We start from the raw sequence: 72,089 nt of genomic DNA on the forward strand, positions 1-72,089 counted from the left end.
GTTGTGAAATTAATAGTGTGTGCAAGTGTACACAGTCATCAAACAAGTAATAAAGTGATAAGTTAAGTATCATCTCCACAGGGATTGGAAATTGGAAATTAATTCTCAAAACTAATTACTCATAAATTGGTTTCAATGAAAATAAAACAATGAGATTAAACTAAATTAATGAAAAGTAAACAAAACTAACAAAAACATAGAGAAGAAACAAGCTAGAATTATTAAATTGTCCTAAAAATACTATTATGGTAACAATGCCGTAGAGGAATGCTATAGCAACTGGACAGAGTTGACTAGGAATTTAAATGTCAAAATCCTTTTTCCAAAGTTTTTATGGTTTGGTTCTTTAATTAATTAACATATTCCTATGCCAATTAATTTCAAGAACACCAATATAAGTACAATTCCTCTAAGTCATGCAAGGTGATAATATATCCCTATACAATCACAAATCCAAATATAAGAAATTAAGAACTTGCATCATTCAAGTTTGTGTCCATTAACATTAACCTTTCCAAAATTATTATTTATTCATCAACCCACAATTGGTGATCAAACAAAAGTAAGCATTAGATAATATACACACTAGAATGAACAAAACTTATCCACCAAAACATTCACGCAACAAAGTACCAAATCACAATTCAAGTCAAGAAAATAATACTAGCAAAATAGAAATTAACTCATAAATAGATGTGGAAAAATACAAAATTCTAAATTAGAGAAAGATAAAAAGAAAAACTCATATAGAGTTTGTCAGAAGACTGCAAGCTTTCCCCCCAAAATCCTCTTCTTCTTCCTTTTGATTTTTTGCCAAATCTCTAAATAAAATATCAAAACCTAAAACTAACACTCAAATAAAATGTTTTTTTCTTTTTCTTTTTCTTCATTTTCTGGGTGTTTTTCTCTCTACAATGGCTGCTCTCTCTCTAATATGGTGGCTGCTCCAAGGTTGAAGAAGATAAAGTTATCTCTCTAGGGCTCCAAAAATGGTTATAAACCCTTTTCTTTTTCTTCTACACGTGGAGACCACTCTTTCCTCCAAAAAAATTTCAGCTCCTTTCCACCTTATCCTCCCACTATTCAAGTCACTCCACCTCATTTAATCACTTTCCAAGTGTGCAAACTTTATGTTGTTGGCTGCACACACCTTGCTGCAGCAAAGTTGATTGATGCTTCAGCAAAGTGCCAGAATTTCAGCTCCAAGATAATTTCTTTGCCATTTTTCACTAAGCTTTCCAAGCATCCTTTCGTTTTGCCTTCAAAAATAGATATCACATTTTTAGATCATAATCTCATTATTTTCCCATAAGATTTATCATTAATTAAAATAACATACATAAACAAAATTAAAAGATGAAATGACTAAAACCACACAATAACAACACAAACACTCTATTTCACTTTGATTTTTTAAGTTCAAAAGCTCAATTAATAACCCTAAAATATAAAGTTATCACACCCATAAACGTAAACCATTGCTTGTCCTGAGTGATGACTCTAAAAGAAAAAATACAAGAAAAACCAACTAACTACAAGACAACATAACGAAGAAACAAAAGAAAAGACATTACTACAAAGAGGAGATGCTTGCTTAGTATTTGGCCTAACAAGGAAAATGCACTCAAACTTTTATTGAAGATGATGATGATAATGATGATGGTGATGATGATGTGTTTACCCAAAAAATACCTATCTGATGATGTGGCAAAATTGACATACACATGGGATGCACGTAACCATTTAAGTGAGTATGATCTGTTCGACCATCGACCAGAAGAAAATTCATTCAGTAGACGACATATTTTATGGGCGACAGTCTGGTCGCAACATTTCAGATATTCTCTACGGATATGTAATTTCGCATTTATGTAATAATTTTGATTTCTATTTTTTATTTAAATACGCTTGTATTAATTGTAATGAAGGCCCATCGGCCTATGAAGAACTCCTTGGGCCTATAAATAAGACTCAATGGGCTCAAGGGAGGGGACTTTTAGTTTCAGAATTTTGAGAGAGAATTATAATGTTTTTATCCGCCAAAATTGTATTCATCCCGAGACTTGTGAAACTCATGAACCCTAGTTCATTGATCACCACTTTGGGGATTCTACACTAATAAGAGCACTAAGTGGATGTAGGTTATTACCATTTTTTGGGGCTGAACTACTATAAATCTATGTTATCATTTATCTTTTTATCTTGAATTCATCTTGTTTTTATCGTATTACTTGACTTCGTGTCGTTGACCAAATCAAGGGTCAACATTTTGGTGCTTTCGTTGAGAGTTGAACTCAAGACCTCCAAGAAGATCAAATGGCGAAAATAGCCAGGAAGATTGGGAAAACCTCTGGTACTGCACCAACCCAGCCTCCTCTGCAAAATGTGGCTGAGGATGAGCCACAAGTGGAATTGGAAGAGGAGGAAATGGATTATGAGACTTTGAGGATGACTCTGATTGTTTTACAGGAGGAATTATCCAATTTGAGGGCTAATCAAGAAAATGTGGCTGAAATGATGGCGTTGCAGCAGAGAGAGATCGATAGGCAACGCAAAGAATTGAATGAACGGCAGGCCGATATGGACCGTCGACAGAGGGATGCCACTATCGCTCTGGAGGCAGCCATTTAGTTGGCCCGAGGATAGCCTGCACCAACTTCTCAACCAAATCAGTCACCTAGTGCGCAACCACAGCAAGGTTCATGTTCAGATCATCCCCAACATCACAACACTCTGCCTCAACCAGCAAACCTTCAGAGGTCGGAACAACCCCTTGCTGCTCAACAGGATAGGCCATTTTAGGATCCTGAGCAGCAACCACCCTCTCGCGCTGGTTAAGATAATCCCCAGCAGCAAAGGAAGAATAGGGACGGGCAGCCTCCCCGAAGCCCTAGATGCCAGACTGTTGAGGAGCCAAACCTGCCGAGCAGGGGACAACGTCCTTCTGCAAACCAAAGGTAGGTTGAATCAGGCTCTGGGGTAGGGGTCCCCCACGACATAATAATGCCCGGGGACCTACCGACCAACGCAGGCCTCCACCTGTTAGTCGGGACATGCCAGTAAGGGGAGAGGGAAATAGTGCAAACAGCAGGTTGCACCATAGTCGATCACACTTTAAGGATGGTCATGACTATAATGAGGCGGATTTGGGTAGAAGAAATGCTGGTCGGCGGCAAGAAGAGAGGGGTGAAGAATAGAACCCTCCGCCAAGAGAGAACCGACCAATGAGCCAGAATGCTAGGGGCAGCCAAGACAGCCCAACGTCTTTGATCGACTGGGCACGAGCGAGCAAAGGCATAGGGAAGAATATTTGCGGGATGTTCTCAAGGACAGAAGAGAAAGACACGACGAGTATGCACCTTCAGCACCAGTCGCTCCAATAGTACCAGACACTGTGCAGACCCAACTCGATGCTTTAAATCAGGCCGTCCAACAATTAGTGGGGAACCGGACATCCCACATTGAATTTGATCGGAGAAAGGAAACTCCGTTTGTGCAAAGAATCGCGATGGCCGAGACTCCAAGAAAATTTAAGATGCCAGTCTTGCCCAACTTTACTGGATTAGAAGATTCTATATCTCATGTGAACGAATTCGAGATACAGATGGACATCCAAAAGGTGTCAGACGACGCTCGATGCAAATCTTTCCAGCCATCTTGTCTAAGACTGCTCAGGAGTTGTTTTTCAAATTCCCTCCAGCCAGCATAGTGTCTTGGGAAATGTTCATGAAGGAGTTTTACGGACAATTTTATGCTGGTTGAGTACATCCGACCAAGGCCAATCAGTTGGTCAAGATACGCAAGAAGGAGGGAGAAACCCTGAAGGGGTATGTTCAACGTTTCATGTGAGTCGCTGTTGGGGCTAAGACGGTTGGCGATGAAGGAAAGATGACGGCTCTTACTATTGGAGTACGATGCCATTCATCCCCCTGGAACTGTTTGGGGAAGAATGGGGTCAAGAGCACCCAATAATTTCTGGACCGAGCAGACAAGTACATCAAGGTCGAGGAGACCATAGCCAACGAATGGAAGTTACCCACATACCACCTGGGTCTGAAAGAAGATCCCACTAAAGCCACCAATGGGTCTGGGAAATCCAATGGCAATGACAAAAATAATGGGAAAAATGAAGGAAAAAGTGCAAGATTTGGAACCATGCAACCAAACCATTTATGGTTTTTCCAGTGAAGGGCTCTCACCAACTGGGTCAATCAGGCTTCTGGTTAGAGCAGGGGTGGCACATGAGAACAAGACATTGCTCACTACTTTCAAAGTAGTTGATTGTCCTTCTGCATATAAGCTCTGATTGGAAGGCCTATTCTGGTTGACCTGCGAGTCGTAACCTCGGTCTGGCACTTGGCCATGAAATTTCCAACCGATACAGGAGTGTGATGCTTGTTGGGAAACCAACGTGAGGCGCGAGAATGTTATAATTCCTCGATTACCAAGGCAAAAAGAGGCAGATCGGGGGAAAAATTAAAAAAAAGGTTATTGTTGGCAAACGAAGTACAAGCCCAATCAGGTGAACATGTCACCAAATAGGGTGTTGCCCAAAGTGAGGATAGAGACTTAGATCCTCGCGTTGGGGATTTTGAAGAAAATGTGGAACCCGTGGAGGACCTCGAGGATGTCCAACTAGAAGAGGCAGATCCGACAAGGGTTGTGAAAGTCGGTAAAAACTTTCAGACAACAACTAAGAAGAAATTGGTGGAGTTTTTGAAGGAGAACCAGGAGGTGTTTGCCTGGTCGCATAAAGATATGGTTGGGATTGACTCAGCAGGTATCAGCCATGTCTTAAATATAGACAAAAAATTTCCACCAGTGCAACAGAAAAGGAGGCTTCTCTAAAAAGACAGTTTGAAGGCATTAAAAGATGAAGTCGAGAAGCTAAAGGAGAATGGATTCATCAGGGTAGCGTTTTATCCATCTTGGGTCTCTAATCTTGTACTAGTTCCCAAGATGAATGGCAAGTGGAGGACGTGCGTGGATTTCATAGACCTCAATAAAGCCTGCCCGAAGGATTGTTTCCCACTCCCAAGGATCGACCAGCTGTTCGATGCTACATTAGGGCATGAGATTTTATCATTCATGGACGCATACTTTGGGTACAATAAAATCAGTATGCATCCACCTTATGAGGATCACACTAGCTTTCGAATAGATACAGGGCTTTACTATTACAAAGTAATGCCTTTCGGTTTGAAAAATGCTAGTGCGACTTACCAGCGACTGGTCAACCATATGTTCTAAGAACTGATCAGCGTTAACATGGAGGTATATGTCGATGACATGCTAGTCAAGTTGAAGAAGGCAGAAGAGCACATCAGGGACCTGTGAGAATGCTTCAACATCTTGAACAAATATCATATGAAGATAAATCCCCTCAAGTGTTCTTTCGGTGTTGGATCAAGAAATTTTTTGGGATTTATAGTAAACTCGCGAGGAATCGAAGCTAATCCAAAAAAGATCAAGGCCGTGATTGAGATGCAGTCGCCCGCCAAGATTAAAGATTTTCAAAGCCTAACTGGGAGGATTGCTGCTTTGAGTAGATTCATTTCTAAGTCAATGAACAAGTGCGTTCCATTTTTTAATCTACTCAGGGGCAACAAAAAGTTTGAGTGGACGGAAGAGTGCGAGGAGGCTTTCCAGGCGCTAAAGTCTCATATGTCACAACCACCGATCTTATCCAAGCCGGTTGAAAAAGAAACATTTTCATCTACTTGGAAGTCACAGAGTATGCTGCTAGCGCTATTTTCATCAGAGAGGAGGAACATGTTCAAAAAGTTGTGTATTATATAAGCAAGAGGCTAGTAAGAGCAAAGTTGTGACATCCACCCATTGAGAAATCAACCTATTGCTTGATTTTGGCCTCTAGAGCACTGCGACCATACTTTCAAGCTCACCCCATCGTGGTACTCACCAACTAGCCATTACGACAAGTCTTGCAGAAACCAGAAGTCGCTAGTCGATTATTAAAGTGGGTAGTCGAACTTGGGCAGTTCGTTATTTCTTATTCTCCATAAGCAGCTGTGAAAGGATAGGCTCTAGTAGATTTTGTCGAAGAATTCACTGGAATTCAGAATGTTGAACCAATGGAGGAACCTGGACCCCAAAGTCAAACTCCTTCGTGGAAATTGTTCGTAGATGGCTCTTCCAACGAGCACAATGCTGGAGCAGGTTTTACCTTAGTCACGCCCGAAGGACATCGATTTCATTGTGCAATTAGGTTCAACTTTACAGCTTCCAATAACGAAGCCAAATACGAAGCTCTGCTCGCAGGATTAAGATTAGCCAAGGACATGGATATAAAGTCACTTGAGATCTACAGTGACTCCCAACTAGTGGTTAATCAAATTATAGGAGCATACCAAGCCCGTGGTCTCAAGATGGTTGCTTGATTGAATAAAGCAAAGGACTTATTGGCACAGTTTGAAAAGTAAACCCTCCAGCAAGTACCTCGCGATCATAACTCAAATCCCAATGCCTTGGCCAAGTTAGCAAGCATGAAGGATGCTGACACCTTAAACATAGTACCAGTTGAGCATTTGTCAGCACCAAGAATTCAAGTAGAAGAGTCTTCACAGGTGATCCAAGCGATAGACACATGGATGACGCCCTTCATTAGATACCTTGAGCAAGGAGTGTTTCCAGTAGAAAGAAACAAAGCAAGGACCCTCCAGAGGTAGTTGACTCAATTCATTCTGGTTGACAGAATTTTATATAGAAGAGGGTACTCGATGCCACTGTTGAGGTGTGTTTCTAAGGAAAAGGCCAAGGAACTACTGCAAGAAGTCCATGAAGGTTTCTGTGATCATGTTGGGGGCAAAGTTTGTCGAAGAAAATCTTAAGGCAATGGTATTTCTGGCCTAACATGAATGAGGACTCTATGGACTTTGTTCGAAAATGTGACAAGTGTCAAAGATTCTCCAAAATACCTCAAGCAGCCCCCAGTGAGCTCAAACAGATGCAAAGCTCATGGCCATTCGCAATATGGGGGATTGATTTGATCGGGTCTTTACCCACAGGAAAGGGAAGTGTCAAGTATGCAGTAGTTGTTGTTGACTACTTTACGAAGTGGGCCGAGGCTGAGCCACTTGCGACAATAACGACCAAGAAGGTGTTGAACTTTGTGGTCAAGAACATTGTGTGTAGATACGGGTTACCAAGGAAAATTGTCTCTGATAATGGCACACAATTTGACAGTGATCTGTTCACTGATTTTTGCAAAAGGCATGGGATTATCAAGAGTTTTTCATCGATAGCTCATCCGCAAGAAAAATGGACAGGTTGTAGTTGTCAACAAGACCCTGAAGGACACCCTAAAGAAAAGGCTTGAAGAAGCAAAGGGGGCATGGCTAGAACAACTACCAGAAGTCCTTTGGTCGTATAGAGCATCCCATTGAACAGCAACAGGCCATACTCCATTTTCTCTGGCCTATGGATATGAATCCATGTTGCCTGTTGAGTTAGACCCACCTTCACATAGAAAGTTGACATACGATCAGAGTACTAACGATCAGTTATTGATGGGGTCTTCTGATTTGGTCGATGAAAGGCGTGAGCAAGCTCAACTTCAAGTGGTAGCTTATCAACAAATGGTGGCTTGATATTTTAACTCTAAGGTATGAGAAAGAAAGTTTAATGTAGGAGATTTAGTACTTAGAAGAGTTTTTCTCAACACACGCGATCAAGCTGCCGGAGTGCTTGGACCTAATTGGGAGGGTCTGTATCAGATTGAAGAAGTCCTCCAACCAGGCACATATAAACTTGCTCGCTTGAATGGAGATCTCATTCCTCACTATTGGAGTGGAGAACACCTGCACAAGTATTATCAATAAACAATTCTTTTTAAAGAACTGGCTTGTATCAATTTCACTTTTTACAAGTTTATGAATAAGGGCTAGTTCATTAAATGATTGGTCACTTACAAGTGTAAGATCAATTTTTGATCACTCGTACAGACATGATTTTTTCCATTTATTACGAGAAATAAAAGGTACTGTGCGCAGCCAGTTATTCTGGCCAATTATTGTATTTATTACAAGTATTTGCTCATTACGTGTGTTGTTTTGCTATATTATCATTTTAATTACTAGGGCACGAGCAGTAATGTTCGAACATGTCTTGGTCATGGCAAGTGACCGAGGACCTTGAGCTCCTCAATCACTTGGGGGGCATATAAGGTACTGAGCAAGCAAGGCATATCAACAAGTATATGTAAACACACGAGCAAAATAAGGGAAAGCATACTACCGTACTAAGAGTAATGTTCGAACATGTCTTGTAAGAAATATCAACAAGTATTTTCTCATTACGTGTGTTGTTTTGCTATATTATCGTTTTAATTACTAGGGCATGAGCAGTAATGTTCGAACATGTCTTGGTCATGGCAAGTGACCGAGGACCTTGAGCTCCTCAATCACTTGGGGGGCATATAAGGTACTGAGCAAGCAAATCATATCAACAAGTATATGTAAACACACGAGCAAAATAAGGGAAAGCATACTACGGTACTAAGAGTAATTTTAAATTTTTTTGGATTTTGTAAGATGAAAACAAAGTGCTATGCTAAGTTCGGTCATGCGAGCAAATGTTATAATAAATAGTAAATATTATAATGTAAAAGGGAAATGTTTTACATCGTGAGCAGTTGCTGCTCGAATTAATAATTAAAAGAAAGCTGCCCTACGCAGCAAAAATCGTCTTGACATCACGAACCGTGGTTCGTATGTCCCAATTACAAATAAAAGTAAATATATAAAATCATTGAGTACCAGGAGGCTCTTGGTGGGATTGCTGGTCGACTGTAGTCCCAACATCCTCTTCGGCACCTTCGATACCTGTCGCCAAAGAGATCTCAGGAGATTCTTGAGCTTTCTTCTCTTCTTCCAGGCGAGCGACGCACTTTGCTAGTTCAGTCTGCTTTATATGCTCTGGGAGGTAGTCAACGCGTGCCCCTGGGTTGCTTTTCCAGAACAGGTAGAAGTATTTGAACGCCGCTCCCTTGAACTTCTCCAGGTTGCGAGCGTTGGTTTCCTCGAGCAGTTTAACGCGCTCCTCCTACTTGGCGGTTTCCTTATGGCTGGCCACCAGGTCATCTTGATGTTTTGAGGCCTCTTTAAAATTCATCACCGAAGCCTCCTTATACTTCTCCTTGGCAGCAGTGATTTTAATCACTGTCTCCTAGTTTTTTCTCTGCTCCTCGCTCAGGCTAGCATTTTTCTCCTCGGTTGCTTTCAACTGCTCGACATATCTGACCTTGACCGCCTTGACCTCCTCTGCAAATTTGGCCGTGGACTCCTCAGCTCGGTGCCAGCTGTGCCCCATGGTGAGGATACCCTGCGAACAGAAAAAGAACAGTAAATCAGTCAGGGGCAATGAAAGAAAGTGTTGTTCAATTAGAGAAAGGAGAAAAGCTTACGCTAAGAATTTCAGATAGTCCACAGCTGATGACCTGACTGTGCGGTAGCGAAGGAAGGTGCGAGAAGGCCTCCTGGCTACGACGATGCTTCGAAAGCCTTTGTAGCTTCTCATGAGTAGCGTTGTAGACGCCACACAGCAGGTTGTTGCTTGCTCGGGAGGAAGGCTATTATGAGGAGGAGGAGAAGGTGTCATATTCCTGGAAGGAGTGGGCACTGGAGGAGGTGCTGGAGGATCCTCTGCTCGACCCTTCTTCTTGGAGGGTTTGCTGCTACCCTCCCCAGGATGCCAGTTGCTTGCTCTCTTTTGCTCGGAGGAGCATCGACGTCAGTGTAAATATCAAAGGCTTCTCTAGAAGGCATGACTGCAGGATGAAAACAAACTGTCAGACAATATAATTTAAGTTATTTAAAAGAGCTAAGGAATAAGGAGAAAGGACATTCTAAGTAATATACCTGAGCTATTATTACTAGTCAATACATTATTTATAGAATGACTGCTACTGCTACACTCACTCTTTGCTATTGATCGCAAATCTAAAGTTGTCGTCCCTGTCAAATAAATGACAGGGGATAGGCAAGTTATCTAAAAGTGAGAAGTCAGTACCGTTCTAGTCGAAAGACTCGAGTACAAGATTAGTGTTCTCTGGAAGTTTTTGCTTGCCCTTCCCATGTTGGGCATGGGCAGTAGCAGCCTGAGGGTTGCTGGAGGGTTCCCAGATGGTCACTCCTATTGCCCGCCTTCTCGGGGGTTGTGACACATCCTGTTGCTGCTTGGGGATGTCCTCTCCAGTAGCACTCCCCGTAGTGGACTCCCTCACTTCCTGATGAGGTGCCAAGAGGCCGACCAGCCTCAGATTGCTTTCTGTGACCAGCTCCTTGACGCTCTTCTCGATATTCATTAAGCTGGCCAGGGCTGCAACCCTTATCTCCATCTCTGGAGTGGGGTCTGGTCGATACCATGGACCTAGACGTAACATCAAGATTCTAAGGATGGAGAAGAAAAACAAACTAGTAGAAAATAAACGAGCAGTGATTGATAAATTTACCTCCTCAAGTGAAGGTCAGGTTATCGGTGACCAGGTCCGTCATAAGGAAGTACTCCTAGAAATACTTTCCTACGTTGAATTTGTAGGTGATGTTGCTCAGAAATGTATGAGCAGACTCTTGATGGTAGAAATGTAAAAACCCTATGTTGTTTTGGTTGGGGTTGGATTTGAGATCGAACAGGTAGTTGATCTAGTGCGGTGTAGGCACAAGCCATTTTTTATGGTTGTAAAGGATATAGAGTGCTGATAGTACTCTATATCTGTTAGGGGTAATTTGAAAAGGGGTGATCTTGAAGTAATTGGCCACCCCTTGAAAAAATCCATGCCTCAATGTGGTACCTTAACTAGGCACTGAAGGCGCCTCCAGGCACGTTTACCCTCTGGTCGGGTGAAGGTTTGACTAGGGTGATCCCAGGAAGACCATACTTCTTGAGATAATTATTCACCATCCTAGCCGATATGACACTAGGAGATGCAACGTACCAGTCAACGTCTGGCCTAAAGCCGTCGCGAGGCCGGGCTCTGGGTTGGATTTATGGTTGTGCAACATTTACAGGTCGAGGGTTAGTTGAAGGGTCCTCGGTGCGAGGGGCATGTTGGTTAGAAGGAGAGCTAGTTTTTTTCTTCTTTCTATGGGCAGTGTATTTCACGCGACCCTTATTAGGTTGACTGGTCGAAGGGTTGGTCGGTGGGTTTTGTTGAGAAGAAGGAAGATCAAAAAAAGGAAGTGAAGGTTGCTCTTGATCCTCGAACAGCAGCGCAAGGAGATCTTCGTCAATTGGCCTCTCACCTCCCCAAGGATCATGCATGAATATCTGAGAAGAGAAAATGGGAGATGAGAATCTACGGCCAATAGATAGAAGAAGAGAAAACGTTGGGATAACGTTGCTCGTGTATAAAAGTTAAGTTTTTATACGACCAGGAGCATCCTAACGTAAACACTAAAAACATGCGAGCAGTTTGGAAAAATAGATTAAAAAGCAGAAGTGAAAAGTTTTTTCAGAAAAACTTTTCGACTCCGAAAATAGGCGGGAAAAACCCATATTTTTTCGAAAACGTAAAACTCAAATTTTCACTTCGATTTTGGGCCCTAAAATAGTATTCCTACTTCCCACACCGATTTATAAGCCTTGCTTAATGTTTTTACTACTTAAAACTCATTTCGTATCATGTTTCTGTGTATGAGCTCGATTACCCCAAAATATTTTTTCTCAAAAACATTCAAAAACTCAGATTAGAAAACTCGTGGAATTAATGTCAAATTGTATAATAGAGATAAAGGGATCGAGAACTTACTTGGATTGCAGATTGTGTGGAAGTCACGAGTGTTGTTGCTCAAGGTTGGTCGGACACGACTCAGATCACCGAATTTCTCTGGGTTTCCATTGAGAGTTCTTTTGAGTTCTTGAGAGAGGATTGTGACGCCCCACGTCACTATGGCTGCTTTCTGGAATGACGACTGGCCCTACAAACCAACACGAGTCTTTTCAGCGTGCTTTGTCCTCACTCACATGCTTCCTAGGAAAACTTCCTAGGAGGTCACGCATCCCTAGATTACCCCAGGTCAAGCACGCTTAACTTTGGAGTTCTCAAGTGATGGGCTACCGAAAAGAAGATGCATCTTGTTGATATAGGTAGTACCCATCAATCTATTTAAGCCCTCTTCAACTGTGTAGTCCCATACCTACACAGTCTTAGAATCATCACACTTGACCTTCCCCAGGCGGTGTGGGATTGCACAGCTTACCCGATCTTTCCCCTTACGGATCATGGGATTCTGACTGTCACAATCGCCCCCCCTCACATGCTTCCTAGGAAAACTTCCCAGGAGGTCACCCATCCCTAGATTACCCCAGGTCAAGCACGCTTAACTTTGGAGTTCTCAAGTGATGGGCTACCGAAAAGAAAATGCATCTTGTTGATATAGGTAGTACCCATCAATCTATTTAAGCCCTCTTCAACTGTGTAGTCCCATACCTACACAGTCTTAGAATCATCACACTTGACCTTCCCCAGGCGATGTGGGATTGCACAGCTTACCCGATCTTTCCCCTTACGGATCACGGGATTCTGACTGTCACAAGGAAGGTGTGGTAAAAAGTAAAAAAAGAGAAAAGTGATTCATATATATTGATCGTGGCATAGTTAAAGAGGTAATGATGGGGGTAAGTTTTTGATGTGTGGGAAATCGTGTTAGCCGTCAAAATGCTTTTGGGAAACTGCAATAGTCATAATTATTTACTTTTTCGAAAAGGCGCTGACAGACGTGACAGGTCAGATGGAGAGTTAGTCAATTAAGTTTATTATATGCTGGTCGCAGTAAAATAAACTTGGGGCAAAAATGTTTACCCAAAAAATACCTATCTGATGATGTGGCAAAATTAACATACACACGGGATGCACGTGACCATTTAAGTGTGTATGATCTGTTCGACCATCGACTAGAAGAGAATTCATTCAGTAAACGACATTTTATGGGCGACCAGTCTGGTTGCAACATTTCAGATATTCTCTACGAATATGTAATTTCAGATTTATGTAATAATTGAGATTTCTATTTTTATTTAGATATGCTTGTATTAATTGTAATGAAGGCCAATCGGCCCATGAAGAACTCCTTAAGCCTATAAATAAGACTCAATGGGCTCAAGAGAGGGGGCTTTTGGTTTCAGAATTTTGAGAGAGAATTATAGTGTTTTTATCCGCCAAAATTGTATTCATCCCGAGGCTTGTGAAACTCGTGAACCCTAGTTCATTGATCACCGCTTTGGGGATTCTACACTAATAAGAACACTAAGTGGATGTGGGTTATTACCATTTTTTGGGGCCGAACCACTATAAATCTTTGCTGTCATTTATCTTTTTATCTTGAATTCATCTTGTTTTTATCGTATTACTTGACTCCATGTCGTTGACCAAATCAAGGGTCAACATGATGATAATATAATGCCTCTTGTAAGTGTTTTCAACCAAATTCCTCAAATATTAATGATGTTATCAAACCAAGAATCGAGTGTTTATCCCTAAAGTGTATACATAGCTCTTCCCAAACATTCTCAATTCCCCCTAAAGTAAACTAGATCTTGATCCTAAAGCCTAATTATTGTCTCCATAAGTTGACTTAATGATTCCCTCTCCACTAATGTAGATAAACACTAACCAAGGATCAAAAGGTCTTTAACAAGCTTGTAGTGTAAGGCTTAGGTGCGGGTGGTTAAAATAAGTCATTTTAGGCTCAATTCACCTTAAAAGCACCTTAATTTTCCTAAGACCAAGTAAGAGCTCACAATCACTTCCCCAAAAGATTACCCCGCAAAAATCAAAGTCACTCTTGCCATTATTCTTTATTGCTAACATAGACAGAAACAAAGAAAGAAAGAAAGGAAATGAGACATAATGCTATATTTTTTTTATAAGATGTTACACCCCCAAACTTGCTTTTAACTATATGAATATAATTTGCAACTCTTTGATTTTTATTATTTTTTATTTTTGCTTCTTTTCTCTTTGTTTTTTCAATTCTAGGGGTGCACTCTTTTCTTTACAAATACACTTTATATATATATATGTAACACCCTGGTTACTCCAAGACCGTTACTGTGAACTTTAAATTGTGCTTAACTCGCCAACCGAGTCATTTGATTATAAACATGCATCTAGGTGTTTTTAATAGGCTAAGGAGAAAAATCTCGATAAAAAAGAAAGGATATATTTTATTTAAAACATAAAACTGTACATGGGCCCATAAAAACGTTTACAAGTTATTTACAATCCAAAATGGACATTATAGTGTAAAAATTAAAACCCACCGACCTAAGTGGAAAAAATAGGGTTAACCCCTAGATCCTCTGAGAAACACCTTGGCCGTGGTGGTCAAGTGGCCGCATATGTACACATCGCCACCTAAGCTCTCCACTCAAGGCTGGGTGAGCTTTTCTTTCCCTTTACCTACACCACATAGCACCCGTGAGCCAAGGCTCAGCAAGAAAACTCATTACTGCATGTATACTGTTATCCCCAAAATTTGAAAATGATGACGTGGCGATAGAAATGACAAATGGCAAGGAATGGTTGGGTGACCTGGCTTAGGAGTAACCCGGTAGACCGGTGAAGAACTTTGACTGGCCTGAGAAGTGTCATGACCGACCAGGCATGACCTTGTCCGACCAGTCACATGCTTGTCTGCCCATGCATGACCTTGTCCGACCAGTCACATGCTCGTCTGCCCAGGCATGACCTTGTCCGACCAGTCACATGCTCGTCTGCCCAGGCATGACCTTGTCCGACCAGTCACATGTTGGTTCGGCCAGGCATGGCCTTGTCCGACCAGTCACATGCTTGTCTGCCCAGGCATGACCTTGTCCGACCAGTCATATGCTTGTCAGCCCAGGCATGATCTTGACCGACCAGGCATGACCTTGGCCGATCGGTCATGACCATGTTCGACCAACCAAGTGCATGTCTGCCCAGTCAAGTGCATGTCTGCCCAGCCAAGTGCATGTCTGCCCAATCAGGTGCGTGTCTGCCCAGTGAAGGTGTGGTCGACCAGCTTGGATGAGATATGGATCGACTAGATAGAGCAAAGCTACGCACGAGATCCCAGAAACAGCTTCAACAAGAATCGGTCTTGGCTTGCGCGGGAATCTCTCATTTATCCTACGAATATAGTGTACTGTTATATTTTGCAAATTATTGTAAATTAAATATAATGAGAATAACAAAATATCCCGATTATGGGGGATATCATCTGCACCATCCTGAGCCTATAAATACAAGGCTTATGGCATCATAAAGGGGACTTTTTGAACTTTTGATTCGAATTCTTATTTTCTAGAGAGAGAGAGAGTACTTGTATTTGAGAGAATTCTTGTATTCTTGTAATCTGCACTAAAGAAACTCAGTTGACTCAGGTTCATTTGATCTTGAGTGCAGATCTATAATCATAACTCTAAGTGGATTAGGCTATTACCAACACATTGGGGCTGAACCACTATAAAAATCGTTTGTGTTGTTTATTTTCTCTTGAAGGTTTTTATCGTTTTTGACGTCCTCACGTCGTCGGCCAAAAACGCGGTCAACATATACAATATCAAATGATGATTATGATAATCATACTGGGCTTGGAGCCCTAATCAGAAAAGATTGAGATTCTAATAATCATGCTGGGGTGTGTAGCCCTAATCAGATGGTATTGAGATTCTAATAATCGTGTTGGGGCGTGTAGCCCTAATCAGATGGTGACTGATGAGTAACTTGCAAACTTAAACCAGATGAGTGACAATGGAGTCACAAACTTGAATCAGATAAGCGACTGATGAGTGAGTCACGAACTTGGGCTCCGCACCCTTAGCCATGTGACGATGCAGTCACCTGGGCCTTCTGGACCTGACTCTAAGTAACTAGCCTTTAGACTAGACACGCGCTTTTGTTTTCATTGAACTTAAGGTCAGTCAAGAATTTCATGCTTATGACGATAATGCTTATGTCGATTAGATATAATCTTTTCGGCTTGCGTTAAACACGCTAATACCGTTCTTGACTCATAAGCCAATACCATACGACCAGTGCTCAGTGCTACTGCCAAACTTGACTAATGACTCACAGCATCACCGTCAGTACTGACACCATTCCCGATTCCTGATTCATAGGTCAGTGCCATTCATAGATAAGAAGAATTTCTAAGTATTTAATATGCAATCAATGTCACAATATATAACACTCAACATGCCTCATTAATAACCATGCATGTCACATACTGGGTGCAGTTTTCTTACCTCTGGTTTAAGTGAGATATAATAAAAGAACGACCCTTGAGAACGATCGATCCTTTGATTCCTTAGCGGTCACCTAGTCATAACCAAATCTAACTTCCATCATTGAAAATCAACAATAAAAGGTTCTTGACCTAAACCTCACTCCTGGGACCTCGAATCGTACCCAAACGGCTAATAGATTCGATCCCGAGCCTTAGGAATTGAAACCCCGAGCCAAAAACCCTCAAAAGTACCCAAAATAGAACCCTGGAAAAATAGGGAGCATTGTAGCCCTGCCCCCCTAGCGCCTAGGCGCTGGAAGCAGGGATGAAGGCCCTAGACAACACTGTAGCGCCCTCCCTTGGGTGTTGTAGCGCTAGAGCTAGGATGATTCAACCCTGGTTTTTCCTCCTTCAATTTCTCCACTTCTAAGCTTCAAGGCCTGATTCCAAACTACATTCAAATTCACAAATGAACCCAAATACCCAACATACAAGTCCTAAGCATCATAATCCAATCAACCTTTTCCAAAAACTTCCATCAATTCTCACTATCCCAATCAAAGTTTCGGCTGAAAATCAAATGGAAAACAGAGCAAGAACCAGAGTTTCTGTGGTGAAAATATTACCTCAAGCTCAATATGGAACCCTCTTCAATGGTGGAACACAACCCTAGACCCTCAAGACTTGATTCCCTAGCTTGATTCCTCAAATGGAGTTCAAAAATTCAAAGAGAAAAGAAGGAGAAAAACTAGTCAGGAGAAGAAGGGAAACATACTCTGTTTTTGGTTCTAAGGTTTCTACAACCATCTTAGTTCACATATATATCCTTGGTTAAATGATCATATTGCCCCTAGGTTAATTAATTCCCTCTTAAGGATATCAAGGGTAAAACCATCCTTTCTCCTCTAATGCCATTAATCATAATTGATGTCCTCCAATTCCCGTTATTCCAAATATTCTCAAATGCTAATAAATCATATACCATTACCCTTTAATTTCCGATAATGTACTAATCATCAAATTACCCCGAGCCCCGAAATTAACCCCGTTATGACCAAACTACGACCTAGTATTCAAAGATCGTCTCATGCCGAATGGCTTGAACAAATCCACATTATAATGTGGTCTCATCAATAATTCACCAACATGCATGAAAATATACAATTATGCCCTCAACGGGCCAAATTACCAAAATGCCCTTATAATGAAATGTGGACCCACATGCATGCATTTGTCATCATATAATAATATAATTCATATAAACATGCATATAATCATTTAATGGCACAATAAATCAATTATGGCCCTCCCAACCTACTAATCTGACCATTAAACCTCATTAGGGATTTTGGGGCATTACAACTATCCCTTCTTTATAGAAATTTTGTCCTCAAAATTTACCTAAACAGCTCAGGATACTAACTCTGCATATCTGACTCCAGCTCCCAGGCCTCCTCCTCGACCTTGGTGTCCCTCCATAATACCTTAACCAAAGGTATCGTTTTATTTCTGAGGACCTTGTCCTTTCTATCAAGTATCTGGACTGGTTGTTCCTCATAGGAGAGATTGCCTCAAACTCCAGATCTTCATAATTCAAAACACGAGTCACATCAGATACATACCTCCGAAGAACTGAAACATGAAATACGCTATGCACGACTGACAATGCCGGTGGTAAGTCCAACCTGTAAGCCACCTGACCAATCCTCTCCAGGATCTCAAATGGACCTACATATCTAGGGCTCATCTTGCCCTTCTTCCCAAATCTTCTCACCCCTTTCCATGGCGAGACTCTAAGGAAAACATAGTCTCCCACTTCGAACACCACGTTCCTGCACTTGGGATCTGCATAACTTTTCTGTCTACTTTGAGAAGCAAGCATCCAAGCTCTAATCTTCTCAATGGCCTCACTGGTCCTCTGAACTGCCTCAGGACCCAAGTATCTCATTTTACCTGTCTCATCCTAATGAATGGGAAATCTGCATTTCCTACCATACAGCTTCTCATAAGGTGCCACCCTAATGGTCGACTGATAGCTGTTGTTGTAGGAAAATTCTACCAAAGGTTGATACTTACTTTTGGACCCACCAAAGTCGAGTACACATGTTCGTAGCATGTCCTCTAATATCTGGATTGCCCTTTCAAATTGTCCATCTGTCTGAGGATGATAAGCAGTACTGAACTTTAACTGTGTTCCCATGGCCTTCTGTAAACTTCCCCAGAACTTGGAGGTGAAAGTGGGGTTCCGATCTGACACGATCGACCTCGGTGCTCCATGGAGGTGCACAATCTCTCTGACATAGAGATCTGCATACTGATCAACTGTATAAGTAGTCCTTACTGGTAAGAAGTGAGCTGACTTAGTGTAGCTTTCCACAATAACCCATACCGAATCATGTTGACCCATGGTCCTGGGTAACCCCACCACAAAATCCATCGTGATGTCCTCCCATTTCCACTCTGGGATATCTAGAGGCTGCAATAGCCCTGCCGACCTCTGATGCTCAGCCTTGAGCTATTGACATGTCAAGCACTTAGCCACATATTCCACTACATCCCTCTTCTTCCTAGGCCACCAATACAATGATCTCACATACTGGTACATGTTTGTGGTGCCTCGATGCAAAGAGTAAGGATTAGTATGAAATTCATCCAAAACTCTCACTTCATAGCAGTGTCTATAGGAACACATATCCGACCCTTGTACCTCAGCAAGCCCAAATCAGACACTGTGTAATCTCTGGATACTCTAGTTAAACATCCTCTCTAATCTTGATTAGCTGTGGATCACCCAACTCACCCTCCTTGATTCTCTCCAACAGTGTAGACTGTAGTGTAATATTGGCCAACTGGCCCACCTGCAACTCTATACCAGCTCTGGTCATATCCTTTGCTAATTCTTTGGCTATGAGCCTCGCACTATAAATCTGTCCCGGACCCTTCTGGCTTAAAGCATCAGCTACCATGTTGGCCTTTCCTGGGTAATACAGAATCTCACAATCATAATCTTTTACTAACTCCAGCCAACGCCTTTGTCTCATATTCAGGTCTTCCTGTGTGAAGAATTATTTCAGGATCTTGTGGTCAGTGTAGATGTAATGACCCAAAACTTACTAATAAGGCTTAAGGGCCTTGATTAGTGTGTCAGGAGGGCATAATTGGTTTATATGTGATTTAAATTATTTAATGCATGATTATGTGATAAGCATGCTTATATGATTATTTAGATATATGAGATGCATGATTATGAGTATTAGTATGCATGTACGCCCTGTTTAGATTATAAGGGCATATTGATAATTTTGGTCCGTTGAGGGCATAAACGTGATTATTTGTGATAAATTGTTGAGATCACATTATTATGTGGATATATTTGCAACTTGTGGCTCGAGGCAATCCTAGTGAACGGTTTAGCAAAATAGTCACAGCACGGGTTTAAACCCAGCTCGGGGGAGCCTGGGGTATTTTTGGGAATCTGGGAAATATATTGGAGATTTATAGACCTTGGGGAAAATAGTTGGTGATTAGTTAGATGATGGGAATTAAGTGGTAAATATTAGGGACACTTGAGGAACTAGCGGGAATTGGGAGCAAATGACCAAAATGCCCTTAGAGTGATTAAAGACTTTGGTTTATTTGGGAGGGCAAAATGGTCTTTTGATGGTTAAAAGGGGATAAGGGTTATTCAGATTTTTAGACTTACTGGAACTTGTAGAAAGAGTTAGAAGCTGAAGGAAAGAAAGAAAGAAGAAAAAAAAATAGAGACCTCTCTCTCTCTCTCCCACACAATTTCCTCTCCTTTCACCCTTTCTTCTGGATTTTGAAGCTATAAGCTTAGAGGAGGTTTAGGCAAGAGCTTGGGAATTTGGTTCTTGGTGAAGCTAGGAGGTTCAGCTGGAGTTAGTGTCCAATTAAGGTAAAGTTTAAAGAGTTTGGTATGAATTTTCTGACATTGATAAAGTTGTTTCTGAATTTGAATTTTGGATGGAAATTAAGGGACTTGAGCTTGGGGATTTGAGGAACCAAAGGTTGGAAGGGCACTGGGGGCAACCTAGGGTCAGATTCTTCATTAAAGGTAACAATTTATGGTCTTGATCAGTTGAGTTTCTGGTTTTTCTGGTGAAGTTCTTGAGCTTTAAGCTCAATTCTGGTCATCTGTGTTTGATGATGCATGTGGCCAAGTTTTTGTGTTGTTGGGTCATGTTTGATGAGATGTAGTGGATGGTAGGCTCAATTTGAAGTTTAGTTGAGGTTTGGAGTGGGTTTATGGAGCTTTGGCTCGGGGAAATTCGTAGGAAAAACCCAGAGGGTTGCATGTGCTATTTGTAGCGCTGTAAGCATTGGAGCACTACATCGCTATGCCTGGTTTTCTGGGGGGCGTTTGTCTCTATTTGTAGTGTTGTAGCATCCACCTTGTGGTGTTTTAGCACTACCCTGCCTAAAGAAATGGGTTTTGGGTATTTTTTTTCTTAGGGTTTTCGCTTGGGGGCGCGGGGGTCGATTCCACCATCCCGTTTGGTGGAATTGGGTTGCCCGAGGGCTTGGGATTGGTCATGAAGTTAGGTGACATAATTGAATGTTAATGAGGGTTCTATTTTATGGTTGTGACTAGGTGTACGCTAGGGCTTGGACGGGATCGTGCTCAAGGATCATTTCTATTAACCAAAGCATTCAGAATCAAAGGTAAGAAAACTGCACCCAGTTATGTGGTTATGTTTGGACTAAGAGTTCCCTATACTTGCATGTAATATTGTATGATGGTATTATGCCATGTGATCATGAAATAAATGGCCTAAGAGTGCCAGAATCAATATTGACGCACGGATGCGACTCGACCACTGGTAGCTGAGGTTAAGTATAATCACTGAGCTTGGCCTAAGCAAGCCGGAGTTAGTGGAATAAACATAGGGTGCGGCCTAAAGGCGCCAGCCCTAGATATTATGTGATATATTTATTGTTTCTAATCTGATGATTATGGCATGTTTATTGTCTGGATGATTGATTATTGGTTTGCAGATTGATATCACCGATTATGTGAACAATGTGATTTGCAGAGTATCTAATTGATGATTTGTGAATAATCTGATTATCGATTATTGATTATGCTCTGTAATATAGTTTTCTTGCTGGGCCTTGGCTCACGGGTGCTACGTGGTGCAGGTAAGGGCAAGGGCAAGGGAAAGCTGGTTCAACCCTGATTTGGAGCGCTATAAAGGAAGAATGTACATAGTCAGCTGCTGCTCGGTCGCCACACCGAGGGTTGGACAAGGACTAGGGAACCTTAAATGTCTATTTTTCCTTAGAGTGGCTTGTGATTGTACATAAACTTTGAATTTTTTTTGTAAACTGCCCTTTAAACTTTATTTCTTTTGGGATCTCATGTATGACGTGTTTATTTAAATGAAATGTACCTTTTATGACCAAAATTTGTTAACCCTAGTGCAATATCGGTTTAGGGTCACATTTTAAACTATATGACTTGATTAGCAAGTTTTGCACCTTTATAAACACACAGTGTAGTGACCTTCGTTATCTAGGGTGTTACAGTAGATCTCACACTTCTCCCCATAAAGGTAATGCCTCCATACCTTTAATGCAAAGACCACACCTGCCAACTCTAAATCATGAGTGGGATATCTCTGTTCATACTCCTTCAGCTGACGTGAGGCATAAGCAATCACCTTCCCTGATTGCATCCGGACACAACCCAAAGCTTGGTGTGAGGCATCACAGTATATCACAAACTTCTCATGATCCGTTGGAAGACTCAGAACTGGAGCTGTAATCAACCTCTGCTTCAGTTCTTGAAAGCTGTTCTCACACCTGTTTGACCACACAAACTTCTGATTCTTGTGCGTCAGCTTAGTCAATGAAGTAGCAATCTTAGAGAACCCTTCCATGAAACATCTGTAATAACCTGCCAATCCAAGGAAACTTCTAACCTCAGAAGCACTCTTTGGCCTTGGGCCAATCTTTGACTGCCTCAATCTTGGCTGGATCTACCTTAATCCCCTCTTTACTGACAATGTGCCCAAGGAAAGATACTTGAGATAACAAGAACTCACATTTCTTGAGCTTTGCGAACAATCTGTGTTCCCCCAGTCTCTCTATAACCAACCTTAGATGTTGCTCATGTTCTGACTCTGATTGAGAATCAACCAGGATATCATCGATGAAGACGATCACAAACTGGTCCAAATAATCCTTGAACACTCTGTTCATCAAGTCCATAAAAGCAGCTGAGGCATTAGTCAATCCAAAAGACAAGACTAAGAACTCATAATGCCCATATCTAGTGCGAAAAGCAGTCTTTGGTATGTCTCCCTCCTTGACCCTCAACTGATGATAACCAGAACGAAGGTCAATGTTTGAGAATACCCTTTTACCTTCCAACTGATCAAACAGATCATCTATCCTTGGCAGAGGATACTTGTTCTTAATTGTTACCTTATTCAGTTCTCTGTAATCAATACACATCCTCAGAGAATCATCATTCTTCTTCACAAATAGGACTGGCGCACCCCAATGTGAGAAACTAGGTCTGATAAAACCCAAATCCAACAACTCTTGCAACTGTACTTTCAATTCTTTTAACTCTGCAAGGGCCATTCTGTAAGGGGCTCTAGACACTGGCTCTATCCCTGGTGCCAGTTCTATCACAAACTCAATCTCCTTATGTGGTGGCAACCCTGGTAAATCTTCTGGAAACACATCCAAAAACTCATAGACTAGTCTGGTGTCTTCTGGTCTTACTGGCATGACCTGAGTGATGTCAACCACACTGGCTAGGAATCCTATGCAACCTCTTTGCAATAGGTCTCTAGCCCTTAAAATAGATATCATAGGGATACGTGGTCCATGCGCAGTACCAACAAACACAAAAGGATCCTCACCTTCAGCCTCAAAGGTGACCATCTTCCTTTTGCAATCAATGGTTTCCCCATACTTCAGTAACCAATCCATCCCTAGAATCATATCAAAGTCAGTCATAACTAACTCTATCAAATCCACTGACAACTCTTTGCCCTCCACTGTCACTGGCAAAGATCTGACCCATCTCCTGGATACCACTAACTCTCTAGTGGGTAATAAGGTCCCGAACCCCACAGCATAATAATCACATGGTCTACACAGTCTATCAATAATTCTACTAGCAACAAAAGAATGTGTAGCACTAGAATCAATCAAAATAGTGTAAGGGGTTGCAACACTAAGAAGCTGACCTGTAACTACTGAGGGTGAAGACTCAGCTTCTGATTGTGTCAATGCAAACACTTGAGCTGGGGCCGAGCTGTTCGCCTTTCTGGGTTCTTCTTTTCTTGCTTTAGGGCAATCTTTCTTGAAATGTCCCACTGCCCCACATAAGAAGCAAGCATTTTCCCTACACTCTCCCAAATGCGCCTCTTGCACCTATAACACTCAGGATAAGTCTTCCAGGCCTCACTGCCACCCCGACGACCCATTGTAATACCTCGTGGTCGCCTATCAGGACCTGGAGCTGGGAAGGTATCAGGAACCTTCCTCTTCTAATCATTGGGGCCTCCACCCCTTCCAGAACCCACAAATGGAGGACCTGTACTCCTGAACTCCTTTCTGGCTACACTGTCTCGCCAGATCTTGTTCTCTGCACTCTCAGCTGTGAGTGCCTTCTCAACTACTTGTGCATAGGTAGTAACTCTAGCCACAGTGGTAATACGAACATCCCGGGCTCATCTATGCTGTAGCCTATGGAGAAACCTCTCCCTTCTGGTCCCATCAGTGCGCACCAACTCCATGCCAATATTTGCCAATCTATCAAACTTCAGGGCATATTCAGTCACTGTCAAACTCCCTTGAAGTAACCTGATAAACTCCTCAGCTTTAGCAGCCTTGATGGCATCATTGTAATACTTCTCATTAAACAGAGTTTGAAACTCTTCCCAACTCAGGGCATTGATGTTTCTGGTCTTGGATATAACCTCCCACCAAATTCGGGCATCCTCCCAAAACATGTATGTGGCACAAGCCACCCTCTCATTACCAGACACCCTCATGAAGTCAAGGATGGTGGTAATCATACTCATCAATTATTCTACCTATGCTGGATCTGCACTGCCCTCAAATACTAGAGGTTGCTATTTCTTGAACCTTTTATAAAGAGGTTCCCATTTGCTTCCATCCTCAGGTAGTCGCTCAACTGTTGGCACCGATACAGGTGGCGCCTCAGGTAACACGTTCCTTGCAGGAACTTGTTGTTGTATCAGGAGACGAATTTCTTCTTCCTGCCTCAAAAATCTGGCCTGCAAGTCATTAAACAACTGCCGCCAGTTATTAGGAGCTGGCTGTGGAACCTGATTCTGGTCATTGTCTTTACCCTGTCTTTTATTCTGGCCTTGATCTTCCTGGCCAGTTGATGAATCTGTCTGTCTTGGAATCATTCTTAAAACTTAATCCTTGCTGCAATAGTCAATGCGACTAGTTAGGCAGTGATAACTAAACCTCTTGCCGCCTCACGGTCCAAGATCAACAGATAATCACCCATCTTCCACAATTATACAGATATACAAACGAATACATGATCATAGCATTTAGCATTTAGCACGTATCAATTGATAATTCACAATGAACAATACTAATAAACATGTTCTAGCAATATCAGTACTCATAAACACGTTCTTGCTGATGATGCAGTAGTCAAGGCCCAACCTTATCAATATATTTCATGTAGATAGGTAAAGCATTTATACTTTATTAAAGCAGTTAAATATATAACTACATAAATAGTTACCAAACCATGAGTCGAGCTTGTCTTCAGTGGCGAGTGTACATGCCCAGCAAGTCTACAGGAACCCTAAACCTTGGCACGCTCTGATATCAAGTTGTAACGCCCTGGTTACTCCAAGACCGTTACTATGAACTTTAAATCGTGCTTAACTCACTAACCGAGTCATTTGGTTATAAATGTGCATCTAGGTGTTATTAATAGGCTAAGATGAAAAATCTCGATAAAAAAGAAAGGATATATTTTATTTAAAACATAAAACTGTACATGGGCCCATAAAAACATTTACAAATTATTTACAATCCAAAATGGTCATTACAGTGTAAAAATTACAACCCGCCGACCTAAGCGGCAAAAATAGGGTTAACCCCTAGTTCCTCTGAGAAACACCTTGGCCGTGGTGGTCAAGTGGCCGCATATGTACACATCGCAACCTAAGCTCTCCACTCAAGGATGGGTGAGCTTTTCTTTCCCTTTACCTGCACCACATAGAACCCGTGAGCCAAGGCTCAGCAAGAAAACTCATTACTGCATGTATACAATATCAAATGATGATTATGATAATCGTACTGGGCTTGTAGTCCTAATTATAAAATATTGAGATTCTAATAATCTTGCTGGGGCGTGTAGCCCTAATCAGATGGTGACTGATGAGTATGTCCCGAACTTAAACCAGATGAGTGATTATGGAGTCACAAACTTGAATCAGATAAGTAACTGATGAGTGAGTCACGAACTTGGTCTCCGCACCCTTAGCCATGTGACAATGCAGTCACCTAGGCCTTCTGACCCGAGCTCTAAGTAACTAGCCTTTAGACTAGACAAGCGCTTTTGTTTTCATCGAACTTAAGGCCGGACAAGCATCTCATGCTTATGACGATAATTCTTATGTCGATTAGATCTAATATTTCTGGCTTGCGTTAAACACGCTAATACCGTTCTTGACTCATAAGCCAATACCATACGACCAATGCTCAGTACTACTGCCGAACTTGACTAATGAGTCACAGCTTCACCGTCAGTACTGACACCATTGCCGATTCCTGACTCATAGGTTAGTGTCCTTCACAGATAAGCAAAATTGCTAAGCATTTAATATGCAATCAATGTCTACATATATAATACTCAACATGCCTCATTAATAACCATGCATGTCACATACTGGGTGCAGTTTTCTTACCTCTTGTTCGAGCGAGATATAATAAAAGAACGACCCATGAGAGTGATCGATCCTTTGATTCCTTAGCGGTCACCTAGTCATAACCAAATATAACTTTCATCAATGAAAATCAACAATAAAAGGTTCTTGACCTAAACCTCACTCCCGGAACCTCGAATCGTACCCAAACTGCAAGTAGATTCGATCCCGAGCCTTAGAAATTGAAACCCCGAGCCAAAATCCCTCAAAAGTGCCCAAAATAGAACCTTGGAAAGATAGGATAGAGATGTAGCACTACCCCCTAGCACCTAGGCGCTACAAGCAGGGATGAATGGCCCCGGACAGCACTGTAGCACCCTCCCTTGGGCGTTGTAGCGCTAGAGCCAGGCTGATTCAGCCCTGGCTTTTCCTCCTTCGATTTCTCCACTTCCAAGCTTCAAAACTTGATTCCAAACTTCATTCAAACTCATAAATGAACCCAAATACCCAACGTATAAGTTCTAAGCATCATAACCTAATCAACCTTTGCCAAAAACTTCCATCAATTCTCACTATCCCAATCAAAGTTTCGGCTGAAAATCAAATGGAAAACAGAGCAAGAACTAGATTTTCTATGGTGAAAATGTTACCTCAAGCTCAATATGGAACCCTCTTCAATGGTGGAACACAACCCTAGACCCTCAAGACTTGATTCCCTAGCTTGATTCCTCAAATGGAGTTAAAAAATTCAAAGAGAAAAGAAGGAGAAAAAATGGTCGGGAGAAGAAGGGAAACGTACTCTGTTTTTTGTTCTAATGTTTCTACAGCCATCTTAGTTCACATATATATCCTTGGTCAAATGACCATATTGCCCCTAGGTTAATTAATTCCATCTTAAGGCTACAAAGGGTAAAACCGTCCTTTATCCTCTAATCCCGTTAATCATAATTAACGTCCTCCAATTCCTGTTATTCCCAATATTATCTAATGCTAATAAATCATATCCCATTATGCTTTTAGTCCTGGTAATGTACTAATCATCAAATTACCCCGAGACTCACCTCGAGCCTCGAAATTAACCCCGTTATGACCAAATTGCTAACTAGTATCCAAAGATCATCTCATGCCAAATGGCTCGAAAAAATCCACATTATAATGTGGCCTCATCAATAATTCACCAACATGCATGAAAATATACAATTATGTCCTCAACAGGCCAAATTACCAAAATGCCCTTATAATGAAATGTGGACCTACAAGCATGCATTTATCATCATATAATAATATAATTCACACAAACATGCATATAATTATTTAATGGCATAATAAATCAATTATGGCCATCCCGGCCTACTAATCCGACCATTAAACCTCATTAGGGATTTTGGGGAATTACAATATATATCTAAATGTAAATACAGCAATGGCAAGGACACAACATGAGATCCACTCCCCCCAAACTTAAAATGAGATCCACACTCCCTCCAAACTAAACTTAATATGAGATCCACACTCCCCCCGAACTTAATAATCAACATTGTCCCCAATGTTGAAAACAAGAAAGGAAAATAATATAGCACTCACCAAAGTACCATTCACAAAGGCACACTCCTCTCACCCTCCCTCATGATGCAACACTCAACATATATCCAAGAAAAATCAAGGTGCTCAAATGGTATGGTGAATGGATATGTATATAGCTAGGCTAGCATCTGATAAAGATAGAAAGGGAGTCTAGTAAGCTCAATGCGGTGACTAAGGATAAAAGAGTATATAATGGTTGGCTAGAAAGACTCAAACGGTCCAAAGATGGCCTAAATCATGTCCTAGGTTTAGTGTTGTCTAGGATTTCACCTCTAGGGAACCACTAAGAAATTTTAGAAACTTAAGCTCTCCCAAAAATCTAGCTAACTTTATGGGTTCAAGAAACTATTGGTCAAGTTATGCACACAAAATTGGGATCCACACTATCATCAAGATTTTTAAAACTCCATTAAAAGTCGAGTACTATTCGCTTAGAACACTAAACAAGAGGCAAGGTGGTGGATAGATGATATGAATGCATATATATATTTAGATTGGTCATCATCGAGCCCCAAGTTAAGTGTCAACTAAAGCAAGCTAAAGCCTCTCAAAAACAACAAAACAAAAGAAATACAATGAAAAATTACATGACCAACACCACAACACAAACACAAAATGAAATTACTCAAATTAACCAATACAACCAAAATGACTAACCAACTACCCCTCCATATTCAAGAGAAGATGTGGTTTTATTGCACCTGTCCCATGACCAAGGACAAAATTAAAAATTGTGAACGAAAGCACATGGCACCAAACAAAACATCAACAAAGTCATAGATTAAGAAATGCATTCAAAACTTCAAACAAAAACTAACCACAGACACAAAAAATCACAAAACAAAGAAAAAGTAGAGAGTTGAGTTGAGAAATGCTCATTCAAAAAGATGGTGGTAGCTGCGCAAAAATTTGGAAAATTTGTTAGAGGATTCCATGAAATTCTTTCAATGCACTACCCAAAATAGCTATGCGAATCACAAAGAGGTAGCCAAATCTGCAATGGCCAATCATTAGGTAAAAGTTATAAATCCCAAAGGTCTCAAGTAAGGCAAACCCAAACTGCTACAAAAAGTAAGGCATGAGATGAGTTTCAGGGGTCGAGTTAAGTGGGAAAGGTTAGTGATGAGGAGATTGAGGCACTGGGGTTGGGTTCGTAGCTCAGTTCATGGTGAATGGGTAGGGGCAAAAATAGAGGCTCAAGGATTTCTGGGTTGCTCTTAGATGATTTTGGTGTTGATGGGTACTCTCAGGCCTGGGCGTGGCTTCAGGGGTGGCTGTGGGTGTCGTGCTCATGGGAGGCGAAGATGGCTGGGAGGGAGGTGGAGTCGGGTGGGGTCATGGGTTCAGGTGGCGAAGGGGTTGGGTGGTGGTGGCGTGGGCTCACGGGTTTGTGAGATGGCAGGGAGGTGGTTGCGGCTGTGGGAGGCGGCTGGGTTGATTACAGAGAGAAGGGGAAGGGAAAGATGATGAAATTATGGTTTCAAAAATAGACTAGGGCTTTGGGCATGTGATTTTGGCCCAAATTTTACTTTTCTTGTGTTTTAACAACTTTGTTGTAACATCATAGAACTTTGCTGCAGCAACAGCAAGTCAGAGAGCAAGCCCAGAATTGATGTTGTAACATCATAGAACTTTGTTGCAGCAATAACAAGTCAGAGAGCAAGCCTAGAATTGATGTTGTAACATCATAAAACTTTGCTACAGCAAGCCCAGAATTGATGTTGTAACATCATAGAACTTTGCTGCAGCAAAACCAAGTCAGAGATCAAGCCCAGAATTAATGTTGTAACATCATAGAACTTTGTTGCAAAAACAGCACGTCAGAGAGCATGCCCAGAATTGATGTTGTAACATCATACGAACTTTGCTACAACAAAAATGCCCCAGAATATAACTTCTATTTCTCCTCAAAAATTGCTACAATATCACCCAAACTTCGCAGCCCCTTTTTTATTCTATTTTCCAAGAAGTGCTTGATTTAAAGTCGTCGACTTGACTTCATGGAAAAGTGCTCATCAAAGAGCAGCTTTCGCCCATAGAGAGTGGCATATGCCTTTACACATGGTTCTTCATTATGAATGCCCTCAAGCTTGGCGAGATATGAAATTGACAGACTCATGTGCTCAACTCGACTTGATTTTGATGATTGAGTGTGGTGGATACCAAGATACGATGCTATTGATGGAGGAGGAGGTGGTGGCCAAAAGGATCTTCATATGTGTATGCTTCCATGACTAGTGGCTTCCAAAGTTGAGAATCAAGGACTTGTTGCTCTTGCAAGTGTTGCATAAGGGGGTGGTGGTGGGTGGACATCTAATTTTTCAGCACTGTTTTGCTCAAACATTTTCTCAACATCTTGGGGAGAGATAGAACTTGACAAGCTTGACTTCACTATTTTCTCTCCTTTTTCTTCGCTACTTTGGATTGAAGTGGGCTCCTTGTGCCGCTCCAAATTTTCCCCAAGCTTCTCTAACTCTTCACCATTTCTCAAAACGACCTCCTCACTTTGCTCTTTTCCCCTTGCATTTTCCATATCACTAAGCAACTCTTTTGCCAATAACCCAATTTGATTCTCCAACTTCTTCAAGGATGCATATTGGCTTTGAATCAAGGCATCATTTTTAGCCATAAACTCCATCATCAATGCCTCAAACGAACTTGATTGATTAACTTTGTGAGGTTCCTCTTCTATGATAAAATCTTGAAAATCCTCCAATGTTTCCTCCCATGTTTCTTGAGTGCAATCTTCAAAAGTAGGCTCCATATGGATAAATTTGTTCTCCAAAACTTGGTTGGTTATTGGAGAATGCAAACAATACCACTCATCATATTTCACCATATCTTCCAACATCCAACAGGCTTATGTTAGGAACGAGTTTCCTAATACGCAGCAAAATGGTGGAGGGGTTGGCCGAGTGTACAACAAAAATTTGGTAACATATTTAAACTACCTTTAAATATGCGGATCCATTAATATACATACATTAATCATAAGCAAGATAGGAATAGAAATCATACCTCTTGAAGCCTATCAAGTGTCCTTGCTATCTTTTCGTACTAAAAATAATCTTCCTATCAAAGCTGCTCCCAGGTACTCACACCAAGATCTTCCACAGCGTGCTCTACACCTCAAGAAGTGTGTGGGCACTTAGAGAATAAATGATAGTTTATTTCTGAATCTACTTGATGTACTCAACACATGAGATCAAGAGAATAGGCCTGGGAATTGGTTCTTTATCTTTTCAGGGAGAGATTGAAAATTATCGTTCTATTTTTTACTGAGCGAATGATTGAGATAAAATTCTTTTTTTATTTTTATATTTTCTAATAAGTCTTACTTAAATAGAAAATATTTAATTTAAAAAATAAATCTATAACCAACTTACAATTTATCTTTTAATTAATTAATTATCTTATTAATGAAAATATCCAAAAACTAATTTTTGAATTATCCATTAATTAATTAATTAAATAAAATTGAAAAATCTGTCCCTTAAATATATGTAGTACACGCCGCACACAGTCCATGGCTGTGTGTGGTCGTGTACCACCCTAATTTCTAGGGATATTTGATTTTTCTATTTTTATTTAATTATTTATTCAAACTACTTTGTCAAATAAAAATCTAACAACCTGATAACTAATTCAAATTTAAATTAAATATCTTTTTAACTAATTATCAAATATAATTAATTATTTGAATAAATATCAATCTTTTAAATTCAAATCCAATTTGAACTTATCAGATTATTATCTTCCACTCAAATAAAGATATTTAATTAATTCTACCAATTAATTAAATCCAATAATTTTGAAAACTACAATTAATTAATTATTTAATCAAATTTTGAAATTAATTTAATTATTTAATATAATTTCAAAAATTATATTATAATTAAATATTAATTAATAATGTTAATTACAACTAATTTGTAATTAATTAATTAATCACTATTATCATATAATTGCATATTTAGCCTGAAGAACAAATTTCTTCTTAAATACGTCTTTCAACTATTTTTCCCTTTATATCAACTCTTACCTTGAATAGTGTTGATAGAGCCGCTGTGGAGACCTATGGACCTATAATTCCAAGCTCCAATAAATTTGAGATTATTAATTAAACTCTTTAATTAAATAATCTTAATTTATTAATCTCATGATTACTCCACTATAAATATGAGACTGCACTCTTGAAATTATAGACATTTCATTTACTGAGTACTTTATAATGATAAAGCGTCCATTAATATAATCATTTCATACAAACTAACCCTCTAATAATGGTTCATAATTAATCGGGAATAAAATTACAGTTTTACCCTTTTAATTATCTCTTGTTTCCTTAAATACCATTGACTTTACTAGTGAAGGTTAATTCATAACTAAATTATGAATTTGAGCTCAACAACCTTTTAGTCCCAAAAGTCAACCCTTAAGAAAACCATTATTCAATCTCTTGAGAGAAGGCATAGATTCCATATTTGTATACTATGTCCTCAGCCATTTACATTAATGAGTTCCCAAAATAAAAGTTTCTAGCCTGATCATTCTGATAGACCCTAGCGAGTGAATCAAAGAACTCATATAACATAAACAGGATTTCATAGCAACTTCAGGATTAAGATTTATTTGTATATGATCATCAGTTGATATATTTGATTAATACCTCGAAACGGTATTTAACTAAGTATTAATAAACAAATCTGGTCCAGTTCTATATATTCTCTAATATATAAAGTACCTCCACTAAAGTATCCTACTACACTAATGATCCGGATCTAGATCACATGTATTCATAATACTAGTGGACCGTACTTGCAGTAATTAATCTAAAGATTCCATAACTTTATTTTACTGCGAACTATTTAAAGTTCATTTATCTCAAACACAATCCTCCCATACCAATACGTGTTTTGAGATCACATATATGAACTTAGGAATTTTTCTGATATTTACATAATATTATCACAGAATAATGTAGTCCATAAAATATATGCATAAAAAATTCAATTTATTTATTTATTTCATAAAACAATGTCTACTACATATGCTTTCAGGGCACAATTCCCAATAGCTTCATCAATGGATAATTGGTAGAAATTGGTGGTACCATCTCCTCTTTCTACCCATTCTCTTGTGGTGGCATGCAACCCATTGAGAAAGACTTCAAGTAAACACTCTCTAGAGAAACCATGGTGTTGACCATGATTTTGGCCAACGACGAGTAGACATCAAAACTACAATGAACCTTCAAGAGAAAGATACGACACATACAATTTTTATAGTGGTTCAGCCCCAATGTGTTGGTAATAGCCTAATCCACTTGGAGTTGTGAGATATTTAGCCCACACTTAAGATTAGATGAACTTGAGCCAACTGAGTTTCTTAAGTGCAAGTAGAAAAATATAGAGTTTCTCTCTCTAGAGAATACAAGCTTTATCTCTCTAACCTCTCAGAAAATGCCCCAAGAATGCCCCAAGTAACAGTCCCCAAAATCTCAAAACGAGAGAGTTTTCTCAGTCTAAAAAAGATTAGATCCCCCCAAATGATGCCATGAGCCATTTATTTATAGGCTCATGGATCATACATAAATATCTCCCTTTTACCGGGTCATTTGTTCTTCCAACAGATTTTAATTAATAACATATAAATAAATCTAATATTACAACAATATGGCTATTATTCCGGGATATCTGAGAGATTCCCGCGACAGTTGAGAATGATTCGGGTTGAAGCTGTTATTGAGGACATAGGCAAACACCTGTCGTCGGCAAAGTACACCTCTAGCACACTTCTACTCTAACATGACACATTTTTGGTCTAGCAAAATGGATTGACTGGTCGGCCAAAATGACTGACTGGTTGGCCAAACACCTGACTGGTCGGTAAGCATCTGACTGGTCGGACAAACACCTAACTGGTCGGCCAAGCACCTGACTGGTCGGACAAACACCTGACTGGTCAGACAGGTACCTCACTGGTCGGTCATGACACCTGACTGGTCGGTCATGACACTTGACTGGTTGGATAGGTACCTCACTGGTCGGTCATAACACCTGACTGGTTGGTCATGACACTTGACCGGTCAGTCAAAAATCCTTATCGGTCTGACAAAAACTCTACCAGGTCGGTCAGATCACTTTATCACAACTCTGAAGAGCCAATACATGTATTGCCACTTGTCACTTCTGATTGCCACATCATCGAACTCCAATTTTTAGGGATAACACATGGTAAGGGAACCTCATGAACAAATTTTTTTTATCTCCACCATGCTCTATGTAAAGGCTCTAAGTCATGTTGAACAAAGTTAACGAGGACTTGCCTATGAGACATCTCAAGTACCTCGCAAAAGAACCAAACAAACAAGGCGTAAAATGGAACTAGGAAAAATAAAAATAAACAAATGAAAAATAAGAAACCAAATTGACAAGCAATTGATTTTGACAAACAAAAATTTCACTAAATTCAATCCCCGACAACGATGCCAAAAACTTGTTGCGAGTTTAATAGTGTGTGCAAGTGTACACAGTCGTCAAATAAGTAATAAAGTGATAAGTTAAGTATCATCTCCACAGGGATTGGAAATTGGAAATTAATTCTCAAAACTAATTACTCACAAATTGGTTTCAATGAAAATAAAACAATGAGATTAAACTAAATTAATGAAAAGTAAACAAAACTAACAAACAAAAACTAAGAGAAGAAACAAGCTAGAATTATTAAATTGTCCTAAAAATGCAATTATGGTAACAATGCTGTAGAGGAATGCTATAGCAACTGGGCAGAATAGACTAGGAATTTAAATGTCATAATCATTTTTCCAAAGTGTTTATGGTTTGGTTTTTTAATTAATTAACATATTCCTATGCCCAATTAATTTCAAGAACACCAATATATGTACAATTCCTGTAAGTCATGCAAGGTGATAATATATCCCTATACAATCACAAATCTAAATCTAAGAAATTAAGAACTTGCATCATTCAAGTTTGTGTCCATTAACATTAACCTTTCTAGAATTAATATTAATTCATCAACCTACAATTGGTGATCAAACAAAAGTAAGCATTAGATAATATACACACTTTAATGAAAAAAACTCATCCACCAAAGCATTCATGCAACAAAGTACCAAATCACAATTTCAAGTCAAGAAAATAATACTAGCAAAATAGAAATTAACTCATAAATAGATGTGCAAAAATACAAAATTCTAAATTAGAGAAAGATAAATAGAAAAACCCATATGGAGTTTGTCACAAGACTCCAAGCTTTTCCCCCAAAATCCTCTTCTTCTTCCTTTTGATTTTTCGACAAATCTCTAAATAAAATACCAAAACCTAAAACTAACACTCAAATAAAATATTTTTTCTTTTTCTTTTTCTTCATTTTCTAGGTGTTTTTCTCTCTACAATGACAGCTCTCTCTCTAATATGGTGGCTGCTCCAAGGTTGAAGAAGATAAAGTTATCTCTCGGGGGCTCCAAAAATGGGTATAAACCCTTTTCTTTTTCTTCTACACATGGAGACCACTCTTTCCTCCAAAAAAATGTCAGCTCCTTTCCACCTCATCCTCCCACTATTCAAGTCACTCCACCTCATTTAATCACTTGCCAAGTGTGGAAAAATTATGTTGCTGGTTGCACATACTGTAACGACCCGAATTTGCTAATCGGGCTTAGGGCCTTGATTAGTGTGCCTGGAGGACAATAAATGATTTAATATGCTTATATGTGGATTTATGTGAATATATGATAATGATGCATGTTTAGTTGTGTTAAATGTGCATGTGGGCCCCGTCAGGATTGAAGGGGTATAAATGCAATAAATGTTGTATATATATGTGATTGGTCTGTGCAGCACGGTCTGAGACAGTCCTGGGGAGAGGTTAGCCAGAGAGTCACAACGAGGTTAAGATTCCGACTCGGGGCGAGTCGAGGGGGGTAGTTTGGGTTTTTGATGTGTTATGGGGTTATCGGGTTGTGAAAATAAGTATTTGGAGATATATTTGAGGATAGAATATCTAGGAGGGAATATTGGGAAAATTTACCATTTTGCCCTCGGGGACGTTTTGGTACCCTGAGCCTTGAGGTAACCCTTTAGACTTAAGTCAAGTAAAACAAAAAGGAGGGTTTACTTAGAAGCTTTGGGAAACTGACCTATACTCCTCCTTCAGAACTAAGGATAGCTTCTCACCATTCTTATCTCTCTCTCCTTCATTCTCTAAGAAATAACTCAAGGAAATTATGGTGTAAGCTAGCTTAAGCAAGGAATTGGGCTGAGAAACCTTAGGAGCTTTACGCTTGAGGATTGAGGAACAAACACAGGGACTAAGCTCTGCAAGGTAAGCTCTAGTTATTAAGGTTATGTTGAGAATTGTTGCTGGTTTGTAAGAGTTTGCATGTTGATTAAGTTTGATCTGTCTTAAGTGTTTTAGCTGAGTTTTGGAGCAGATTTTGTTGGGTTTTGATGTTGATATTGAGCTGGAATGTATGTGTTAAATATCTGGGTTTGTTAGATAAGTTTTGAGTGAGTTAGCTTGAGGAAAATGCAGGGAAGGTGGTGGAAGTTCTGGGTTTGGAGGTGAGGGCCGCGGCCGGGTGTGGCCGAGGAGTTAATGCACGCCGCGGCCCGTGTGTGTTGCAGGGGTGTGCTAGCCTCTGTTTTGAGGCTAGCCGCGGCTCTTGAGGGTGGGGCCGCGGCTCTTAGTGCTAGTCTGCATTTTTATGGGTGTTTAGGCTTGGGAATTCAATGGTGAAGGCTCGGGATTGATTTTATCACCCGGATTGATAGAATTCAAGGTCCCGGAGGTTAGAGTTATGGCTTAAAGTTATTTATTGGATTAGAACTGGATGGATGGATAACTAGGGTTTTGGAGAGGCTCAAGTTAGAGGACTGTGCTCGGGACATCGGTGCTCGGAGAGCTCGGGACTCAGGTAAGAAAACCCTTGTTCCCATAGAGCTTGTGTGCAGGGCTAAGCCCAATGTGTGTGAATAGGATTAGTATGCAGGGCTGAGCCAAATATGTTAGAACTGCGGGGCGTAGCCCTTTAATTGAATATGCTAGAATTCTATACTTGCTTGCTATGCTATGTATGTTATAATGCGAATGATCGGCAAGAGCTGGGAACGGTGTAGGCCAAGAACGGCGAAGGGCCGGGAATGGCGTTTAGCACGTTGGGTGCAAGGTCGAGAACGACAAGGGGCCGGGAGCAGTGTTGAGCACGTGGAGTGCGAGTGGCCAGGGTGAGTCCCTAAAAGGGATACCTGGGATATCCTCATAGCGTGGTCCACTAACCCAGGGCTTGGGAAACACCTGGGACGGCTAGGCCGTATGTGTTTAGCCCATTGGTGGTCTGTTTATATGCCTGTTATTTTTGTTGCATATGTTATTTGTTTATGGGTTTTCTTGCTGGGCTTCGGCTCACAAATGCTCTGTGGTGCAGGAAAGGGTAAAGAGAAGGTCATCCAACCATGAGTATAGCAGGCGTGAGGCGGCGTGTACATGTTTGGCCAGCCTGGCTGCCACAGCGAGAGGATTTTGGGAGATGCTTGTAAATAAACCTAGATTTTGTCGTTTAGTCGACTTAGTTCAGCTTATATGTTGTAAATGTTACTGTACTTTGGGATCCCAAGTGTAAAACTTCTAAGATTCTTTATGGAAATTATTATTTCTAAAGTTTCTCCTTTGTTTATGGCTTAATTACACTGTTGTCCTAAAAACTCGATTAGTGAGTTGAAATCACGATTTTAAACTCACTTAGTAACGACTCTAAGGTAGTAGGGCGTTACAACTTAGTATCAGAGCGAGCCAAGGTTATTGGTTATGGAGATTGACCGAACATGTACGCACGCTGTCAGTGACAGGCTCAACTCCGGGTTGGTTGGTAAGATTGGCTAATATGTCTGAATATGTGTTTGAATGCCCTGTTTGCCTGCTTATCTTATATAGAGCATGATGAATGAGTTAACATATGCATGATGCTAGGGCATGGCTCGTTGTGTGCTGTATGCTAAATGAATTATTGTTTGTGGATGACTGATGTGCTTGGGAAGTGGTTTTGGATGTTGTTATCGTGCCTGATGAGCGGCGTTATTGGTTGCAGGCATATTTGTTGAGATGCCTCGACAATTAGCTAGACTCCGCAGCAGTAGGGCCGAGGATGACAACCAGGGTTAGGACCCTCCACCTGCCCCAAAGAATTGGCAAGAGAAGTTTACTGAGATGGAAGCAAGACTACAGCGAACAGAGGAAGAGTTGCGACAATTGAGGCAGCAGGCCCCACCTCAGGTTACTGGGCTGCCAGTGCAGCAGGTTGCAGTGCCAGTGCCAGTTCAGTCTGCTTTGGAGAATAAGTGGGAACCTTTGTATGAGAGGTTCAGGAAGTAGCATCCTCCCACCTTCGAGGGTGGATCAGACCCACTGCGGGCAGAGCAGTGGATGAATATGATTGCCTCAATTCTGGATTTTATGAGAGTTTAGGGGAATGAGAGGGTAGCCTGTGCTAGCTACATGTTCAGAGAGGATGCCCGCATCTGGTGGGACGTGGTAGTTCAGAGAAGGGATGTATCAGTGATGACCTGGGAAGAATTCAGAACCTTGTTTAATGAGAAGTATTATAGTGTGGCAGTTCGAGCTGCGAAGGTTGATGAGTTTATCAACCTGACCCATAATCGATCGACAGTGATAGAGTATGTAATAAAGTTTGATAGATTGGCGAAGTTTGCGCTAGATCTAGTGCCGACTGATGTGGCAAGAAGGGACAGGTTCGTGCGGGGGTTGAACATTATGATTGCCCGCGATGTGAACATTACCTTGGATCCAGAGACTACTACTTATGGCCAAGCTGTGGATAAGGCCCTTATTACTGAGAGGGCTGAGGATCAGATTTGGAAGGATAGTGCTGTTAGACGCGATGCTAGGAGGACAGTGCCTCCCTTTGTTGGCTTCAGTCGTGGTGGTGGTTATAGTGAGCAGAAGAGGAAGGCCCCAGATTCCTTTGTTCCTCCCAGTTCAGATAGGAGGGCACGGGGTGCTTCCACAGGCCGCTAGGGTGGCAGTGACAACTGGATGAGTTTTCCAATGTGTCCGCGGTGTAGGCGTCGACACCAGGGTGAGTGCAGGATCAGGGCCTACTTTGTTTGTGGGAGTGCCAGCCATCTGAACAGGGATTGCCCTCAAGTCAAGAAGGAGGAGCAGAAGTAGAGTGACAATCTTGCTCCTGCCAGGGTATTCACTTTGACACAGACTGAGGCGGAGGCTTGCCCCTCAGTGGTGACAAGTCAAATCTCTAGTGCTGGTTCTCTGTATACTGCATAGTTTGATTCAGGGGCTACCCATTCATTTGTATCTGCTAGAGTGATAGATCAACTTTGTCGACCTAGTGGTGTGTATGCTAGGGGATTTCAGACTTTGTTGCCAACATGAGAATTGGTAGTCTCTAGGAAGTGGATTAGAGCATTGCCTGTAGAGGTAGATGGTAGGGAGCTGTCTGTTGATCTGATTGAGTTAGAGATGGATGATTTTGACATGATTTTGGGAATGGATTAGCTATCCAAGTATGGGGAAACGATTGACTGCAAGCGCAGAATGGTGACTTTGAACCAGAAGGGGAGGTACCCTTTGTGTTTGTGGGGTCAGTTAGTGGACCGCGTGTACTGATGGTTTCAGCATTGAAGGCTAGAGACCTGATGCAGGAAGGTTGCATAGGATTTTTAGCGAGCGTTGTGGATACTTCTAGGGTGGTTTCGGTTGGACCGGGTGAGACCAGATTGGTGTGTGAGTTTTTGGATTTGTTTCCAGCAGATTTGCCGGGGTTGCCGCCGCAACGGGAGATTGACTTCGTTATAGAGTTTGTACCAGGAGTGGAGCCAGTATCTAGGACACCCTATAGAATGGCTCCAGCAGAGTTAAAGGAGTTGAAGATTCAGTTGCAGGAGTTACTTGATTTGGGGTTTATCAGACCGAGTTTCTCACCATGGGGTGCTCTAGTGTTGTTCGTTAAGAAGAAGGATGGGTCCCTTAGGATGTGTATTGATTATAGGGAGCTGAACAAGTTAATCATTAAGAACAAGTACCCATTGCCTAAGATCGTCGATTTATTTGATCAGCTACAGGGAAGAACAATGTTTTCCAAGATAGATCTTCGATCAGGTTACCATCAGTTAAGGATTAAAGAGGAGGACATACCAAAGACCGCTTTCCGAACGAGGTATGGACACTATGAATTCCTGGTTATGTCCTTTGGATTAACCAATGCCCTAGCAGCCTTCATGGACATGATGAATAGGGTTTTCAAGGATTATCTAGACAAGTCTGTGATCATATTCATCGACGACATCCTAGTGTACTCCCAGTCAGAGGCAGAGCATGAGCAGCATCTGCGGTTGGTACTACAGCGGTTGAGGGAACATAAGTTATATGCTAAGTTCAGTAAGTGTGAGTTCTGGTTGCCACAAGTTACATTTCTGGGCTATATTGTCAGTAAGGAGGGGATTCTGGTTGACCCAAGTAAGATTGAGGTGGTCATAGATTGGCCTAGATCGAGTAGTGTTCCTAAAGTGAGAAGCTTTCTGGGTTTAGTAGGGTATTATCGGTGGTTTGTTGAGGGATTCTCCAGAATAGCTATGCCATTGATAGAACTGACAAAGAAGAAGACAAGGTATGTCTAAACAGACAGGTGTGAGAATAGTTTTAAGGAACTGAAGCGGCGATTGATTACTGCGCCAGTGCGTAGCTTGCCGACGGATAATGAAAAGTTTGTGGTTTACTGTGATGCATCCAGACAGGGTTTGGGGTGCGTGTTAATGCAAGCTGGTAAGGTGATAGCCTATGCATCGAGATAGTTGAAGGAGTATGAGCAGAGATATCCTACGCATGACCTAGAGTTGGCAGCGGTGGTGTTTGCACTTAAGATTTGGAGGCATTATCTTTATGGTGAGAAGTGCAAGATTTACACCGACCATAAGAACCTAAAGTATTTCTTTACACAGAAGGACCTGAATATGCACTAGAGGCGGTGGCTGGAGTTGGTTAAGGATTATGATTGTGATATCCTATACCATCCTAGGAAGGCTAATGTAGTGGCTAATGCATTGAGTCAGAAGGGCCCAGGACAGTTGTTCAGTTCGAGGCATATATCTGATAAGTTAGATGAGGAGATGGCCAGAGCAGGTATAGAGTTGGTGGTTGGTCAGTTGGCCAACATCACTCTTCAGTCTAAACTCCTTGAGTGGATCAAGGAAGCGCAAGGGAAAGATTCTTAGCTGCGAGGTCATAGGGAGAGTGCCTTAGTCGGAGCGACAAAGGACTTTTCCATTTCAGGGATGGGGTTACTGAAGTACAAGGGTCGGATCTGTGTTCTGATGGATTCTGATATCCGGCGGGAGATCTTAAATGAATCGCATACCACTCCATATTCTTTGCACCCGGGTACAACGAAGATGTACTAGGACTTGAGAGCTCTATATTGGTGGTCGGGCATGAAGAGGGATGTGGTGGATTATGTGGCTAAGTGCTTAACGTGCCAGCAGGTTAAGGCTGAGCACCAGAGGCCATCAGGATTGTTGCAGCCTCTGGGGATCCCAGAATGGGAGTGAGAAGATGTTACTATGGACTTTGTGGTTGGCTTACCGAGAACTGTGGGATAGCATGACTCAGTGTGGGTGATTGTGGATAGGTATACCAAGTCCGCCCACTTTTTACCTGTTAGGACAACTTATACTATGGAGCAGTATGCTGAGTTGTATGTGAAGGAGATTGTTCGACTTCATGGGGCTCCGAGGTCGATAGTATCTAACAGAGACCCCACCTTCACCTCCAAATTTTGGGAGAGTCTACAGAAGGCTATGGGCACGCAGTTACGGTTTAGTACCGCTTATCATCCTCAGACGGATGGGCAGTCTGAGAGGACGATTCATATATTGGAGGATCTGCTGCGAGCCTGTGTGCTTGATTTTGGGGGATCGTGGAGTAAGTATCTCCCTTTGATCGAGTTCTCATACAACAACAGTTATCAGGCGACCATTGGTGTGGCTCCGTATGAGATTCTTTATGGAAGGAAGTGTAGATCACCTATTCATTGGGATGAGACAGGTGAGAGGAGGTATATGGGTCCCGAGATAGTTCAGAGGATCAATGAGGCAATTGAGAAGATTAGAACGCGTATGCTCACCTCCCAGAGTCGACAAAAAAGTTATTCAGACCTGAAACGCAGGAGTGTGGAATTTCAGGTTGGTGATCATGTGTTCCTTAGGGTTTCACCCATGAGGGGTGTGAAACGGTTTGGTATTAAGGGCAAGTTGAGCCCTATGTTTGTTGGCCCCTTCGAGATTCTAGAACGAGTTGGAGAGGTAGCTTACAGACTAGCGATGCCTCCAGCTTTATCAGGGGTTCATGATGTTTTCCATGTATCCATGCTCCGGAAGTATATGTCAGATTCAACGCATGTTCTAAGTTTTGAGAATCTAGAGCTTGATCAGGATTTGTCCTATGAGGAGAAGTCGGTTCAGATTCTTGACCGAAAAGATAAAGTCTTGAGGAACAAGACCATCGCCTTGGTGAAAGTGTTGTGGTGGAACAGCGAGGTTGAGGAGGCGATGTGGGAACATGAGTCAGAGATGAGGGAGCGGTACCCCGAGTTGTTCAGGTAATTTCGAGGACGAAATTTCTGTAAGGAAGGGATAGTTGTAACGACCCGAATTTGCTAATCGAGCTTAGGGCCTTGATTAGTGTGCCTGGAGGGCAATAAATGATTTAATATGCTTATATGTGGATTTATGTGAATATGTGATAATGATGCATGTTTAGTCGTGTTAAATGTGCATATGTGGGCCCCGTCAGGATTTAAGGGGTATAAATGCGATAAATGTTGTATATATATGTGATTGGTTTGTGCAGCATGGTCCGAGACAGTCCTGGGGAGCGGTTAGCCAGAGAGTCACAACGGGGTTAAGATTCTGACTCGGGGCGAGTCAAGGGGGGTATTTCGGGTTTTAGATGTGTTATGGGGTTATTGGGCTGTGAAAATAAGTATTTAGAGATATATTTGAGGATAGAATATCTAGGAGGGAATATTGGGAAAAGTTACCATTTTGCCCTCAGGGATGTTTTGGTACCCCGAGCCTTGAGGTAACCCTTTAGACTTAAGTCAAGTAAAACAAAAAGGAGGATTTACTTAGAAGCTGTGGGAAACCGACCTATACTCCTCCTTCTGAACTAAGGATAGCTTCTCACCATTCTTATCTCTCTCTCCTTCATTCTCTAAGAAATAACTCAAGGAAATTCTGGTGTAAGCTAACTTAAGCAAGGAATTGGGCAGAGAAAACTAAGGAGCTTTAAGCTTGAGGATTGAGGAACAAACACAGGGACTAAGCTCTGCAAGGTAAGCTCTAGTTATTAAGGTTATGTTGAGAATTGTTGCTGGTTTGTAAGAGTTTGCATGTTGATTAAGTTTGATCTGTCTTAAGTGTTTTAGCTGAGTTTTGGAACAGATTCTGTTGGGTTTTGATGTTGATATTTAGCTGGAATGTATGTGTTAAATATCTGGGTTTGTTAGATAAGTTTTGCGTGAGTTAGCTTGAGGAAAATGCAGGGAAGGTGGTGGAAATTCTGGGTTTGGAGGTCAGGGCCGCAGCCCTAGGAGGGGCGCGCCGCGACCCGTGTGCGCGTGCGGCCAGGTGTGGCCAAGGAGTTCATGCGCACCGCAGCGCTTGGTACGCACGCTACGACCCATGTGTGTTGCAAGGGTGTGCTAGCCTCTATTTTGAGGCTAGCCGCGGCTCTTGAGGGTGGGGCCACGACTCTTAGTGCTAGTCTGCATTTTTATGGGTGTTTAGGCTTGGGAATTCAATGGTTAAGGCTCAGGATGGATTTTATCACCCGGATTGATAGAATTCAAGGTCCTGGAGGTTAGAGTTATGGCTTAAAGTTATTTATTGGATTAGAACTTGATGGATGGATATTATTAATATGTTGTGACTAGGGTTTCAGAGAGGCTCAAGTTAGAGGACTGTGCTCGGGACATCTGTGCTCGGAGAGCACGGGACTCAGGTAAGAAAACCCTTGTTCCCATAGAGCTTGTGTGCAGGGCTGAGCCCAATGTGTGTGAATAGGATTGGTATGCAGGGCTGAGCCCAATATGTTAGAACTGCGGAGCGTAGCCTTTTAGCTGAATATACTAGAATTCTGTACTTGCTTGCTATGCTATGTATGTTATCATGCGAATGATCGGCAAGAGCCGGGAATGGTGTAGGCCGAGAACGGCGAAGGGCCGGGAATGGCGTTGGGCACGTTGGGTGCAAGGCCGAGAACGGCAAGGGGCCAGGAGCAGCGTTGAGCACGTGGAGTGCGAGTTGCCAGGGCGAGTCCCTAAAAGGGATACCTGGGATATCCTCACGGCGTGGTCCGTGAACCCAGGGCTTGGTAAACACCTGGGACGGCTAGGCCGTATGTGTTTAGCCCATTAGTGGCCTATTTATATGCCTGTTTTATGTGTTGCATATGTTATCTGTTTGTGGGTTTTCTTGCTGGGCTTCGGCTCACAGATGCTCTGTGGTGCAGGTAAGGGTAAAGAGAAGGTCAGCCAACCATGAGTATAGCAGGCATGAGGCGGTGTGTACATGTTTGGCCAGCCTGGCTGCCACAGCGAGAGGATTTTGGGAGATGCTTGTAAATAAACCTAGATTTTGTCATTTAGTCGACTTGGTTCAGCTTATATGTTGTTTATATTTCTACACTATACTTTGGGATCCCAAGTGTAAAACTTCTAAGATTCTCTATGGAAATGATTATTTCTAAAGCTTCTCCTTTGTTTATGGCTTAATTACACTGTTTGACCTAAAACCTCGATTAGCGAGTTGAAAGCACATTTTTAAACTCACTTAGTAATGGCTCTAAGCAAGTAGGGCGTTACACACACTTTGCTGCAGCAAAGTTGACTGATGCTACAACAAAGTACTAGAATTTCAGCTCCAAGATAATTTCTTTGCACATTTTTCACTAAGCTTTCCAAGCATCCTTTCGTTTTGACTTCAAAAATAGATATCACATTTTTAGATCATAATCTCATTATTTTCCCACAAGATTTATCATTAATTAAAATAACATACATAAACAAAATTAAAAGATGAAATGACTAAAACCACACAATAACAACACAAACACTCTATTTCACTTAGATTTTTTAAGTTCAAAAGATTAATTAATAACCCCAAAATATAAAGTTATCAACGCCCGTGATATAAGATTCCGGTTAAACTCTGGGACACATAAGTAAGTTGATTCCAATTCCGGCTAGCTACCGTGACAACTATGAACTTCGGCTAGCCACCGGGGAACTAAGTAAGAGGCTGGTTCTCCACCGGTGACTATGTAACTAAGGTCAGTTGGCCACTGCAACATGTAACAAGTCCTGTTTAACTCCCGTGACATACGAGTCCGGTTTAACCCTGGACACGTAAGTAAGTTAATTCCTGAATCAAATCTTTATGACTAAGAAAGTATGTCGAATTCTTCTAGGAGTTTGGGTAACCAGTTTACACCCGTCGACGCTATGGTAAGGTATGCTAAGATATGCAAAAATATGTTACGCTATGGTAAGATATGTTAAGATATGCTAATATATGTTACGCTATGGTAAGACATGTTAAGATATGCAGTTATGTTGGAGGTTCCTCAGAAACCCCAAGTAAGTATGTATGTGAAGATATGACTGAGTAAGTAAGTAAGTATGTTACTAGTTAACTGTATGTATGCTTTGGGATTTTCTGCATGCAGGTGTACCTTCAGGATATGAATTTTGGTTATGAGGCATGACCATAAGTTCGCCAGGACGTTCGCACGTTCTTAAATTGTATGTTAGGGTTTAGTTTCTTCAGAATCCTTTTATTGGTTGGTTATCTGCCTAGTTACAGTTAGTTTACGTTCTTGCTTCGTTTATGTGGTTATGATTGTTAAGTTGTTCTTACTAAGTGTTTCACTTACTTAGTTGTTTCATGTTGTAGGTAAGCTCAAAGGCAAAGTGGATCAGTGAGCGCTGGAGTTTATCTACAAAGATGTACATGTGGACCGACCTTTTGGGAATTTATGTTTTGGGGACTAGAACCCATATGATAACTAAGAAATTATTTTGGGCTTGCTGAATGTTTTAAAATTTTGACACTGTAATTTACTTTTAAGTATGCGCATACTTCTGAACTCTTGCATGTTTTGGAAAGTTTTTTTATATGGATTTTCGGTTACCTTATTTTAGAAATGGTTATGTTTTTCCACAAATTATGTTAAGAGATTTTATGAGACGTTATTGTTGGTATCAGAGCACCGGGTAAACCGGTTCTGTAGACAAACCCACATGTACATTCACAAAGATAGACCGTCACTCACGTTCATGTGATTTCTATATGCATACCTGCTTGAATTCTATAAATTGTAGGTTACATTGCTGAGCAACTCGATGTAGATAACCCTGGCCTAGAGGACCCACTTAAAGTATATTCCTTAGGGCAAAAACTTCGATTCTATCAGGGATTCCATAGCGGCTGTCCCTACGTATTCACTGGGGAAGCCGACAACTCGTATAACGTCTGGTCTTGGAATCATTCACTAGCAATCATCTTCGAGGATATGGAGATTCCTCCGAGCTTTATGGTGAGATTGGCCAGCTTTTACCTATGAGACGAGGCTTTTCGATGGTTTTAAATAAGGCTTCTGATACCGGCCACTACCTCTTCGCCAGAGATTTGGGCATCCATTAAGCTTGCATCAGGCACCTTTGATGATGTATTAACATGGTATGTGGAGTACCATGAGCGCCTGATAGCACAATGCATTCATAATGCGACAGAGCGTGATCGATGGGCACAACTGGTGGTGCGGGATTTTCCAGTACCTGCAAGAGCCCAGCCTGAGGATAGGAATGCGGTAGATCAGAACCCTGGAGAGGTCATGGAGGCCGAAGTTGAACAAGAAGAGGAAGATACCGAGGAGGATCCGACTAAGGGCCAGGAACATGAGACGGCTCAGAATGGCATGGTTTGGGAAGTACCTGAGATTTCAGATGAGGATTCGGATGGGGACATGCGTGTCGATTAGGATAGTGATCGACTGTTTTATTATCTTTGTGAAAAACACTATGGTTTTCAAATTTCAGTGTTTTGTATCATTTTTGGTTAAGGGTCTTATGCTAGAAACCCTAAGCTCCGACTAGGGTTTGATTCCCTTCCTATTTACTTTTGTAAACCCTTTCAAACTTTGTGTTGACTGTTATGTTAGGGTTTGATATGTTTAAATGCAATCTTTTGTCTAATGGATGAGTTCTATTATTGGTTGTTGATCACTTGTGTAAAGAGTAGCATGCTATGCTCCTACTAGCTTGTTACTTTTAGTAATCGCTCATTGTTGTCTATATATATGTAGGAACTTTTCATGGCTCTTAATACCACAGCCAGGGTAGGGCATCAGGCTGATAATGCACAGGATTTAGTAGAGCAACCGACTATGAACCCGCAAGTTCTAGTAGGCTGAGGCCAAGGTCGAGGTGGAGGCCAAGGCAGAGGTCGAGATCGAGTGAGGGGCCAAGGTCGAGGTCAGGGGGCAAATCAGGGACCTGACCGTGCTGCTTAGATATAGGAGCTCCGTAGGGACATGAAAGCTCAAAATGATCACATTGAGCAGGGTTGTGAAAGGCAGGTGGGCTCTGATGCCCGCGCAAACAGAGATGTTTCAAACATTACTTCGACGCCTCCCAGCAGCGCCGATTGATAACCGGAACGACCCAGAAGTAGTTGCGGCTGAAGTAGCGAATCAGGATCAACCGGCTGGTGGGGCATGGGTTGAACTATAGGTTGAGGCACAGAGGATGGCCCAACAGAAACCCATCTCTGAACGGTTTGGTCGCCAGAATCCACCCACCTTTGAAGGTACTACTGACCCAGTGGTTTTGTTACAATAGCTTCCAACGGGCCAAACACTAGGTTATTAGTCAAATTTTCAAATGGGACTTTCTGCGTTTAATTATTTAGGAAGATTATTTGATTTAAATATTTTTAAACACTAGAAAATATTATGTCTAGGTCAAGTTATAAGCTTTTTGTAATTGATGTGCAAGATGGAGTGAAAATTTGACAGCTTGAAGAGTGCATGTTTGAGCAACGTTTTGACAAGTTTAAAATCAACATTTTTAGATGGTTTTAATTATTTAGACTCTTTTTATATTAATTAAAAGCCCTGCAAGAGTTGACTAAGAAATACCCTATAGACTGTGAGTTTTTTTTTCTTTCTAAAAAGGTTGTCAAATCAAATTATGTTTTGGACAGATTTGATTTTTGTAAACTTTAAGTCATAATTCATTAGTAAAATCATGTTTTTTTTCTTAAAGTAAATATAAGATAACTTTCTATGGATTAGTGGTTAAGATTTAAGTTGCTTAAAATATAATGAGGTTTTACATTTTATTGAAAAATCTTAAGATGGTACTCTTGTATGAGATAGGACTAAAATTGTTTATTTGGTTAATTGAGGAAATACAATCTTTTTGGATAATAAAACTTATGAGTTTCTTAATTTACTGAAATTTGATTTTTTTTTTTATTTACAATTTTAATAAAGCGGGAGATAGCGTTTAACACTTTTATTTTATAAGGAAAATAAGAAAGCGGCAATGAAAGTTTTCTTTAGGCTTAAGAAAGTGGTCTCTTTATGCAATTGAAAATTTATTTCCAAATTTCTGGCACCATTATTTGTAGGCATGTTTTTATGAATAATGTGATAAGGCTATAAATTAATGGGTTTAGTCTAAGTTTTAAGAATTAAGAGCAAATGCTTTTAAAGTATTGAAAATTTGTTAAGTTCATTCCTAATTAATTGCTCAACTTAAACACAAAAACTTAATTAATCAAACATCATAATTAATCTGAGTCATTGTGTGGTTTCCCTACAATGTTATCTAAGAGGGAAGGCTCACTTCTGGATAAAATATTTCCACAAGCAAGTGCTAAGGAATCCGGGTAAGATAACTTATGATATGTTTGGCTACAACATGTTAATGACTAGTTTAGATAACTAAGTTATAAGCTAATAATTTGAACTAGTCTTAGAAGGTTTACTCAAGACCGTGGTCCTAGAGGGTTCGCATACTCATGACTAAGGTAAGCAGTCCAGCTAGCTTCCGCGATGACTACGAACTTCGGCTAGCTACCGAGAACTAACTAAGGTCGGTTGGCCACCGCAATATGCAAGAAGTCCTGTTTAACGCCCGTGACATAAGAGTCCGGTTAAACTCTGGGACACATAATAAGTAAGTTGATTCTGATTCTGGCTAGCTATCGTGACAACTATGAACTCTAAGGGTGAATTTGTTGGAGGTCTATTTGCATCTGGAAATTTGTGTTTTATGGTTTAAATTTTAGATTTGGAGATGAGTTGAGTTCTTGGAACTCAAAGGGTGATTTTGAGGTTCAAAATGTTTTTGGTTGAACCTTTGGTGTTTTTATGTTGCTTAACGTGTATTATTATGATTTTGGGGCTTAGTTCTAGCCTTGATTGGAGTTTTGGGACAGATTTGAGGTTGTGAGTTCGGGAAAAAATGCAGGAAAAACCCAAAAATTTCAGGTTTGCGAGTTGGCGCCCCTGCCTTGGGTTTGGGCACCCCTGCCCTATGCAGGGGAGTTCCTGGGAAGTTTTTGACTTGTTTTGGCGCCCGTGCCCTTGCTTTGGGCACCCCTGCCCTATGTCATTTTCAGCAAGCCTCATTTTTAGAGCTTGGGAAGAACTTGGGGGCTCGGAGGACGATTCCACCACCCCGTTGGGTGGAATTTGAGGTCCCGAGGGCACAAGATTGGTCCCGAATTTTTGTTTATGGGATTGAATCATAATGAGGATATTATTTATGGTTGTGTCTAGGTTACCGCTAAGGATCGAGACAAGATCGTGCTCCAGGGTCATTTTTATTTATCCAGTGTTGGACCAGAGGTAAGTAAACTACACCCAGTATGTGATTAGGGCTTGGCTTGGTTATTGAACATGGTGATGACCATGCTTGGACTGTTTTATTAGACATGTTAAATGTGTTGTGCATAATTGTAATATATAATGTAACAACTCGAAATATACAAGACAAAAATTATGTGGAAAATTAAAAACTTTTACTATAGTTCATCCTATCAAAAATCCATATAAAAAAACGTTTAAAAGATCGTGTGCATTCACTTTTAGTTTAGCAAACTAAAATACAAGTAAGTATCCAAAGAGTTATAATATAGTAGTTATCCCAAAATTCATATTGAGTTTGAAACTTTATCTTATCAAAATTATGATCCATCAAAACAATCCCCAGGTCGGGCCACATGTACATATCTGCAAGCAGACTCCGGCGCTCACCGTTCTATCTTGCTCTTACCTACAACATGAATAACTAGGTAAGCAACAAAGCTTAGTAAGAATATCCTTACAACACAAGTATACTAAACCTTGATAATCGGTTGACCTAAGGTAGTTACCACTACCAGTCACTGGGGTATTGGATAAGTTTCAACCCTACCACACAATTTTCTCAAATAATAGCCATATCAGAAAGTAACACTTTGGTTTTACCTAACAACCGATTTCACGCATATCATAAAACTTGCACTTAGAAAATCCTAGAACATTCAAGATAAATAATTACACAATTTAATCAATTCAAACAAACACAAAGGATCTTGGCTCTAACCCGGATTCACTCGTAACGTCCTGGCTCCAACTAGGACTATATTACCACTGCCCAGGCTCCAACCCAAACCATTTCATTTTTTTCCAGGTTCCAACCCAGAATTTATCTTACCATGTACTGGCTCCAACCCGGACTATATTTTACCATGTCCTGGCTCCAACCAGGGTAGTATTACACTAAGGTTCGGGCTTCAACCAGAACCCACTTACCAATAAGTCCCAGAATGCATAAGCATTGCAAAGGTGGGTATCAAGCATACCCTGGTCTTAATGACCCAAACAAAACTACTGTAATCTACTACTACAAGCACACACTAGTATATTCATGTTATAGCTAAGAAAAGGAAATGATAACTTACCCGAATTCCTTAGCTTCCAGCTAAATCCTTAATACCGCTAATCATTTTCCCCTTGGCAGTTGTTGTAATTAATACAGTGTACTTAGACTAAACTATGGCATATACTTATAGCTAAATATTCTATAATAGTTGAACTCAATCAATACTCATAGACTCCATACAGTAGTCTCCTACACACTTCATATTGTATAAATGTCGAATTTTCGTTTCGGTCTTTAAATTATCAAAGGAATCGGTGCCAAAGTAACATGCTCTCCATACCATGTGATTTAATATTTTTTCTTGAAGAAACTATTTTATATGATACTTATGTACTCTTGTTTAGAATCAAAAGAGTTAAAAAAATCTCTTTTTAGAAAATACCATAATTTTTTCCCTCTTTTATGGTATTTTTGAAAAGAAGGGAAATTGGGCCCTTAATTTATTAAAATGGTAAAAATTATATTTTATTTATCTCAAACTGATTTAGATTGATTTAATATCTTAAGTCCTTAATTAATTTCATAAAAAGAACAAATTTCTATTTTTCACATTTTTAACTTTTAACTTTTAATTAAGCGATAAAAGTCTATTTTCAAACCTTTGCCATATCTTGAGTAGAAATTGTGTCCACTTATTCCTTGCCATAGGGACAGGAACTCAGGGAAAACCTTACGTCAAAAATCATTTTAGGTTGGGAGAACCAATCTCCCAAAAACCTCATTTTGTTATGGTTAGTATTTACATTTTCTAGATTTTAGGGGAAACTTTAAAATTTTATTTCTCTTAAACCGTAACGTATTTTTCTCTAAAATTTTACAGGGACCTTTATACATATATAAAATATTATCCTATAAAATTTCATTATTTTTAGAATAGTAAAACCCAATAAAAATATAATGAATACTGGGCAGTGCATGTTGCCCAGTATTTTTTTTTCCAGATTTGCATCACAATGCCAAAAAGTGCATAACTTGAGCTTAAAAAATACATTTCTATGATTTTCCAAAGACTAACATTAAGTACTCTCAAAGTGATACACAACTACACAATTTAGTTTTACAAACAAAGGTATAAATGTGTAGTATGACCCGTTGGAAGTCAGACCAAGAAAATGTCAGCAAGCAACTTCACCTAAAACCATACATAACTACCCTTAAACACTACACTACCATGCATGCATCAATCATTCACATTAAACACATTACTAGATGCCATATGAAGGATTAACAACAAAAATTACACATGCAACCAAGATTTACCAATCATACACAAAGTTAACCAAATATCACAAGATTTTTACCCTTTGTTGTTCTAGGTTTTGGGTTGGTGTTCTCCTAAGTTTTGAATCCCACCACTAGCTTCCAATACCTTCAAACCTTCTCCAAACACCACAAGGTCAGATTGTACCACAAGGAAAGGAGGAAATAATAGAGAGGATTGACATTTCAAAACCTAAAGAAATTACCTCTTTTGGTGCTAAAGGTTGCATGCATGCACTTAAATGAGCTTGCACGACTTGGGGTTACTCTTTGAACCTCTAGAACTTAGAACCATGGACATGAGTGAGTAAACTCAGAGAAGAAAATGGAGATAGAGGTGCCATAGGTTCGACATGTAGAAGGAAAAGAAGAGAGGGTGAAAGGTGTTACCTTGAACTCAGTTTTGCTTAGGTTTGTTCACAAGCTTCAATGGAGTTTCTCCTAGAGATAAAGAGAGAGAGAGCAGAAGTGAGAGGGAGAGAGAGGGACTCTGAATTTTCAGAGTGGGAAAATGAAAAGAAATGAGAGGGAAGGGGAAGTGTCTCGGTTCTTGGGAGGGAAAGAAGGAAGAGGAAAAATCTTTGTTATTTGATTGGTTCTTGACTAATTAAGAGTAGGGTTTTGCTACTTGCATGCATGAGTGACACCTCATGCTTTTCAAATCCCCTCCTTGGCTGAACCCGACACTTATTTATTTTATATTTTTTTTAAAAACTAATAACACCAATAATGTCTAAAAGTAGCTATTACCCAAAAGTGGTATTGGTCACACTAAACCACTAACCCTTAATACTTGGGGTAAGATACTAACATATGGTAAAATTAAAATGATAGAATAAATGTGATACCAATGTTTACATGTATCATATTTATTTAATTTTTCCCAAATAAATTTGTGGAATTATTTATTAGTTAATTTTCACCATTATGCTAAATAGGCATTTTTCTTCTTTTAACCTATAGTTTTTAAATTTTCATACATGAATTAATTTCAATATTTTGTGACCAGAAATAATATTTGTCACACTATTAAAAATAATTTGTCAATTTATCTCATATTGACCAAAATGCCCTTCAAGGGCAAGGCAAACATTTTCACCCTTAAGCATGATTGATTGGAATTCAAACCTCAATCAATTTCTTAAAATTTATTGGCTTAACAATAAATTCCTCAATTGTCTAAAAATATTATTATGCCATAATATTTTCCTATTTTATTTAATCTGAGACTTTTCTCCCATTAGGGTTTACCCTTTGGTCCAAGACCAAGTTTTTCTTTGCAAAAACACTAGATCATTCACCAAATCATCACATCGGCTGTAACTGTAACATCCCAAAAATGCTAATAATGCTTAGTGCCTTGATTAGTATGTCGGGAGGGCATAATTGGATATATTTGTGTTTCGATGGATACGGGTATCAGACAAGAGATTCTCGATGAATCTCATACTACACCAAACTCATTACATCCAGGCACCACAAAGATGTATCAGGATCTACGGTCGTTGTATTGGTGGCCTGGGATGAAGAAGTACGTGGTCAATTACGTAGCAAGGTGTTTAACCTGTCAGCAGGTGATGGCTGAACACCAGCGGCCAATAGAGTTGTTACAGCCTTTAGGTATTCCTGAGTGGAAGTGGGAAGATATTACCATGGATTTTGTAAGAGGCTTACCCAGGACGGCGGGGCAACATGCTCGGTGTGGGTGATAGTAGATAGATACACCAAGTTAGCTCACTTTCTCCTAGTGAGGGCAACCTATACTGTGGACCAATATGCGGAGCTGTATGCGAGGGATATCATATGGCTTCATGAGGCTCCAAAGTTTATAGTATCGGACTGGGATCCAATATTTACTTCCAAGTTTTGGGGTGGTTTGCAGAAGGCTATGGGGACTCAGTTGAAGTTCAGTACAACCTTTCATTCTCAGATAGACGGGCAGTCTGAGAGGACAATTCAGATATTGGAGGACATGCTTAGAGCATGTGAGTTAGACTTCGAGGGGTCTTAGAGTAAGTACCTCTTGTTGATTGAGTTTTCATACAACAGCAGTTATCAGTCAACAATTGGAGTAACTCTATACGAAATGTTGTATGGGAGGAAGTGTAGGTCACCCATTCATTGGGATGAGATGGAGGAAAGGAAGTTTTTGGGACTGGAGTGTTGGTTTTTATTGATCAAATCAGAGATTATACGCAGCGGAACAACAATCAAATTGTCAGTTTAATCCCAAAAGATTTCTAGATCTACTTCTTCACATGCATATATACATTGAATCAAAGACAAGAATAGAAAAATTACCTCAGGTCCTTCCTTGCTGCTATCTTTTTGTATGGCTAAATCCTTGAGATCTCACACCAAGATCTTCCAAAATGTTCTCAGCACACAAAGAACGAGTGTGGGCTCGCTATACAAACAATAGGCAAAAAACTATTTATCAGATGTTCTCAACACATGAGATCTGATATAGTTTGGACCTAGGTTTTGTGAAGAATAGTGACTTTTGTTTGTGTCATTGTTCTCTTTCTCTGAGAGAGATTTCTAGATATTTTTCTATCCCTGAAAAGTTACGTTCTGTAAAACATATATCCTATCTTTAATATATCCAATATATTAAAATATTTGTTATTTTAAACAAATTCAAAATAACTGATCAGTTATCAGATTTATGTTTAAATAATAATATTTTAATCATATTAAAATATCTAATTATTTATTTAATATTTAAATAACTAAAATTGTGGAACCAAGAAACTGAACACAGTCTCTTATGCGTGTAGCACAGTGACTGTGCACTGTGCTACATGTGTACCACATGCCAGTGATGGCATGTGATTTTTCCCAATTTTTATTATTATTTAAATACCAAAAATCCCAAAAATAAATTAATTCAAAATTAATTATATTTTTGTTAAATCAAATAATTAATTAATTACACATAATTAAGCAATAATTATGTTTGATACATAGAAAAATATTTTACTTATCACATAAGTCCTTTTTGCCCATTTTTGTGTTTACCTTTGTCAGTGTTTGTTTGAGCCATTTTGGGGACCATAGACCTATAACATTAAGCTCCAATAAATAAACTCTTTAATTATAAAAGTTAATTTATTAATTCTGATATTACTCCACTATAACTTCAGAATTGCACTCTTTATGTTATAGATATACTTTTACAGAAATCTTTTCTTAAGTCGTCCATTGATATAACCATCTTACAATAGTTCAACCCTCTAATTAATTAGTTCATAAATTAGAATGGAAGAATTACCATTTTACCTTTCTAATTTACTTCTTATTCCTTGAGTACCATTAATTCACTAGTGAATAATTAATCTATAATCTAATTATAGATTATAGCTCAAAATCATTCAGTTCCAGAATTAACCCTTAAGGGAACTAATATACGATCCGTTAGGAAAGATTAGATTCTGTATTGTTGATACATGTTCCCAGCCATCCATGATATTAAATCTCCAAAACAAAAGTCATTAGCCTCATTTTTTGAAGAGACCTTAACGAATGAATCAGAAGATTTAATAAACACGAACAGGAGTTCATGAACACTCAGGATTTAGGTTGATCTATAAATGATCATTAGTTATGATATGAATTACAAGTCTTTATAGTTAAATGGTTTTTGGATAAAGACTTTAATTCATATCGGTCCATGTCATATATAATCATATTATATAAAGCACCTTTACCGAGATGTCTTTCCACATCAATAATCTGAATCTAGATTATTTGTATCATTATGATACTCAGTAAACCGTACTTACAACTACAATTAAAGAATTCCATAACTTTAATTTGTTGTTGTTGACTATTTTTATGCATTCATGTGATCTTAATTCTCTCGTACTAATACAAGATCACATCCTCAATAATGAATATGGAATTTTTCTGATATTTACAAAATTATTCAAACAATAATTTAACAATCTAAATATAACAATAATAATAAACCGTTGTATTTATTTATTCACAGAAAAAACAAATGTCTTTACATGCTTTTAGGACACACTCTTAACAATCTCCCACTTGTACTTAAAGCAAGTGAGGCATTTCTCTCAATCCCATATTACGTACATGACCCTCGAATTGCTTTGCTGGAAGCGTCTTCGTGAACGGGTCCGCCAGGTTGTGTTCTGATGCGATTTTCAGAATGGTCACATCTCCTCTATGTATGATTTCTCTGACTAAGTGGTATTTGCGCTCTATATGCTTTCCCCTCTTGTGGCTTCTTGGTTCTTTAGAATTGGCCACTAATCCACTGTTGTCACAGTAAAGAACAAGTGGTTTCTCCACTTCTAGAACTACTTCCAAATCTGTGTAGAAATTTTTCAGCCAAACTGCTTCCTTAGCTGCTTCACAAGCTGCTATGTATTCAGCTTCCATGGTTGAATCAGCTATACTGGATTGCTTAATGCTTCTCTAGACAACTGCTCCATCACCAAGAGTTAATACTGACCCAGAAGTAGACTTTCTACTATCCTTGTCAGATTGATAATCTGAGTCAGTGTATCCATTAGGTTCGAGGTCACTACCCGAATATACTAGCATATAGTCTCTCGTTCTCCTGAGATACTTGAGAATATGTTTCACTGCAATCCAGTGTTCCATACCTAGATTTGATTGATAATGACTGACAATCCCTACTGCATAACATATGTCAGGTCTTGTTACATTGCATACATTAGGCTCCCTACAGCTGATGCATATGGATACTTTCTCATATCCTCTTGCTCTTGTGGTGTCTTTGGACATTGATCTTTGCAAAGAGTAATTCCATGTCTGGTCGACAATTGACCCTTTTTGGAATTCTCCATAGAGAATCTTTCAAGCACTTTATCAATATAATTTGCTTGTGAAAGTGCTAGGAGCTTGTTCTTTCTATCTCTTAGAATTTTAATGCCTAGAACATAGCTCGCTTCTCCCAAATATTTCATTTGGAATTTGTCAGCCAACCATTTCTTTACATTTGATAATGTCTCTACCTCATTCCCAATGAGTAGGATATCATCAACATAAAGAACTAAGAAAACCACAAATTTTCCTTTAATGTATTTATAAACACATGCTTCGTCAACATTTTGTTCGAAACCATATGTTTTAATAGTTTCATCAAATGTTAAGTTCCAAGATCTTGATGCTTGTTTCAATCCATATATGGATTTCAACAATTTTCATACCTTTTGATCTTGATCCTTCTTTATAAACCCTTCTGTTTGTTCCATATAAATGGTTTCATCAAGGTGGCCATTCAGAAAAGCTGTCTTGACGTCCATTTGCCATATCTCATAATTATAGATGGCAACTATGGATAAGAGTATGCGAATGGACTTAAGCATGGCTACAGGAGAAAATGTTTCTTCATAGTCCACACCCTCTCTCTGTGTGTAGCCTTTGGCCACAAGCCTTGCTTTATAGGTCTCTACCTTTCCATTTGCACCCTTTTTCTTCTTGTAGATCCATTTACATCCAATGGCATTAACATTGTCAGGCAGATCTACAAGTTCCCAGAATGAATTAGAATACATTGATTCCATTTCTTGTAAATGGCATCTTGCCACTTATGAAAATCAGGGTCTTCCATTGCTTCTTTAAAAGTCAATGGATCGTCCTTTTCAGTATCTGATACAAGAACGTGTGCCTCATGTTCGTAACGAATAGGTTGTCTCACAATCCTCCCACTATGACGTTGCACTGGTTTTTCCTTTTCAGGAAATGTGGTTTCTTTGGTTGTTTTGTCATTAACTGATGAAGAAAATGGAGATGAAATATTATCTGTCATTAGTTCCTCTAAAACTACTTTGCTCCGAGGTTTAAAATCATTCATATAGCCGTGTTCTAAAAAGGTTACATTTGTCGAAACAAATACCTTTTGATCACTTGGGCTATAGAAATATCCACCTATTGTTTCTGGAGCATAGCCCACGAATATACACACTTCAAACCTAGAATCCAGTTTTCCAGATTTAGGTCTTAGCACATGAGCAGGACAACCCCAAATACAGAAATGTCGTAAACTAGGTTTATTTCCATTCCATAGTTCCAGAGGAGTCTTTGTCACAGCTTTGAACGGAACTACATTCAAAATTTAGTTAGCCATTTGAAGTGCATATCCCCAAGACGATAAGGGAAGTGAAGAGTAGCTTAACATAGACCTGACCATGTCCAACAAAGTTCGGTTTCTTCTCTCCGAAACTCCGTTTTGTTGTGGCGTTCCAGGTGCTGTGAGTTGGGATAGAATTCCATGCTCCAGCAAGAAATCTTTGAATTCGGAATCCAAATATTCACCACCACGATCAGATCAGAGTGTTTTTAAAGATTTATCTAATTGCTTCTCAACTAAAGCTTTGAAGTCTTTAAACCTATCAAAAGTTTCTGACTTCTTAAGCATTAGGTACACATGACCGTATCTAGAATAGTCGTCAGTAAATGTGACAAAATATTCATAACCACCTCGAGCTTGAATGTTAATTGGACCACATACATCACTATGTATTAGCTCTAGTGGTTCTTTGGCTCTAGTTCCCTTCGAAGTGAAAGGTCATTTAGTCAATTTTCCTTCTAAACAAGATTCACAAACCGGTAGGGTTCCAACTGTTAGTTCCCTTAGAGGTCCATCTTAGTTAACCGGTTTATCCTTTCTAGACTAATATGACCTAATCTTAAGTGCCATAGATACGTGTCATTTTCTTTAGAAACCTTTTGTCTTATGTTACTTTGAGGAACAACTACTTTAAACAATTCAGAATTATTGAGCAATTTTTCTATTGGATTAAGCATGTACAGTCCGTCCTTTTGTTTTGCATGACAAATATTGTTCCCATTCCTTGAAATAAAAATCATATTATTATTAAAAGAAATGCCAAAATTTTGTTCATGTAACAAAGATAAAGAAATAATGTTTCTAGTAATTTCAGGAATAAATAGCACATTATTCAAAACTAGAAAATTGTTCTTAAAATTCAAACGGACTGTTCCACATGCTTTAGCTGAAACAAGCGCTCCACTTCCCACTCTCATAGTCATCTCTCCTTGCTCCAACTGCTTTGCGGACTCAAGCATTTGCAAACAAGAACAAACATGGTTAGTGGAACGAGAATCAACTATCCATGATAATTTATCTTGTTCCGCCATACAAGCTTCGAGTACAAGTAAATCTGATTTACCTTTCTTTTTCTCTTTTAGCTCAGCGAGATACTTTGGACAGTTTCTCTTCCAATGACCATCGACATTACAATGGAAACACTTTCCTTTGGGTGCCTTTTGTTTGGGGTCATTGTTCTTTTTGTTCTCGGGTGCCTTGGATGACTTCTTTGCCTTTTTCGAATTGTCCTTTTTAGGTTTCTTGTCATTGTTATTGCCTTTTCTTTTCTTCTTAGATGAAGATGGTTTTTCTTCAGCTTGACTTGAGATGGTCTTATTCAAAGACTCAAAAGTTTGTAATTCATTCAGCAATTGTGTCATGTTAAAATCCAATTTGTTCATGACATAATTGGTTGTGAATGTAGAAAAAGCAGGAGTTAAAGACTCAAGTATAATGCTTACTTGTGTATTTTCATCCATGACTGCTCCATGCGTCTTAGCTTCATGAAGTACACTGATCATGTTCAAAACATGCTCATGCACAGATTGACCTTTCTTCATCTTAGCATTCATGTAGGTTCTAGTAGCCTCATGACGGTTTTGATCAGATGGGCGCCCAAACATTTCCTTAAGAGATTCTAATATCTCAAAAGCAGTTTCCATGGATTCATGCTTTGTTCGTAAGACATCACTCATGCTTACAAGCATATAGCACTTGGCATTGTTATTGGATTGAATCCATGCATCAAATTTGTCCCGAACATGTTTCGGGGCATTGGTGCCAGGTTCTTCAGGACATTCCTCATTTAGGACAAACTTGTGGTTTTCACTAACCAACAACAAATTCATATTTGATTTCCATTTTATGAAGTTATCACCAGTTAATTTTTCTTGTGCAACAAAGCAGTGATGGGATTTCCAGAGATGGACATATTCTGAATAAAATAAAAAATACAAATATTATTATTATATTTAGAAAAATAAATATCAAAGTTTTCAGAAATTAAACGTGATGCATGAGCACAATTAAAATACATAAAATAAAGAATAATTTCCACGATAAAATTTTCTAACAATTAAAGTACCGCCTTAGAGTCGGTTAAATTAATTTTAGAGAATTTATAAGACATTCTTATCTTTATTGTTTAGTAATTAAAATAACTCTTTATTTTCTCTTTTAAACATTAAAGTACCGCTTAGTTTGGTCAAGTTGTGATTATTCACTGCAAAAGCTTAATCATAACTTTGTGAGTGTAACCCATTATTTCAGAGTTCATGACTTAACTTAGGACATGCCGCCTTAGGGTCGGTCAAGCCTAAAATACATCATTAGCTCCTATCTATGTAAGAAATACAACCTTGCTATTGATATGTCTAGACACCTTCCTTAGGGGGACGAAAACAAAGTCGTCGCGAGGCGCTGTTCATATCTCACGGTATTATATTAATAATGGAGACCATGGGTTATGTTTGAGATATCAACCCTCTCCCACTCAGTATTTTGAAATAAGTGTTTTTAACCTAATTAATTCCAAATTAATAATAACATCCTTAAACCTTATGAACATAATTAAAATTGGAAAGAAAGCGAGTTTCTAGGTCCATATCCAATTTTAAATTACCAATCATGTTCATATAATCTTTACTAAAAAAACACTTTTAAAATAAAGTTGGTTTAAAGAAATTAAGTCATAAAGACTTAAAATTTGGTGTGATATTTTACCAAGTTTTCAAAATAAAACTAAGTAATTTACATGCAATTGATTTCACAAAACAATTCATATAAACATATAGGACAATTCTAATAATCATGTTTCTACTAATGAGATGCATGATTATGACCGTGTGGATTTTTATGTATGGCATACAATGCATGAACATGTTATCAATCACATTAACCACATGAAAATAATTATTTAAATAAATAAACAAAAAATGTTGAACCGGGTGCTTTTGGGTATTTTTAATTTTACAACCACTTTATAAAATTAAAAAAAATTTAAAATAAAACCGCCTTGATCTCCATCGGGCTTCTTTACTTTACTGTCAGTAGGATATGTGACATTGTTGTTGGTCCAAAATAATAATAAGAAAACAATTTTCTAATTATTTTTATTAATTAAAACAAACTTTTAAATAATCATTATTTTTATTTTTCTTTTTAATTAAAACAACTTTTAATTAAAACTGAAATGAATTTAAATTAAAATGTGTTATTTTGAAAAAATAAAATTTAAATAAGATATTAAAAAAAGGGTTTGTTAAGATAACAAAAATATCTCATTATTTAAATATCAAATTTCAAAAATAGGATATTTAAACATTTTAAATTTTTAAAAAAATAATAGATTAATTTCAGAAAAAATTAAAAAAAAATTCTGGACCAGTCAGTCGGGGACACGTGGCGTCAAACGGGGACGTCGGGCTGGACTGTACGGAATCGTACGTGTAACTACCCAAATTCGCTAATAAGGATTAAGGGCCTTGATTAGTGTGCCGGGAGGGCATAAATGGGATTAGAGTGAATAGTATTTATTTGGATGTGATATTATGTGATTGATAGTGCTTAAGTGATATTATATGATAATTGATGATATTATGTGATAATATGAAATAAATATGTTGTATATGTGAGAACCACACTATTATGTGGATAACTCTGTAGCCGGCGGCTCGAGGCGATCCTAGGGCTAGATAGCGGGAAAAGTCACAACGGGGCATTATAATTTACTTTGGACAAGTCAAGGGTAATATAGGTGTCGGGTAGTGAATTAGACTATCGGGTTATGAAAATAAATAATAGGAGATATATTTGAGGTTAGGATGTCTAGGTGGGATTATTGGGGGTTTCATCGTTTCGCCCTCGGGGACGTTTCTGGCACCCCGAGCTTTGGGATTAGTCTAATAACCTAAGGATATACTTTGGAAGACTTTAGAAAATACTAGACAGAAAACTTAAACCGACCTTTCTCTCCTTCTCTCTCTTCTCTCTCCTAGCAAAGGAAAAACTCTGAATTTTCAAGAGAATCAAGCTGAATATTTGGGAATTGAAGGGAATAATCTAGAGGATTAGCTCAGGAACTAATCAAGGATTGAAATAGAGCCAAGGTAAGCTTTGAATTTTCGTTTCTATGATTGGGAATTCTGAGAAAATGGCTGAGTTTTTAATGGTTGTGGTTTTGGTATTCAAGGTTGGATTTGAGGCTGGAATCTTTGAAGTTAGGTCAAGGAACTCTTGGAGAAGTGATCCTGCAGCTGAGGTAAGCTTTAATCCAAGGTTTGATGGTTGAATTTTAGTATTTCCATGGCTGGTTTTGAGTTTTTAGGTTTAAAATTTCAGAAAGTGGAATTGGGATTTTGGTGAGTGCTAGGCTGGATTTTTGGTGGAATTGTGTTGTTTAAATCATTCTAATGATGTTGTTATTGATTGATTTTGAGTTGGGAGCTTTGGGATGGCTTAAGGTGAGGTTTAGAGGTTGAAAATGGTGGATTTTTCTGGGTTCGAAGGGTCGGGACGCAGCATAGTTCTTGGTGAGCCGCGGCCCTTCGAAGTTGATGCATGCTGAGGAAGGAGGACAGGCCGCGGCATGGTCCAAGAAATTTCGCGACCCTTACCTATTTTTGTGCATTAAGTGGGCTCTGTTTGGGGCCATGCCACGGCATGGATGGCCTATGCCGGGGCCCTTAAGGGATTTTGGGATTTTGAGATTTTAGGCTTGGGAATTTAACCTAGGGTGCTCGGGATTGAATCTTTTACCATATTTGGTGAAGTTCAATGTTCTGGGGAGTAGAACTTTGCTTAGAAGCTCATTTAAGATTGTTAATGGTATCCTTCATCGTGGTTGTGACTAGGTGCTAAGCTAGGGCTTGGGGATCGGATCGCGCTCAAGGAGTATCGCCCGTATCTAATTCATCAAGAAGCCAAAGGTAAGAAAACTACACCCGGTTGAATATTTGAACGGGACTAAGGGCTCCCTGATACATATAATTGAAAGAATGGTATTATGCCATGTAAATTGTAAACCAACGGCCTAAGTGTGCCACGGTTAACTTGTGCAATTGGCACGACTCGGACACTGGTATCTAAGGACAGCTTATTATGCACTGAGCTCGATTTAAGCGGGCCAGAGTCAGTGGGTTAAACAGAGGGTGCGACCTAAGGTGTCGGCCCTAGTATTTGAGTTAATTGATTATTATATTTGGCTATGAATGTGATTAATGAGTTTGTTGTATAATCTAAGTATAGATGGGGCTATTTGTACCCTGAGGTATGCTTATATACTATGGATTGAACATCTGGACATGCTTACTAGAATACTTGTTTGATAATATTGTATATGCTGTGTATGTTGTTTTCTTGCTGGGCCTTGGCTCACGGGTGCTGCGTGGTGCAGGTAAAGGCAAGGGCAAGATTGATCAACCCTGACTAGAGAGCTCTGTAGGGTGAATGTACATGTCAGGCCGCTCAGCCGCCACGGTTGAGGAGATTACAGGGATGAGAGAACCAGAACCTTGTATTTTGCCTTAGTATGGCTAATGTTTACCTTTAACTGTTGAATTTTGTAAACTGGCTTTTAAACTTTGTACTTCTTGGGATCCCTTCTGTAAATTGTTTATAACTTATAAAATGTATCTTTTGAGGCCAAAATGTCTTTTAGCCCTAGAACACTTTAACTAATGACACATTTTTATTAAACGACTTGATTAGCAAGTCTCACACCTTTACAAATACACAGTGTAGCGGTCTTGGCTATCCAGGGCGTTACAGTATGGATCAGAGCGTCCTAGGTTTAAGGGTTCCTGAAGACAGGTTGGACATGTACATTCGCTGCTAGAGACAAGCTCAAATCAGGGTTCGGTAATGTGTATATGTGTTTATGTGCTTATGTGCCTGAAATGAGTTATGAATGCTGTTGTTTATTGGATTTATAGGAAGCATGAGATACTGATAGGGCCTGGCCCTTGACTGTTGTACGAGAATATTGAGGCATGTTTATTAGCATTGCCATGCATGTAGATGAATATTTGGATGATTAATTATATATTGCGCATGGACGAATGCCTGTATCATAGCTATTGTGTAATGAGATTGGAGGCGTGCTTATTAGCAGCCAGTGCATGAGAATGGATGTTTATATGTTGATTGTTTGTGATTGGTTATGTTCTATTGGTGGATCTTGGAGAAGTGCTTACCCTGTCATCATGGTCTGACTACTGAGTCATTATTTGTAGATTAACTTGGATAGCTATGCGTCCAAGAAAATCTACACGACTAGCCGGCACTAGGTCTGGGACCAGGGGTGATGATCAGGGCCAGACTCCTCCGCCAGTGCCTGAGAACTGGCAGCAGTTAATGGCTGAGATGCAGGCTCGATTGCAGAGTCAAGATGAGCAGATTCGTATTCTACGACAGCAGGCTCCATCAGGGAGTGCTGCCCCTATTGTACCACCTGCAGTGTTACCAGTTATGCAGGCAGGGGAGGTTGGTAACAAATGGGAGCCGTTATATGAGCGGTTCAGGAAGCAACAACCCCCAATCTTTGAGGGTGGACCAGATCCATTGAAAGCTGAGAAATGGCTAACTATGATCACTATAATTTTGGATTTTATGAGGAAAGAGGGGCATGATTGGGTGGCCTGTGCACCAATATGTTGAGGGAGGATGCCCGTATCTGGTGGGAAGTGGCATCGCAGACTAGGGATGTGGCTACATTGAGTTGGGAAGGTTTCAAAGATCTATTCAGTCAGAAATATTACAATGTTGCTGTCAGAGCAGTGAAAGTGAATGAGTTTGTGAGTTTGGTTCAGGGCAACATGACTGTTACTGAGTATGCCCTAAAGTTCGATAGACTTGCGAAGTTTGCACCGGATCTTGTGCCTACTGATGCTACTAGGCAAGATCGATTCATTAGAGGGCTTAATGCTATGATAGCTCGGGATGTCAGGATCACAACGGTACCTAGAGGAACAGCTTATGCCCAGGCCGTTGAGAAGGCTCTTACCGCTTAGGAAGCGAAGAACAAGATATGGAGGAATAGTGCAGCGAGAAGGGAGGGCCGCAGGCCGGTGCCTCCATATTCTGGATCTGGTAGGGGCGGAGTCCCCAGTGACTTCAAGAGGAAGACTCCTGACACTTCAACCACTCCAGGACCTGATAGGAGGGGTCGGGGTGGTCAGGGTGGCCGTCAGGGTGGCCGTGAGGCATGGAGGACCTATCCAGAGTGCCCGAGATGTAGAAGATGCCATCTGGGTGAGTGTCGGGCCAAGGCTTGTTTCGTATGCGGTACAGTGGGGCATCTCAGGAAAGACTGCCCAACAGTGAAGAAATGTGAAGCAGGGAAGGTGGATAGCTTGACTCCATCTCGAGTATTCACTTTGACATAGGCTGAGGCCGAGGCTAGTCCCTCGGTAGTGACAAGTCAGCTTTCTAGCGCTGGCACTCCTTTTACAGTATTGATTGATTCCGGTGCTACACATTCTTTTGTTTCTAGTAAAGTGATAGACAGATTGTGTAGACCTAGTGAGTTTAGTACTTCAGGGTTTGGGACCATTTTGCCTACAGGGGAATTGGTAGTATCTAGGAGATGGATTAGGGCACTGCCAGTGGTGGTTGATGGTAGGGAACTCTCGGTGGATCTGATTGAGTTAGACATGGAGGATTTTGATATGATTTTGGGAATGGATTGGTTGGTTAGGTATGGAGCTACTATTGACTGCGGGAAGAAGATGGTGACTTTTGAGCCTGAGGGCGAGGATCCTTTTGTCTTTGTGGGTGCGGTGTCTGGACCCCACGTACCCATGATTTCAGCATTGAGGGCCAGAGACTTATTGCAGGGGGGATGCATGGGTTTTCTGGCCAGTGTGGTGGATACTACTAGGGTCATGCCGACAGGGCCGGGAGAGACCAGATTGGTGTGTGAATTCTTAGATGTATTTCCTGAGGATTTACCAGGGTTTCCGCCGCGCAGGGAGATTCAGTTTGAGATTGAGTTAGCACCAGGGATAGAACCAGTATCCAGGACACCGTACAAAATGGCACCAACAGAACTGAAAGAGTTAAAGATACAGTTGCATGAACTTCTGGATTTGGGATTCATCAGGCCTAGTTATTCTCCATGGGGCGCTCCTGTATTATTTGTTAAGAAGAAGGATGGGACTTTGAGGATGTGCATAGACTATAGAGAATTGAACAAGTTAACCATCAAGAATAAGTATCCCCTACCAAGGATTGACGACTTGTTCGATCAGCTGCAAGGAAAGACGGTGTTCTCAAAGATTGATCTTCGATCTGGTTATCACCAGCTGAGGATCAATGATGAGGACATACCGAAGACGGCCTTCCGGACACGGTATGGGCATTATGAGTTCTTGGTCATGTCTTTCGGTCTGACCAATACCCCAGCAACTTTTATGGATCAGATAAATAGGGTGTTCAAGGACTTTTTGGATCAATTCGTTATTGTCTTCATCGATGACATCTTGGTTTATTCCAGTTCAGAGGCAGATCATGAGCAGCATCTTCGACAGGTTCTACAGAGGTTGAGGGAGCATCAGTTGTACGCCAAGTTTAAGAAGTGTGAGTTTTGGCTGCCAGAGGTGACGTTTCTTGGGCATATAGTTGGGGCGGAAGGGATTAAAGTGGATCCGTCCAAGATATAAGCAGTAAGGGATTGGCCGAGGCCAAGGAACGCCTCGGAGGTTCGAAGTTTCCTTGGATTGGCTGGTTACTACAGACGGTTCGTAGAGGGCTTCTCAAAGATTTCTTCATCGATGACAGAGTTGACAAGAAAGAATCAGAAGTTTGTTTGGTCAGAGAAGTGTGAGAACATTTTTCAAGAGTTGAAGCGACGACTTATTTCTGTGCCTGTGTTGAGTCTTCCTTCGGAGGAAGGAAAGTTTGTGGTCTATTGTGATGCATCGAGGATGGGTTTAGGCTGCGTGCTGATGCAGAATGAGAAAGTCATAGCCTATGCATCTCGGCAGCTGAAGGAGTATGAACAGCGGTATCCGACTCATGATTTGGAATTAGCGGCGGTGGTATTCGCACTGAAGGTGTGGCATCATTATTTGTATGGGGAGAAGTGCGAGATATACACTGATCATAAAAGTTTGAAGTATTTCTTTACTCAGAAGGATCTAAACATGAGGCAAAGGCATTGGTTGGAGCTGGTTAAGGATTATGACTATGATATTCTTTATCACCCTGGGAAGGCCAATGTGGTGGCATATGCGTTGAGTAGGAGGGGCCCAGGAAAGTTGTATAGTTCCACTCAAATCTCGAGGGAGTTAGCCGATGAGATGGCCAGGGCAAAGATAGAACTGGTGGTAGGCCAGATAGTCAATATTACCTTGCATTCGACCCTGTTAGAGCGGGTCAAGTAGGGACAATTAGTGGATGCGCAGTTGCAAGAGGTTAGACAACATGTCTTGGCGGGGACAACTAAGGATTATTCTGTCTCTGAAATAGGTTTGCTCCGTTATCAAGGACGGATTTGCGTTCGGGAAAATGAGGGGATCAGACGAGAAATACTGGATGAGTCTCACACTACATCGTACTCGCTTCATCCGGGTACCACGAAGATGTACCATGATCTACGGACATTATATTGGTGGCCCGGGATGAAGAACGACGTGGTAGAGTATGTGGCTAGATGTTTGACATGTCAGCAGGTTAAGGCTGAGCATCAGCGACCAGCGGGATTGCTTCAGCCTTTAGGTATTCCAGAGTGGAAGTGGGAGGATATTACGATGGATTTCGTAGGTGGATTACCCATGACAGTTGGACTTCATGACTCAGTGTGGGTGATAGTGGACAGGTACACCAAGTCAGCTCAGTGGAACAGTACGCAGAGCTGTATGTGAGGGAGATAGTTCGTCTCCATGGGGTTTCAAAGTCTATTGTATCTGATCGAGACCCTATCTTTACCTCCAAGTTTTGGGGAGCTCTGTAGAGAGCTATGGGGACTCAGCTGAAGTTTAGCACAGCTTTTCATCCTCAGACTGATGGACAGTCTGAGAGGATGATTTCGGCACCCCGAGGTTTGGGATTAGTCTAATAACCTAAGGATATACTTTGGAAGACTTTAGAAAATACTAGACAGAAAACTTAAACCGACCTTTCTCTCCTTCTCTCTCTTCTCTCTCCTAGCAAAGGAAAAAATCTGAATTTTCAAGATCAAGCTGAATATTTGGGAATTGAAGGGAATAATCTGGAGGATTAGCTTAGGAACTCATCAAGGATTTAAATAGAGCCAAGGTAAGCTTTGAATTTTCGTTTCTATGGTTGGGAATTCTGAGAAAATGGCTGAGTTTTTAATGGTTGTGGTTTTGGTATTTAAGGTTGGATTTGAGGCTGGAATCTTTGAAGTTAGGTCAAGGAACTCTTGGAGAAGTGATCCTGCAGCTGAGGTAAGCTTTAATCCAAGGTTTGATGGTTGAATTTTAGTATTTCCATGGCTGGTTTTGAGCTTTTAGGTTTGAAATTTCAGAAAGTGGAATTGGGATTTTGGTGAGTGCTAGGCTGGATTTTTGGTGGAATTGTGTTGTTTAAATCATTCTAATGATGTTTTTATTGATTGATTTTGAGTTGGGAGCTTTGGGATGGCTTAAGGTGAGGTTTAGAGGTTGAAAATGGTGGGTTTTTCTGGGTTCGAAGGGTCGGGCCGCGGCATAGTTCTTGGTGAGCCGCGGCCCTTCGAAGTTGATGCATGCTGAGGAAGGAGGGCAGGCCGCGACATGGTCCAAGCAATGTCGCGACCCTTACCTATTTTTGTGCATTAAGTGGGCTCTGTTTGGGGCCATGCCGCGGCATGGATGGCCTATGCCGGGGCCCTTAAGGGATTTTGGGATTTTGAGATTTTAGGCTTGGGAATTTAACCTAGGGTGCTCGGGATTGAATCTTTTACCATATTTGGTGAAGTTCAATGTTCCAGGGAGTAGAACATCGTGGTTGTGACTAGGTGCTAAGCTAGGGCTCGGGGATCGGATCGCGCTCAAGGAGTATCGCCCGTATCTTATTCATCAAGAAGCCAAAGGTAAGAAAACTACACCCGGTTGAATATTTGAACGGGACTAAGGGCTCCCTAATATATATAATTGAAAGAATGGTATTATGCCATGTAAATTGTAAACCAACGGCTTAAGTGTGCCACGGTTAACTTGTGCAATTGGCATGGCTCGGACACTGGTATCCGAGGATAGCTTTGATACGAACCACACCAACGATTGTGGTGAAACCCGACACCAAATATGGCAGCCACCAAGAACACACGAAATGGGAATGAAGAACCGCGACCCAATGCTTAGCCAAGCATGAACCTTGGTATTAGGAAGACGCCACAAACGGGGATGGGAATCCGTTTGATAAGTCAGATTGAACGCCACAAGGAATACCCTTGATAAGTTCGAATAGTCCCTTCAAAGAACTCAAGAAGAAAACCTCTCAATTTTCATTTCATCAAAATCTGATTTTTCCAAATGTTTTCAAGGCCTTATATAGCCGAAAATTACATCAAGACAAGCCCCTTTGTCTTCCTAAAAACCGAAAATTAAAGACAACCTTTTGTCTTCCTAATGAAAACCGAAAAATAAAGACAAGCCTTTTGTCTTCCTAATGAAAACCGAAAAAATAAAGACAAGCCTTTTGTCTTCCTAATGAAAACCGAAAAATAAAGAAAAAGGACTCTTGGACTCACAGAAGTCAAGTGTTTGACTTTTCACAAAAATAAACAAAGACTAAATAAAAAATACAAGATGACAAAATACAATAAGACTCATCAAGCTCCTAAACTAAGTCTACTTTGATGAGTAGGACAAGTCTTTGTTCTCCTTCAGTGTTGACCACGGTCTCCTCTTGTTTTAGGACTCTGTGGACTAGGCTGATAAGTTCTTCTTTGAATCTCTTGGCTCGTGCCCTCGTCACCGGACCAACTGGAACTTGACTTGAATCTTTAGTCTTGGTGTCCTCATCATTCCCCCCCTCTTGAGAAGGATTTGACCTCAAATCGTCACCTGCATCAAAAGGACTCAAATCAGAAACATTAAAAGTAGCACTAACAGTATACTCACCAGGTAAATCAAGTCGGTAGGCATTTTCATTGATCCTTTCAAGTACTTGAAATGGGCCATCTCCTCGAGGTAACAATTTGGAACGTCTTTGTGCTGGGAATCGCTCCTTCCTCATGTGTAACCATACCCAATCACCGGGCTCAAAAACCTGCTTATGACGACCCTTGTTAGCTTGCTTAATGTATTGTTCAGTCCTTCTCTCTATGTTGAGTCGTGCCCTCTCATGGATTTGCTTCACAAATTCTGCCTTCTTCTTTCCATCTAAATTCAAATGCTCAGAAACAGGTAAAGGTGATAAATCCAAAGGAGTTAGAGGATTAAAACCATAAACAATTTCAAAGGGTGAAAATTTAGTAGCAGAATGCATGGAACGATTATAAGCAAACTCAACATGTGGTAAACAATCTTCCCAAGTCTTAATATTTTTACTTATGATAGCCCTCAACAAGGTGGATAGAGTCCTATTAACTACTTCTGTTTGACCATCGGTTTGAGGATGACAAGTAGTAGAAAACAATAGTTTTGTCTCAAGTTTACCCCACAATGTTTTCCAAAAGTAGCTTAAGAATTTAGCATCCCTATCTGATACAACTGTCCTAGGCATACCATGTAATCTCACAATCTCCCTAAAGAACAAATCTGCAACGTTAGAAGCATCATCAGTTTTATGACAAGGGATAAAATGAGCCATCTTAGAAAACCGGTCTACCACCACAAAGATTGAATCCCTCCCACGCTTACTTCTAGGTAAACCCAACACAAAATCCATCGAAATATCAACCCATGGTGAACTAGGAATAGGTAGGGGTGTGTAAAGGCCATTTGGTTGAACTCTCGATTTAGCTTGCCTACAAGTGACACACCTACCACAAATTCGTTCAACATCTCGTTTCATGTGGGGCCAAAAGAAGTGCTCTTGTAACATAACTAGGGTCTTAGCAACTCCAAAATGTCTCATCAACCCTCCCCCGTGGGATTCCCGAACTAACAAGTCTCTTAAAGAACAATTAGGTAAACACAACCTATGCTCTCTAAACAAGAAACCCTCATGCCTATAAAATTTTCCCTCAGCAGATTTTTCACAAACACCATAAATCTCCCCAAAGTCATGGTCAACAGGATAAAGCTCCTTAATGTGTTCAAAACCAAGTAACTTAGCATCAAGAGTAGAGATTAAGGCATACCTGCGAGAAAGGGCATCAGCAACCACATTCTCCTTACCTTGCTTATACCGAATGACATAAGGAAATGTCTCAATGAACTCAACCCATCGTGCATGTCTCTTGTTGAGCTTGTGTTGGCCTTTCAAATGTTTCAAGGATTCATGATCTGTACGAATCACAAACTCTTTCGGCCACAAATAGTGCTGCCATGTTTCTAAAGCTCGCACTAGTGCATACAACTCTTTGTCATAGGTGGGGTAATTAAGGGCAGCCCCACTTAGCTTTTCGCTAAAGTATGCAAGCGGTCTCCCATCCTGCATAAGAACAATACCAATACCAGAAGCATCACATTCAACTTCAAACGTGTTAGAAAAGTTAGGCAAAGCAAGTAAAGGAGCATGAGTAAGCTTGTATTTAAGTAGCTGAAATGCCTCCTCTTGTGCTTCACCCCATTTAAATGTTACATTCTTTTTGATAACTTCTGTAAGTGGTGCGGCGATGGTGCTAAAATCCTTCACAAACCTCCTGTAAAAGCTAGCAAGTCCATGAAAACTTCTAACATTACTTACACTGGTGGGGGTTGGCCATTCTTGGATAGCTTTGATCTTCTCCTGATCAACCTCAATACCTGTAGCACTCACAACAAAACCTAGGAAAACAAGCTTATCGGTGCAAAAAGTACATTTCTTGAGGTTAGCATATAATTTCTCTTTCCTAAGCACATCCAAAACAGAATGCAAAT

The sequence above is a fragment of the Humulus lupulus genome, chromosome 4 (assembly GCF_963169125.1).
Source record: "Humulus lupulus chromosome 4, drHumLupu1.1, whole genome shotgun sequence".
Classification (NCBI taxonomy): Eukaryota; Viridiplantae; Streptophyta; class Magnoliopsida; order Rosales; family Cannabaceae; genus Humulus; species Humulus lupulus.